Below are 72,089 nucleotides of genomic sequence, written 5' to 3'. Positions count from 1 at the left end.
TCTGCAAGTTATATGTAAGTACTGCTATAAAGGATGAGAAAACACCAGGTAGAGCAATGTATAATAGGTTAGAACTTGTGAGTATTCTAGAACAACTGTGAGACTTAAATGTATGTGAATCTATCCTTATACAATCTGTACATCCATTTCAAGTGATTGAAACCAAAAACAGGTAAAATGCATCCAACAGAATTATCGAGAGGCCTTAAAGGAGAGAAGTGTATTTGCCATTATACTTTAAAAATGTTGAAACTGTAGGAATAAACAAATAACCACTTATTATCCTGGTAAATGGTGAACTAACTAAGAATAAATAAATTTGGCAAGAGGTGGTTGATTTTAAACAAGCAACATTATGCATGGTACAAAATATTGTTTATTACAAAGATGTTAATGCTGAGCCTGCTATTCCAAAAGTTGATGATAAAGTCAGTTCACTACCAAGTGGACAAATAGAAAAAGTAGATCCAGCCCTCTCAGAAAACAATTATGAGCACTACAGCATCCATTTATTACATTCCAAGGAAGTCATTGGTGATTCTAAAGACTTATTTAAAATGAAGCAAGCAAAAGGAGCTCTTCTGATAGTGTGAGAAAAGTGTTTAGAGGCTCAATGTTTCCCCCACTTGTTTACTAGTTGAGTAGGAGGTCGGTGTAATAACTGGCCCATACAAATACCAGCAGCTGAATACCAATGAACACAATTATATTCAGAGGATCCAAGATTCAGATAATGTATCCGATACATATTTCACCTTCTATTTGAGAGTGATTTGTCTGGACTTTCATATGCAGCGAATCACACTTTAAACACAGGAGTTAATCTTCAAAAAATGTCTGCAAGACATTTTGTTAACAAAGTTCAAGAAAAGGATGAAAACTTAGAATACAACTTGATTAATTTAATGGCATCCTAACGTGGCACCAATGAATACTGGTACCATCATCATGGAGAACTGAAGTGTAATCTGAGAAACCTAGGATCACCAACCTGGTTTTTGACATTGAGGTGCGCAGAGTATGCATGGGATTATCTTATTCAGTTCTTGAGAGAAGCAAACTCTAATCTAAAAGGTATCAACTTGAAGACAGCTGTGCTCATTAGATCCTGCTAATGTCTGTAGATATTTCAGCCACAGGTTCCAAGCCATACTTGCTTCTATCTGCAACAAAAACAATCCTCCTTGTGGAGAAGTAAGGTATTTCTTTTGGTGGAAAGAGTACCAGGCAAGAGGTGATCCTCACATTCCCAAGCTACTATGGATAAAAGATGCACTCAAATTTGGAGCAGAAAGTGATGTGTCTGTTTTGTTTTTATACAACAGTATGTCATACATACTATACCAAAACAGAGTGGTGAAAAAGGCCTCAGAGAACAAGTTTTGCATTTTCAAACACATAGGGGGTCATTCCTAGATTGGCGGGCGGCGGTCGCTGCCCGCCAAGCGGGAACCGCCAGAAGACCGTGACCGCGGCGGTCATTCTGAGTTTCCCGCTGGGCTGGCGGGCGACCGCCAGAAGGCCGCCCACCCGCCCAGCGGGAAACCCCCTTTCACAAGGATGCCGGCTCCAAAAGGAGCCGGCGGAGTGGAAGGGGTGCGACGGGTGCAGTGGCACCCGTCGCGATTTTCAGTGTCTGCATAGCAGACACTGAAAATCTTAATGGGGCCCTGTTAGGGGGCCCCTGCACTGCCAGTGGCATGGGCAGTGCAGGGGCCCCCAGGGGCCCCACGGCACCCGTTCCTGCCATCCTGTTCCTGGCAGTGAAAACCGGCAGGAACAGGATGGCAGTAAGGGGGTCGGAATCCCCATGGCGGCGCTGCAAGCAGCGCCGCCGTGGAGGATTCCCTGGGGCAGCGGGAAACCGGCGGGACACCGCCGGTTTCCCGTTTCTGACCGCGGCGGTAGAATGCCCCCGGAAGCACCGCCAGCCTGTTGGCGCTGCTTCCTCCGTCACCTACCCTGCTGGTCATAGACCGCCAGGGTAGGAATGACCCCCATAGATGTGGGTAGTACTGTTGTTGTACATACAGGTACAAGATGTTGATTTGGATTTCCGAGATTTGCCCTTTCAAAAAGAAGAGCGAACAGCTTTTTGCCTTCAGTGAGACATACACTAAGACGGAAACCACCAAAGAACACAGACAACTTAAAAAGAAGTGGAGATTCCAAATATATTGATGACTACAATCCTGTGATTTTAACAGTGTGTAATGCCAACATGGGCTTTCAATTTGTTGCAGATAACTCCATTGCTGTGGCTCGGTATGTTACATTGTACATCACAAAATCTGAAATATATGAAATGAGGGAAATGTGGGAGGAGATCTATGTAGAGAAAAACATTTAGAAAGAAATTGTATTCTTTCAGCTTGAAAATGCTTTCCCATAGATAGAGAAATGGGCCCCTATGAATCAGGTGACAGATTGAGTTCAGCAAGTTTGTTCTTAAAATGAAAAGGATTTGACTAGGTAAGTCTTGGTCTACCAACTACAAGAAAAAGTTTTGAAGCCTTTCCCTGAAATTCAGTACCTGGCAGTGGTTGACCCAGAAAGTACAGATATTGTAGTTGGACAACCCAACAACGAACAGAAGGAGATTTACATTGAAGTAAAAGGCAAAATAGAACATGGATTACGACATAAAAAAAAGGAATGCAATTGCTCATCATTTGAGCCAATACGATGATATATTAGTGGTCAAGTCGGTACTAGAAACAGCTTTTTAATCAAAGTTGTCTCTACTTACTTACAGAAAACTACAGATTCATACTTATTGTGTGTAGTGAAATCACCTACTAGATTAGCTGCACACAATATCAAATGAATAACTTTACATAGACTACTAATGCTACAGGTTTTAACATAAGAATAAACTGGAATAGCAGAAGGTATTTGAGGAAGCTTGTCATTAGGTAGCAAGAGTTTTGAAGAATATGAAGTTTTTGATTATTGATGAGGTAAGCATGGTTTCAAATCTAATGCTTGCTTTTGTCCACCTGCGAATGCAAGAGATTTAAAAAACTTAATACAACGTCTTGTTTGGAGGAAAACATTTGATTATTTTTGGAGACCTACTACAACTTAAGCCTGTTTTTAAAACTCTTTCACATGAAAAGACTCAAAAGTCATTGGGAAGTATTGGCAATGTCAACATTTGGCAATATTTTCAATGCAAGGAACTTGTGAAAAGTATGCATCAGGCTTCTGAGATGGAGTAGGCAACATTCTAGAGGACATTAGAGGAGGAGTTCGAACACAGGAGGGAAACTCATGTTGGAAAGTTGACTTATTAAGAAACTCTGGTCCTCAAAGAAGGTTGCAGCAGAGTTAATGGATATGTTTAGTAAAAAGTTAAAACATATAGGGGCATATTTAAGAGCCCCTAGCTCCACTCCAACGGCACATTAGCATTATTTGTTTGACGCTAATGTGACATTATAAAGGCCAAAACGATGCACCACATTTACAAAGTCGCACAATGCATTGCTCCACTTTGCATCCCTTCGCGCTACATTATACTTGCGCTGCGCCACACATAATGTATGCAAAGCATGTGTTTCCCCGTTAGAGGGGCCAAATAAATGGTGCATGGAAATCTAAAAGATTTCCTTATGCCATTTTTTTCAGCACTTTTAATGCCTGCTCAGAGCAAGCATTAAAAGGAGGCTTCTATTGTTTACAATGGGTCTCTGAGTGCTTTGCAGCATTAACGTTAGAATTTTTTATGCTAATCCTGCAAAGCGCCAGACTAGCGTCAAAAATTCTGATGCTAGTCACCTAAAGCATTTAGGGCAGTTAGCCAGGTCACCTATGGATAGAGGGCTGCACAGGGTTCTTTGTAGATTGTACATGCACCTGTGACTGGTTGGCTGGTGGCTGGGAGTCTAGCAATCCTCAGCAGAGGCGCTGGAGAAAAATAGAAACATTACTAATTATTAGAGGGGATCTTGGCTGATTTCTTCTGTGAGTATAAAACAATGTCTCCCTCCTCTTCTTCCTTATCCTCGCCCTTTTCTTTCTCATCTTTAAAAATGTCCTTCTTCTCTTCGCCTGTTGAAGTGGCTGCCACCAAGAAATCTGGTACAAGGAGGATTTGTTTTTCACTTGGGATTGCCTACCCTCCTCCATCGGTGGATGGTGCAGCATCAGTGTTATGCTCAGTGTCAAGCTGTTCATCCTGCCTAAAAAAACCTCCACAACACCGGACCAGCATACCTTGATGACCGATTTCACCTCTACCAACCTCGCCAAACAGCTATGCTCTACTCCTCCACACCTCGCATGGGCCCCTCACATCCACAGATGCAAGTCAGGAGGGCATGTCTTCTCATTCATCGCTGCCAAGAACTGGAAAGAGCTGGCTGTTCAACTAAGGGTACTGCCTGCTTATGTTCCTGCTCCAGCACTTGGATGCCCTCATGACGAGAAGCTGTGCCATACAAAACAGCATAATATAAGATAACATAACATAAGATAACATAACATAATATAACATAACATAGCAAGTTGAATTGCTGATGCAGGATGTCATGTGATCTCATCTGTGATGTTGGTTGCAATGTCAAAACTAGGAGCTGCTGTCTCACTGTAGCGGAGCAGAGTGGCATATACAGAGCAATAAGCTCATTAGCAGAAGCAGGGCAAGGCTACGCTGATCCCAATCATCTCTTAAGAACACCAGGCCTTCCCCATTAAGTTTGAAAAAGTTTTGGATGTTCTATAATGCATACAGCTGTTCCAGTACACAGATCTATATAGAGTTTGGACTTACTCAACAGGATCTGGTATGCAAGTCATCATTCATTATATATCATCAGAAACCCTACACCAGACAACCTTAGGCAGGTCTGGTACCAGCTCCTTCAGCTTCCTGCAGCTGCTCCCACCAGAACCAGGAGTCATCCAAACTTCTCCAGTTGGTCCAGGGTAACCACCAACAACATCGACTTACCTGCAAAAGGAGACATTGGTAAACATATTGCCTGATTTAGTGTGAATTTTCAAAGTATTTCTCCACTGATTCCTATGGTGCATAATTATGCACAAAAAGGCTAAGATGCAGATTTAAGAAAAGTGGTGCTGCACTCCTGAAAGGGCCCCTAACTCCACCATGTGTGTGCCGTATTTAAAATACCACGCACAATGGCGCAGAGTAGGGGGCAATAGTGTAAAGATTTTTGATGCTATTCATGTACTTTTCAGGGTTAGTGCCAAACGTTTGGTTCTAACTCTGAACAGTACATAGGGACCTGTTGTAATCAATAGTGTGCCCCCTTTCAACGCCTGCTATGAGCAGGCGATAAAAGTAGTTGCAAAAAATGACACAGTGGAACGTCCTAGATTCCACTGCACCATTTTTGCAGTATCACTAACGGGGGAACACCGTCTTTGTATATATTATGCATGGGGCATGCATAATGTGGCACAAAGGGTTACAAAGTGGTGCTATGCATGCGTTGCGCCACTTTGTAAAAATGGCGCTGCAGTTTTTTAAGCCTAACGCCACATTCGCTAAAAATAAAATGACACTTATGTGGAGCTAGTGCTTCTGAAATCTGGGCCTGACTTTATCAATACTTTAAAAACTCATAACTTAAAGGTACTTACCCAATTTTCATGATCTTGGTTTTAAACATTCTATTGAAATCTGAAATATTTTTGTAAATTAGTCTTGAGTTATTCTTTTGAGGGTGTGTCTTGCTTTCTTGATACTGTGAGTACAAACAAATGCTTTGCACTTCTCCAAGATTAGCCTAAGTGCTCAAAAAAGCTACCATACCAATTAGAGTATTAGGTGGTCTAGTTTTAACCTCTGTTAACCAACGTGTGGTTGCCTGCATCCCCTGCACAGTGTGCCTAGCTTTGCACACTACATAGAGGGCCAGCCTCCAACAAAGCAGTAAAAGGTCTCCAGGAAGATACTGATATTGTTATTAGGCATTCTGACAAAGGTGGGTTTGCTGTGATCCTAACCAAAGCTCTATATCTGAAGGGGGAATATCAGCAACTTAGTGATTTAGATTTCTGTTAATTAACTGATTACAATGCTGTACACAAATCTAATGTCACCCATTATGACAGATTGGTAGAATGGTGGGGGAGAGGTTAGATTTAGTGGGAGGGGTAAAAAAGTTCCTTATTGTGAGAACCCAAAAATCCCCATTCTTTATAACCTGCCTAAAATACACCCAACCCCCACGAATCCACCAGAGACCAACTGTATCCTGCATCAACTCTTTATTACAGAATACATCATGCTATGTAGACCCTTTTCTCAGAACCTTTGTACATACCCTTCCCTCATGTGTGTAGGACAGCAGGGATTCCTTGAAAAGAATCAAAAGCATTGAATGGAAGGAAGATTTTCTACTGATAACATTAGATGCTGCTAGTCTTTACACTAGTATTAGGCATAAGGATGGCATTAGTGCTGTAAAACACTTCCTGAGAGCATGCTCACTTTCTCTGTTTTTCTACACAGACATGATTTTATGGATGAAAGAATATTGTCTTGAAAATAGCTTTTTTTCTGTTAGAGGACAAGTTCTTCTGCCAAATACAGAGGACTGCAATGGGTAACTGCTTTGCTCCCAGTTTTGCCATTCTCTTCATGAAGTGGTGGGAGTAGCAGGTATCAGAAACCCTGCATGAGTTTGATTTGAATGTCGTCATATGGTTAAGATATATTGATGACATATTTGTCATCTGGAAGGGCACACAGAGGGAAGTAGTTGGGTTTGTCCAACAGTTAAATGACATTCCTTATTATAATATTAATCTTAGAGCACACATAGATACTGAAATGGCAGAATTTATTGATATTCAGGTTAGAATCAAAGTAAACAAAATGTAAGGTTGACAAAGTATAAATAATGGATAAACATGTTTTGTACATGAACCTAAAAACAGAGTGACCCCCTTGGATACACTAACTCTGGTCTACTTTCTAAGGATGAGTATTTCACTGATTAGCAAGCAGTGGCAAACTCTGGCAGGCTACCTGCTGACCTCAGGCCTTTTAGAAATGTATCTCCTGGATGATGTAATTGGTGAAGGTTTCATTTGACTGGGTGCCCAACCCGCTCTTGAACTGCCACCGCCAGGACTTCGTGACACCTGGGGCCAGAGTGAAGAATATATATATTTATATAAAGGTTTCCCCATGGTGAGTTTTTAAGGGCAAGATGGAACTGCAGCACAGAGGAATCATTCCAGGCTGAATGTGAGAATATGTCCCAAAGATTCATACAAAGAGGATATAAACTTGACATTTTGAGGGCAGCCCAGGACAAGGCTGAACAACAGAAAAGGGAAGACTTGATAGTTTCCAAAAACAACATAGATGAACTGGTTAAATGCAGATTTATCACTACTTTTGATGACAAAGCACAAGATATTAGAAAGATCTTACACAAGCACTGGTCCTTCTTACTGAGTGAGGACACACTTCCATGGTATATTGATTTATGAAAGGTACCACACTTGAGGATGAATTGAGAGTGAGTGACATTGGCAGGGAACACAAGATAGGATCCAAGACTGTTTTTTTATTTCCCCTGCACAAATTGTAAAGCATGCAGGAATAACACTAAAGTGACAGAGTACAGCTTAAAACATACTAAGACTATGATCACAATTAAGACTTACCTAACCTGTTCCTGTGACTGTACTGTATACGTCCTGGAATGTCCCTGTCGGTCAAGATACAGAGGCAGCACGATTTATGCCACAGGAAAACATATACTTGAACAAGCTATTTCTCATGTTGAACCCCATTGCCCAGTGGTGAGACACTTTAATCAAAGTGATGTCTCTAAAGTAAGATATTTCATCATTGACAAAATGCGTTCCAACAAACCTGGCGGTAGGAGAGAACTGTTACTTAGGAGACTTGGATCCGAAAATATCATTGCCTTAAACATGAAGATGCTGCATGGGCTGAACACAGATGATGATGGCAGTCCATCTGGGGTAGCTGGTGATTCTTGTCAGGCCCTCATGTAGGGTACTCAGTGACATTTAGCCTCAAAATCCCTCCACCTGATTTGGTTGCTGTAACCCCTTTGTTTTTGTTTTTTTTAGAAATGTTTCTAAATGATTTATTTTGAGATGTAGAGTGGTGGTTCTATCATTGTTTAGAGTTTACACTAAAAGTAGAGGTGTGTTTGTGGTGACATGTTCATCGGCTGCTTACATGTGACTTAATATAATAATTGCTTTTCTTTCTTTTGCCTCTTCTTTTGTGTCTCTTCTATCTAATTGGCATGTGCAGGATTCATTTGTGGAAGGAGATCAGCAAGCTTGAAACAGTTAGAATGACTTAAATCAGTTCTTCGTGGACCCCTTTGATACAACTATGGACAGTACTGTAGCATTTATTATATATACGCAGATAGATATTTTTAGTCCTGGTTTTGTGCCCTATTGTCTTAAGTAGAGCAAGACTTTGGAACCTATTGTGATGACTTTCTTGTATTACTGCCTGCACATTGCAAATCATGAATCACTTATAAAATTTTGTATTTTAGAACTACTGGTTGATGTCAGCCCATTTGGGCACTATGGGGGTCATTACGACCCTGGCGGCCGGCGGTATGTTGGCGGTAACACCGCCAACAGGCTGGCGGTGTTCCGCCAGCAATTATGACCGTGGCGGAATTGCCACGGCCATACAGCCGGCCCCTCTACTTTCCCGCCAGGATTCCGCCTGGCGGTCATAATCCCCAGGGCAGCGGTGCCAGCACCGCTGCCCTGGGGATTATGAGTCCCAGACCGCCGGCCTGTCAATGGCGGTACACACTGCCATGGAAAGGCCGGCGGTAAGGGGACTTGGGGTGCCCCTGGGGGCCCCTGCACTGCCCATGCACTTGGCATGGGCAGTGCAGGGGCCCCCAGACATAGCCCCGTCGCGCATTTCAGTGTCCGAATTTCACATTCACATGCACATCAGCATTGCCGCCTGCTCTATTACAAGCCAGCTGCAATGTTGATGTGACATTTCCGCTGGGCCAGCGGACGGTAACACTGTTACCGTCCGCTGGCCCAGCGGAAATGTCATAATAGGGAGACAGAAATACCACCGGCAATGGCGGTATTCTGTCTCCCGCGGTATCAGCGGTCTTTTAAAAAGACCGCCGAGGTCGTAATGACTGCCTATGTGTTGAGCTGGGGATGCCAGCCCACTTAGGCTGGATTATAGGATTGGACCCATGTACATATACAACTTTTCATGTATGGCATCAGTTTTTGTTTAAGTATTGCACAAGTTGTCCCTTTGAATTTGTTATGCATGGAGGACACTGAACCATGATGTCTCACTGCTATTCAGGCTCTTATTTAGTTTCAATGAATGAGGCCATAGCGCCAGGCAGGAAATTGTTAAAAAGAGGGAACTATTTATCATTCTCTGACAAGTGTTTCATTAAACAATATTATTCCATCAATATAATTATTGTTTTCTTAGCACATTGATGTGCATAATATATTCATCAGACGTTCTCTAAAGCAGATATAGTGAGTATGATGAGTAACTCATGTTAAATATAGCTGCCATGCTATTTTTGAGAAGCGGAGGAGTTTTTAATCCTTTGTTTGTTTTTACAATATTGGTGTTAAAGCATGGTTTTGAGGAGAGCAACCCACCCGTGATCAAGGCGTTAAACGATGAAACGCATTAGGTATGCTATCCAGTATGCTGCTGTTATTCATTGGCGATGGGAAACTGAAATAAAGTGCATATATGTATATATATATATATACAAATAGTCAAAACAAACAGCTGACAGCAACTGTAATGCCGCACTCCAGGAGAGTTGTTATACTCTTTTAATTGCAGTCATATAAATCACCAACCATCACCTTTGATGCATTTCGACCTACTGGTCTTGTTCAATTAATGAAAAACCACAACAAATTAACTGTAAATAATTTAAAAAAAACATACCAATTTAATTACACATAAAAAGTAAACAAAATAAAAAATACATTGTAAAAATATATATTATATTACACCCATTAGTGATTAAAAGATATAACTTAAAATACACAGAAATATAATGAGAAAATATGATTTTAAACAATATAAACAAAACTAAACATTTCTAAGAATAACACATATAATATTCCCACACCAGTCTATTCAACAGTAGCAAAAGTGTTGGACTCAGAAGGTGTAAAATTTATTATTCCAACTTCAGCCAGTGCAACAATAGGGAAAGCATTGGACTCAGGAGTTGCAAAATGTATTATTTCCACTCCAGTCTGTGCAATAGTAGGGAAAGTGTTGGACTCAGCAGGAGTAATAGTTACTATTTACACTCCATTATGTGTATCAGTAGGGAAAGCGTTGGACTCAGGAGGTGTAAAATTTACTATTCCGACTCCAGTTGGTGCAACAGTAAGGAAAGTTTTCTACTCTGGGGGACTAACATTTACAATTCCCACCCCATTTACTGTTCGCACTTCAGTCTGTAAAACAGTAGGGAAATCGTTGGATACAGGAGGAGTAAAATGTACTATTGCCACTCCAGTCTGTGCAACAATAGGGAAATCATTGAACCTAGATTGGGTAAAATATACTACTCCCCCACCAGTTTTTGCAACAGTAGGTAAAGCGTTGGACTCGGGAGGGCTAACATTTACTATTCCCACTCGAGCCAGTGCAACAGTAAGAAAAGTGTTGGACTCTGAAGGGGTAACATTTACTATTCCCACTCTAGTCAGGGTAAGAATAGGAACAGCATTGGACTGAGGATGGGTAACATTTACTACTACGACTCCTGTCAGTGTAACAGCAGGGAAAGCATTGGACTCAGCAGATGGAGAATTTACTATTCACACTCCGGTCAGTGCAAAAGTAGGGAAAGCATTGGACTCAGGATGGGTATCATTTACTACTCCCACCCTAATCTGTGCAAAAGTAGGGAAAGAATTGGACTCAGCAGGGGTAAAATTTACTATTCGCACTCAGTTGGTGTAACAGTAGGGAAAGTGCTGGAGTCAAGAGGTGTAAAATTTAATTTTCCCACTCCAGTCAAATCAACAGTAGTAAAAGTATTCGACTCAGGAGGGGCAACATTTACTATTCCCATTCTGGCCTGTGCAACAGTAGAGAAAGAGCTGGACTCAGGAGGGGTAAAATTGACTATTTCCACTCCAGTCTGTGCAACAGTAGGGAAAGTCCTTCACTTCAAACACATACCGTATTTTAATAGTATTAATTTCACAACATTTTAAAACTATTAATGTAAAATTAAATATATACATTAAAAAACATGAAACAATTAAAATACTTAGCAATTGTTTAAATAATTAATATGAGAATTTTTTTTATTTAATAACTATTTCATTGCATTTCCACACTAGAGTAGCACAGTAAACATATATCTTAATTTAAAAATTATAATTACAACATTTACATAATGAATAAGCAATTACTTAATTATAAATAATGAATAATAATTATTATTTAATTAAATTCCTACCTCCTACAATATACCCCTACAAACCCAACAACCCACTCCTAAAATGTAAATAAACTTATTATAATAATTACACAATTTACCCAATTAATTGAAAATGAATTAATTAATACTATATTATCAATTCATAATGTATTATTTAACGTTCCACCCTACACCCCTACAAACCCAACAACCCACACCTAAAATATAACTTAAAAATTAGTATTTGCATAATTTAAAAATGTAATAATCAAATAAATAATTAATATTAATTAAACACAAGCACATTAATTAAACATAATTAATTTCCCACCCTGTACCCCTACAAACCTCACAACCCTGTACAACACTATACATTACTATTATACAATTAGATTAAAAATATAAATAACATAAAATTGCAAACTATATTTAAAAACATTAACAACAATAATACAAACAATATAAAAAATAAACAATTATTTAAACACATAAAAATACTTTAAAAATTATATTGCTTACCTTAAAACACTGATATGTTTGTCAACAATATTTTTGCTCACAATATTTCTGTGTCACAATATTTAAAAATCAATATTTCTGCAACTCAATATTATTTTCATGATAGTTTCTTCGGACACCAAACCTTAAGTGAGTGTGGATGAGAAAGCACCACAGGGATGTGGGGCAAAAACAAAGCAGACAAAAGAGGATTCACAAAATCTCACAAGTACCTTGTAAACCAAAGCCATTGGCTCAAGATGAGGTCTTGAATCAGGTTCACCTCTCACACTGTACTCAAGGCCCAGTAATAAACAAAAGTAACTGGTGGAAGCCGTCATTTAAGATGATATGATAGTGTGTTGGATGCATAGTATAACAAATTAACAAACACACAGCATCTTCTCCTACTGAACTTTTTTTGTAGTTTTTATACAAAATGCAGTCTAAGCTTACGTTTTCCAGACCCTATGGTGGAATTGCAGGTTTGATGCCAACTTACCAATTAGAAGCAGTACACCTGGTGGGCTATAGCCCACAAGGAACCTGAGCATAACGTATGGATGGTGCATTCTGGGTAACTATCAGTCCTGTAGGGCTCACAGGATTATTTGTTGTCGATTATTACATATGTAATTTCATCACGAATACACTCTAGGAATCTGATTCACAAAGGCAAACTTAAACTTCTGTGTGAGTTTACATTTGTTTGCTATTGGCAAACATATTTTACGAGTAGTATCTTTACATGTGTGAAGTCACAGCACATAAAAAGTAAGTTAAACTCTGTGAATAAGGCATTTAGCATATATTTTCTGATGTTTATCCTACTGCAAATAATGTGTATAGTCATAACTCTAAAGATAAACAAAACAGTGGTAGTTCAAGCAAGTAATAAACAGAATATTAAAAGGAAATACAACAGTGTAATTTTGTTCAAGCGTTTCCTTGCATGAAATGACATAGTTAGTCTCCAGACTCCATTGTTGCCCCTATCTAAGCTATTTTAGCACCAAAAGGGCAGGCATGAGTTTTTAGGGGGGTCTCACTCCTGCATACCTTAGTTAAGCAGCAGACATTTTGGGGCATCATTGCGAGTTTGGCGGTCCATGCACCATGGCTGTGGTGGTCTGACCTCCATCGGATTCGCGGATGGGCTGCTGTATTATGAGATATGTGGGCCTATGGAGCAAAGACCGCTGTGGTTTAGTTTGCATCACCAGGCAGCTCAGGCTTCCACAGTCACAAGGCAGGACAAACAGGCCAGCAGAACCTGTGTTTCCTCTGGACACATTATGTCAATGTGACAGTGAAGGTCAACCCACAACCGTCCCAGCAGGGGGAAACACAGAGTATAAAGGGAGCAACTCACCTGCAGGCAGCGTTACACATCCTGTGCCGCCATGGACCCATCACACACATCTTGCCACTGCTGCTGCTCATCAATGGAGCCCAAAAAAATCCATGCCACTGTGGATGCAATGGACAGTAAGAACACACATCTATCAGTGCCATTGCGCTCAAAACAGATAGTCGTGCCGTCATCCACATGAGATGGGGGTCACAACACTGGCACCAAGAACACGTCATTGTGCCCACAGTCGGACTCATTCACACAGAAGGACACATTCACAGCCATTAAATGCCCCCTTTGTGAAGGTAACTCCCGCTCCACTGCCACACTACACAAAAACACACGTCTACACATCTTAGGCACATGGACAGTGAAGTGTACACAAAATTTTGTCACACAACACCAACAACACAGCAACATCATTGGAGTGGATCCTATTTAGTTTTTTGGGGAATCAGGAGTTTGTTTAGCCTTCTGGCTTGCAGATCTGTGCCCTCATCACCTAGTGACTTTTAACCTATTTTAACTCTATTTTAGCACTCTTATGTAATTATTGCTTCCAAGATAGCTGCTATGTTTATAGTTAGGAAGCTGTTTTGATTTCACATTTTCAGTGCCACTCTGTGACAGCATCACTATCAGCATCAAATACAAGTGATATACTAGGTAATCACATCATGTCCCTTTCCTATTTAAGTGAGACAGGAACATAATGTACTTTGGAGAGAATTGTTTATATAATTGCTGGGCTGCCCCAAGCATGCCTTCTTATCTATTGTTTGGGAACATACCTGCATCAGGCGTCCCACAAGATCTGTATAAATACATCTCACACTAACAAGATTATCAAAGGGATTCCTATCAGATGCTATCAACGCTATCTATGCTAGACATCGCCTTGATGCAGATCCAGTCTTTGTATTCCCACAAAGTCTGATCAAGAGGACCTCATTCCAGGGTAACAAGGGTTGGGGGGTTCTTCTCATGGGCACGGTACTGGCAGGTTAGGTTTAACATACCTAGCTCTCACTAGATTAGAGATTAGGTTCTCCATGCTAGGGTTTTAGGGATATTTTACATCTTATGTTTATTACAAGAAGGTGGGGTTCTTTATATTTACAATTCTGCTTCTTGCACTGTTCATTATCCTAATCATTGCAGCTCATGCATTTTACAGTAGATTGCAGTCTTGTTAATATAACCTATTGAAAACTTTACTGCATCTCTTTTATTGTCTGTGTGTGACTGAGACTTATTGCTCTTGTGAGAAAAGGATACTCTTTGTTTATCCACAACTCCCCTGAGATGTCACACTCAAGAGTCCATGAATAAAGACTGATAGAAATCACTTTTTCCTGTTTGGGTTTTTGGTGAGATACTGCTTGTGAGCCAAAAGAGCTGTCATCCTTAAACCAGCAGTCTTGCCTAGAGCGAGAGTCCAACTGCGACAATCACATCTACCAATACAACTGACACTGTGACATTGTACACATGCATTGGACCGTTGTCAGATTCAACATAGATATGTATGGATGCGTCATAGAACACAAACACCACTCCCATTATACATCCCTGGAATGGACCCACGCATACGCCTCTAAAACACAATTTGAGCAGGATCTGGCCCTATATGTATCTCATGGACAAACAATACTAAAGTCAAGAAAGATGCCTCTCTATAGAATATGGATGTCATGCCTTCCAATAGAATATGGAAGTGCAAGTCAAGAAAGCACATACAATGGCAACTGCTTGGGACATACATTGAGATGAAGTTGCTGCAAGGTACACACAGCACAATGGACACATGCACAGTTCAATACAGAGGAAGCTAGCAAAACTGGACACCCTCCATGTCTGCACAAAGAAAATGCAAACTGCCACACATGAGACCAAAGCTGACATTGGACCACACTAGATGACATACTTACCATACCAAACATAACACACTACAATGACAACCCAATTGTATTAACAAACCCATATCAATACAGGCAACATCTACCCTTGTTCTGGGTCACACTAGCACTGCCCACAAAGTCAGATTTTCATAACAACACAACTATAGGCAGGCAACACAAGTTACTCAAGAACAACATAAAGGTAGAAGAGGATTAGCAGGACAAATGTGTATCAAACAACTACTTGGCTTGAATAAAGGCAGAATAATGCTAATCTTAGGCCATTGGCCAGTCTATTTTATTTTTTGATAAAGAGCTTTTATTGGTTTTGCAAAAACAATAAAATTAAGCTACATACAACATGGCACCAACTGGTACCTAGAGACGGTCACCTACCATGTCCCCAACAAGCCACCATAGACAACGTTTACACTCAGTATGAAACTGCACGGACATATTCTAATGAAGAAAAGAAGAGAGAGATAAGGAGAGGGGGGGAACCATCCCACATATCACTACTGGGGAAGACACCCCCCATCGGGCCGTGCAGCTCATAAGCAAGTTAAGTGCACCACGTGGCCTCCCATTTCCCCCACACTTTATTGTATTTATTCGGGCACCCCCTGGCTTCATATACAAGTTTTTCACGTTGTGCACACCAGTCCACACCTCGTCTCCATCTGGCCAGCGCCGGTGCCACCCCAGCCTTCTAGTCTGCCATTATATCTCTTTTTGCCACCAGGCATACCACTCCCAGGAAGATTCGGTCTGCTCTTCTCAGTCCCACTTCCCCCATGACCCCTAACAAGAGTGGCAATGGGGCCACTTCCACCTCACCGCATAAGACCCCTGAGTCCTCCCTCATAACAGCCCTCCAGTAAGTCGCTATGGCTGGGCGAGACCACACCATGTGGAAAAAATCAGCGTCCGGGCCAGAGCATCGAGGCCCGCTCTGTGTAGCCTAATAGGCGTGAGGTATGCAGTGTGCAGATAGAGGGTCTGTAGCAGTCGGAATCGGGTGGCCATAGTTAGGGTCCGAGGGGCCATTGACACTCTCCTCCAGTCCTCCTCCTCCATAGGGCCCACCCATTCCTCCTACCTCTGGCGAAGCCCATCAAGTGGATGAGCGGTGTTAGCAATCAGAGAGGGGTAAATCTGAGAGACTCCGCCCTCACCCAGGTTCCCCACTAGCACCCTCACCTCCATGAGACTGTACTCAGGTATGGTCTCTCCTGCTCGGATATGTACCAGTAGTGCATAGTGAAGCTGTAGGTACCTGTGGAATTGAGTCTTGTTCAACGAAAAGAGTCGCTGGAGCTCTTCAAAGGATCGCATGTGTGACCCACCCAGACGTCTCCCAGTGTGGAGATTCCTATGTTTTCCCATCTCTGAAATCCCTCCAGCGCTGAGACCTCTGCCAGTTGTCTCCCTTGCCATAGTGGGGTCTGCTGGGTAAGGCAGCCCCACCAACCCGACACTCTCTGGGCTTCGCGTCAGCCCACTAAGACCACCTTAGTCACTTCAGGGGTCACTCGGGGGATAGGACAACCATACAGTGCATCAAGGACCCTGGGGTAGCCCATCGTTTGGAGCTCCAATCGGTATGCTGGGTCCGTCCAGCCTCCCCCATCCAGTCGTTTATTACGAGTAGGTGCATCACAAGGTGATAATAATAAATATTGGACATTCCCAAACCTCCATCATAGACATCTCTTTGGCAGGTGTGAAGGTTCAGTCTAGGACGGGTGCCGCACCACCGGAATTGACGTGCTACTGTGTCCATTTCCTTGAACCATTTCCGAGGAACTGGGTATGGAAAGTTCTGCAGTAGGTAGAGGAGCCTAGGGAGGATCATCATTTTATAGAGTGCTATTCTATCAAGCAGATTGAGAGGTAGGGTCCGCCAATGCTGGAAGTAGTCTTTAACTAGTCTGGTAAGTGGTGCAATGTTGAGCGCCCACGCCAGCTCTGGTAGCAGGGCTACCTGCACTTCCAGGTACTTAAAACTGTTGCACCGAATTGGGATGTTTTGTTGCCACTCAACGCAGTCTCTGGAGGGATGTAGGGGGACCAATAGAGATTTGCTGGGGTTCAAAGTCAAGCCCGAAGCCTCAGAGAAGAGACCTGGGATTTGCAGAATTCGGGGACCACTTTTGGCTGGGTTGGAGAAGTATATAAGCACGTCATCCGCTTATAGTGCCACACTGTCCACCGACCCAGCGGCCCATGACCAACTCTCAACTAGAGGGTCCTCTCTCAATAGCTTCGCCAGGGGTTCTATCGCGAGAGCGTGTGTGTCCCGACAGATAGGGAACGGGTCAGAGATCACCCCATTCACCTGGACTCGAACGGTCGGGTTAGAGTAGAGGAGCTTCACCAGACCTCGAAATTTGGGCCCAAATCCATTACTTAGCAGGACGTGATCCAAGTAGGACCAATCCACGGTATCAAAAGCTTTCTCAAAGTCCAGCAACAGAAGAGCAAAGGGAGATTGGCTAGGGCTTCGCGGTGGGCTAGGGCTAGGGCTATGTGTAGGCGCCTGATGCAGTTTCTTGTACTTCGTGTGGGCATAGACCTGCATTGGTCAGGGTGTACCAGTGAGGGAAGCGCCACCTTCAGTCTAGTAGCAAGAATTGTGGATAACACCTTAATCTCAGTGTTTAAGAGAGAAATGGGATGGTACGCCGAGCAGTGTCGCTACGGAGGTTGGGTCTTGGAGATCACCACAATAGTGGCCTGGTCGATCCCAGAAGGGAAACAGCCTGTTTTTTCTGCTTCCTCATACATATTTAGCAGGTGAGGGACCAGGATGTCTTCGCATAGCTCTGCCGGGAAGCCGTCTGGGCCCGGTGTCTTACCTAGTGACAGTTTAGCTATTGCATCGGTGATCTCTACGAGGCTTATGGCTTTGTCCAGGATTTCTCTGGTCGGTTGTGAGATCTTGGGGAGAACAATATCATCTAGGAGAGGGGACTCCCTTTCGACCAGTGGCTGGGGGTGCTCTGCTTATAGTTGTGCATAGTAGGAGGCGAAGCTCTGTGCAATGACGCTTGGCGTCCTGGAAAGAGTTCCCAACACGTCGGCTTTTTCAGAAAAAATGATATCAGCCTGCGGTCGAGTGGCTAGCTAGTGTAGGAGTTTCCTATTCTTGTCCCCCCAGCCGTACACCCGATCTGCCAATGCCCTCCAGATATGTTTGGCAGTTTCCAGCATTAAGGAGGTCATTACAACATTGGCGGTAAAAGCCACTTACCGCCTTGCAGAAGACTGCCAACACACTGCCACGGCCACGGAAATCCGCCACAGCTATTATGACCCACAGTTCGGAATCCGCCAAAATTCAGACACCCACACAAGTCCGCCACACCAAAGGTCAGTGATAAACTGGCGAACACAAAACCTCCACCGTCACGGCAACAGAAATACGCCCACACTATCACAACAAACGAATCCACGCGGCGGTCTTTCAACCGCGGTATTCCATTGGCGGTACACACTGCTGCGCTCAAAATACACACACTTTTACAAAATACAGCCACATTGGACAATTCGAAACACACACACCTGATACACATACACACACCACTCCCACACACCCATTACAATATAAAACATACACCCACATCACCCACAAACCCCTACAACCACAATTACAGAGAGAAGGCCAGAGAGACACACCACAAACAACAACCAAGCATCCACAGGCACACAATACCATCACCCACATAACTTCCACCACCTCACACAACACATCACTAAATAGCACCCCACTTATCACTACACACACCACCCCACACATCACCCCCCCCACCCCATGGCACGGCAAAGACACCCCAGGTTATCTGAGGAGGAGATAAGGGTCATGGTAGAGGAAATTGTCTGGGTAGAGCCACAGCTATTCAGTTCACAAGTGCAGCACACCTCCATAGCTAGGAAGATGGAGCTATGGCGCAGAATAGTGGACAGGGTCAACACAGTGGGACAGCACCCAAGAAATCGGGATGACATCAGGAAGAGGTGGAACGACCTACGGGGGAAGGTGCGTTCCGTGCTCTCGAGACACCACCTTGCGGTTCAGCGGACTGGCGGCGGACCCCCACCCCCTCCCCACAACTAACAACATGGGAGGAGCAGGTATTGCCGATTCTGCATCCTGATTGCCTCGCAGGAGTAGATGGAGGAATGGACTCTGGTAAGACAAATCTTAACTATTACATCCCCCACCCTACCTGCATGCCATCACATACCCCCACCCTCACCATCACCCCCATCACTCCAACTCCTCACAAATGTCCCACTATCACAACCCACCCATCCCAACACCAGGCCCTGCATGCAACACCAAAGCATGGACACCAATCACCAAAGCATGGCCACTGCACATACCCATACACCCCCCAAAACCACCATCACACAAGGTCCCACACAGGAATGCAAGCACTGGGGTACACGGTCACCCACCTATTGCATACCCCTGCAGGACCCCTACCCAACGTCACCAGATGGAGGGGCCACAGATGTCCATACCACCAACAGAAGAGGCCCACAGTGATGATAGCAGCTCTGTCCAACTGGATCTAGATGACCAGCCCGGCACATCGGGGACCTCGGGACAGTCGGTTCCCCTGACACAGTCACAGGCCATTACAGAGCTTCCCCCCTCTGGAAACACCAGGACAGCACCCACCCAGCGGGCTCATACCTCTGTCCCCAGGACACATCAATCAGCAGTGTGTCCACCACTACAGGGAACCAAGGCTAACCCACCACCCCAACAACAACAGGGACCTCGGGGCAGTGGTAGCAGGCACACGGTCTAGGGGACGGAGGCCCAGGAACACAGGGGAACTGGAAGGGCTGCTGTGCGACAGGGGAAGGACAGGCCAAGGGAACCCACTCTCCACGAGGCCCTCTTCAACATCATGGGAGCCTACCACCACTCCCAGTAGACAATGGCAACGGTACTGGCCAAGTTTCAGGAGACCCAGCATCTGCAGGTGGAACAGTATGTGGGCTTCAGAGAGGAACTCAGAGCCATCAATTCCACCCTGTGCACCATCGTAGGGGTGCTGAAGGAAGTACTCAACACCAGGAGGGACATTGTGGCACAACAAGGGGCCCCTGACACTAGCCTTGACGATGAACTGCCCACCACCTCTGCCGGCCCTAGTGGACAGGAGGCACCAACACTGGACCACCCCACCAGCACCCCACCCCCTGCAGAGGGAGAACCATCCCGCTAACGGTCCCTGAGATCCAGGACAAAGACAGAGAACGATGCCAAGACCCCCGCCAAGAAATGAGACCACCCTGAATGTCATCTTTCTGTCCCACTTTGTCACCCTGTCCATCCTCAAACTGCCCCAGCTCCACTTCCTATGCCCATTTGGGCAATGCACCTGTGAGACTCATAGACTGGACTCTGCCATGGACATTCCTCCACATCACCCCTCACCATTTTACAAGCCCCTCCAATATTGAGCACTTAAATAAACAACCTTAAAGCACAAAACAATCTGGAGTCAGTCTGTGATTTCGAAATAGTGTATTAGCAATTACAGTGCCAAAATGCTCTTTCAATTGTAATGTCAACATACCTATGTCACACAGCTCTAGTCCATGAGGAAAGAAAGCAGATGTCACACTGTGGGACGCACATCTGTGAAAGCGTAAGGGAAAGTGACAACTCAGTGACCACACACTGGGTGAAAACGACAGACAGTAGAGAGGTAGTAGTGTTAAAGTACATGTAGTAGGGAGGTTTGTATTCTTACCTGTGTCTCACTGGAAATATTGCAGGATCACCAAGTTCCTGTTGTCAATGTCCTCTTCTTCTGCTTCCTCGTCTTCACTGTCCACAGGCTCCACAGCTGCAACAACACCGCCATCTGGACCATCCTCCTGCAGAAAAGGCACCTGTCATCGCAAAGCTAAGTTGTGAAGCATACAGCAGGCCACGATGATCTGGCACACCTTCTTTGGTGAGTAGAATAGGGATCCACCTGTCATATGGAGGCACCTGAACCTGGCCTTCAGGAGGCCGAAGGTCCGCTCCATTATCCGCCGAGTTCGCCCATGGGCCTCATTGTAGCGTTCCTCAGCCCTTGTCCTGGGATTCCTCACTGGGGTCAGTAGCATGACAGGTTGGGGTAACTAGAGTCACCTGCAAATGGGTAGGGACAACTGTTAGACACACACTAACCTGTAGGGATATCCCCAGACCCAGACAACCATTCCCACTGACTTGCTTCCAGGTGCTCACCTAATAGCCACACACGGTGCCTTTGGAGTTGACCCATCACATAAGGTATGCTGCTATTCCGCAGGATGTAAGCGTCATGCACTGAGCCAGGGAACTTGGCATTAACATGGGAGATGTACTGGTCTGCCAAACACACCATCTGCACATTCATGGAATGATAACTCTTCCGGTTTCTGTACACCTGTTCACTCCTGTGGGGGGGGGATACCAAAGCCACATGTGTCCCATCACTGGCACCTATGATTTTGGGGATATGTCCCAGGGCACAGAAGTCTCCTTTCTCTGTAGGCAAATCCTACACCTGAGGGAAAAAGATGTGTCTCCGCATGTGTTTCAGCAGGGCAGACAACACTCTGGACAACACATTAGAAAACATAGGCTGGGACATCCCTGATGCTATGGCCACTGTTGTTTGAAATGACCCACTTGGAAGGAAATGGAGTACTGACAGCACCTGCACTTGAGGGGGGGATTCCTGTGGGATGGCGGTTAGTTGACATCAGGTCTGGCTCCAGCTGGGCACACAGTTCCAGGATTGTGGCACGGTCAAGCTTGTAGGTGATGATCACATATCTTTCCTCCATTGTCAAAAGGTGCACCAGCGGTCTGTACACCGGAGGATGCCGCAATCTCCTCACATGTCCCAGCGGATGGTGCCTATGAAGGACAACAGAGAGCACAGAGTCAACCAACTCAGAGGTACGTACACACAGCTTACACAGAATACGAATCATAATCCGAAATTTGGCCTGTATGAGTGTTGAGGCAAGGCCTAGGTATGTGTGATGCAGTTAAAAATTAAGCCATGTGGGCCCCTGTAAAGTGGGACAATGGGATGTGAGGTAACTGCGCTGGCTTGTGGTAGGTGGTCAAAGACTGCGGCACAATGCTGCATTGGTTAACATGGGACCCTATGGATCCCAGGAGCCAATGACGATGTACGCCGGTGGTGACGGTACACACCGCCGCGGACGTGACCGCCATTTTCTATCACTTCAATCACTCGATACCTGATCTTCGACAGGAGAGGACCTACACTGCAAGTGCTTCTGTGACCTCGGTCTGGAAGAGACAATGGCCCTCATTCTGACCTTGGCGGGCGGCGGAGGCCGCCCGCCAAAGTCCCGCCGTCAGGTTACCGTTCCGCGGTCGAAAGACCGCGGCGGTAATTCTGACTTTCCCGCTGGGCTGGCGGGCGGTCGCCTTCAGACCGCCAGCCAGCCCAGCGGGAAAGAGGCTTCCACGATGAAGCCGGCTCGGAATCGAGCCGGCGGAGTGGAAGCTGTGCGACGGGTGCAGTTGCACCCGTCGCGTATTTCACTGTCTGCGCAGCAGACAGTGAAATACATGTAGGGGCCCTCTTACGGGGGCCCCTGCAATGCCCATGCCAGTGGCATGGGCACTGCAGGGGCCCCCAGGGGCCCCGCGACCCCCCCTACCGCCATCCGGATCTCGGCGGTCCGACCGCCGGGATCTGGATGGCGGTAGGGGGGGTCGGAATCCCCGCGGCGGTGCAGCAAGCTGCGCCGCCGCGGAGGATTCAATGGGGCCGCGGTACACTGGCGGGACCCCGCCAGTGGTGCCGGTCCGACCGCGGCTTTACCGCCGCGGTCGGAATCCCCATTGGAGCACCGCCGGCCTGTCGGCGGTGCTCCCGCGGTCCTCCGCCCTGGCGGTCAAAGACCGGCAGGGTCAGAATGACCACCAATGTCTTGTGCGTCTGGGGAAAGGGCCCCTGCCTTCAGATCGGAGGAGTTGGAGAAACTTGTGGATGGGGTCCTCCCCCAGTACACGCTACTCTGCAGTCCTCAGGTAAATACACTGGGAGCATGCTGTATGGGCTATGCCTGTGTGGAGTGGGGTGGATGAAAGATGGGGGGGAGATTGAGGCGTGCATGAAACGACGGTGAGTGCATTTGCATCATGGCAAGGGTAGGGATGGGGGTCAATGACTGTGATGGTGCATTTGGTAATAACTTTTCTTTTCCCCCTGTACAATTCATGTAGGTCAGCACCCACCAGAAAAAAGATATTTGGCGTGCCATCGCCAAGGACGTCCGGACCCTGGGGGTCTACCACAGACGGAGCACCCACTGCCGTAAGAGATGGGAGGACATTCGCCACTGGAGCAAGAGGACGGCAGAGGCCCAGCTGGGGGTGGCCTCCCAATGTGGGAGGGGTGCCTGTCGCACCATGACCCCCCTGATGTTCAGGATCCTGGCGGTGGCGTACCCGGAGTTGAATGGGCGCTTGAGGGCATCACAGCAGCCACAAGGGGTGAGTACATGCTCATTCTGTTGATTTTGCACGCAGTGGAGGTGTCTGGGTGGGGGCGGTGGGCTGTGGGTTTCCGTAGGCCAGGGCGAGTGTGCTAGTTAGATTCCCCTTGTTCTGGCAGACCCTGTGGCACCCCACCCCACCTGTGTACAGTGCCAAGTACACCTAGTCAGGCTCCTGTGTCATCCATGTGTGCAGAATTCGTCCATAGCCTTGTAGGCCATGTCCCAGGGATTGAACAGTAGACCTCAAGTGCGCGGCGTAGTGCTGGGGGCTTCTGTGTCTGTCGTGTTTGCCAACGGTAGCAGTACTGCATGCACTCAACATGTATTTCTTCTGTTGTCCCCCCCTTTTTTTGGTCTCCCTGTTCTTGTGTGCATTAGCATCATCAGGCGGAGGAGCAGTGGCACCGTAGCAGGAGGGAGCTGCATCTCACATGGCCCTGGAGGGCGACACTACGGACTCGGAGTTCACCAGTGGGACGGAGGGTGAGGGGAGCTGCACGGTGGGGACAGGGGCTGAGATCAGGGACACAGACTCATCCTATGATGGGAGCTCCCTTGTGGTGGCGGCAACATCTGTGCCCCCGCATCTACTGGTACAGCCACCACCCCCCACCATCACCGCCCTCCCAGCAGCCCCTCAGCCTTTGCCCCGTGCCCGCTCACCCAGGAGGGTGGGCATCACCTTCGCCCCAGGCACCTCAGCCCCTGCCCCAGTCACCCCTGCTGCCCTCAGTGAGGAGGCCATTGACCTCCTCAGGTCCCTCACTGTTGGGCAGTCTACCATTTTGAATGCCATCCAGAAAGGCAGTTGCAACAAGCAAATGCATTCCTGGGGGGCATTCATTCTGGTCAGGCGGCCCTTCAGCGAGCTTTTCAGACTCTGGCCTCAGCACTGATGACAGCCATTGTCCCTGTGTCTAGCCTACCCCCTCCAACTTCCTCCACCCAGACCCAATCCCCTCTACCTCAGCTTACCCTAAGCACACCTTCAGACCAGCATGCACACATGTCAACACACAAGGGAAGCTCTGCCAAACATAAGCATCCCACAGGCACTCACGCAAGCATCACATACATGCAGACAAACTAACATCCACTGCCTCCACTGTGTCCCCCTCCTCCTCGTCTCCCTCTTCCCTCCCAGTCTCGTCTACACTCACACCTGCATGCACTTTATCTACAGCCACTACTTCCATCACCAGCACACCCACCACCACACCCCGCTCACGTGCAGTCACCACCCCCACTGATATTCACACGTCCCCTGTTGTTGTAGTTTAGCAGCGATTAGATTAAGCATTAGCAGAAGACATCTGTATTTGTAACTATTGTGAACATTTCGCGGAATCCATTTTGTATTCGTGGCAGCCATTTTCTCTGCCACATGTTGCCATGTGCTCACCATGTGCTCTGTCCTACCTTTCTGTTAACTACTCTTGAAATCTGCCTAGTGACAAGTTATATTTAGCATCTCCCACTTTCGCACATGCTCAGTAAGGTCTGCAGCTGTTAGTCCTTGAAAACTGTTAGCTCGTCCTACCTGCTCGACTGTGAATTTTCCACATGACCTTACATGTATACAAGTCTTGCTTCTATAATTGTACCACCTCCTTTTAGCCCCTGCGTGGGTATAAAAGGACCATGCTCTCTCAGTTCAGTGTGCTACTTCAGACATTACCTAAGGGTGCTGTTTGAACTGTAGTACCACCTCACCTCACAAGGTTAATAAACTTTGTCTTTTATTTCAGTTCCTCTGCCAAATTCTTCCTACATGGTCTGAGGACTTTGTGCAGAGAAAGGTGAACCCCTTGCACTAGTAGGCCTTGCTGAGGCTTACTGCAACATTGTGTCCTCTCCCAGTGTGTCTGTGATGCCACCTCCCAAGATACACAAACGCAGGCACACACCCACCCAACAGCCATCCACCTCACAACAGCCTCCAGCGCATGCACCTTCACCCAAAGTCACCAAACGAACACCTCCTACAACCACAACCTCTTCCTCCACTCCCAAACCCCCTCCAGCTACCGACCCCGGTGTTCCCAAAAAACCTTTCCTGTCCAACCTTGACCTCTTTCTCACACCTCCCCCACCCCATCCGTTTCCTAGGGCCCACCTCAGCCACAACATCTCTGGGACCAGTGGTGACTGTAGTCACCGGAATCTGGAGTGAACCGGCCACCAGAGCAGCCAGTGTTGCACGGAGCCACAGCACGGACAGTCCCCCACCTGTCAAGCATTAAAAGTTGGCCAGTCCCCAGCGGTAGAGGGGGAAGACTCCAGCCACCAAAGCCGCTCCCAGGGGTACAGGTGGGAGTGTGGAGTCAGCTGCGACACCTCCAAGGTGGGGAAGGGCCACAAGAAAGTCAGCAAGTCTGAGAAGAGCAGCACGGCGGAGAAGACCGCCATCATCCCCGCTGCCCAGGAGGCCACTGCCACCAGCCCTGCTGCCCAGGAGGTGACCACCACCAGCCCAGCTGCCCAGGAGGTGACCGCCACCAGCCCTGCTGCCCAGGCGGCGACCGCCATCCTCCCCGCTATCCAGGAGGCCACCGCAACACCAGCCCAGCTGCCCAGGAGGTGACCGCCACCAAAGCCGCTCCCAGGGGTACAGGTGGGAGTATGGAGTCAGCTGCGACACCTCCAAGGTGGGGAAAGGCCACAAGAAAGTCAGCAAGTCTGGGAAGAGCAGCACGGCGGAGAAGACCGCCATCAACCCCGCTGCCCAGGAGGCCACCGCCACCAGCCCAGCTGCCCAGGAGGCCACCGCCACCAGCCCTGCTGCCCAGGAGGCGACCGCCATCATCCCCGCTGCCCAGGAGGCCACCAGCCCAGCTGCCCAGGAAGTGACCGCCACCAGCCCTGCTGCCCAGGCGGCGACCGCCATCATCCCCGCTGCCCAGGAGGCCACCACAACACCAGTCCAGCTGGCAGGAGGCGACCGCCACCAGCCCTGCTGCACAGGAGGCGACCGCCATCATCCCCACTGCCCAGGAGGCCACCGCCAGCACCAGCCCAGCTGCCCAGGAGGCCAACACCATCATCCCCGCTGCCCAGGAGGCCACCGCCAGCACCAGCCCAGCTGCCCAGGAGGCCACCGCCACCAGCCCTGCTGCCCAGGAGGCCAACGCCATCATTCCCGCTGCCCAGGAGGCCACCTCCAGCACCAGCCCCGCTGGGCCAGACATGACCGCCAGCATCAGCCCCGCTGGGCCAGACACCTGCGCCAGCACCAGCCCCGCTGGGCCAGACAGGACCGCCAGCACCAGCCCCGCTGGGCCAGACAGGACCACCAGCAGCTGAGTCAGTGCAAAGGACCCCGCCGCAACAAGCACCGCTGAACAGGGCACCGCCGTCACAAGCACCGCTGAACAGGGCACCGCCGCCACTAGCACCGCTGAACAGGGCACCGCCACTAGCACCGCTGAACAGGGCACCGCCGCCACAAGCACCGATGGCCCATGAGCGCCAAGGGCACTGACGCTACTGAGTCCGTCACGAGCAGGATGAAGCACTCTGGGCACAAAGCCCCCTCCAGAACCAGTGGAGATTTACATCCACTACCTCTGTCCTTGGCAGGATGAAGCACTCTGGGCACAAAGCCCCCTTCAGAACCAGTGGAGAAAGGCATCCACTACCTCAGTCTTGGCAGGATGAAGCACTCGGGGCACAAAGCCCCCTCCAGAACAAGTGGAGAAAGGCATCCACTACCTCTGTCCTTGGCAGGATGAAGCACTCTGGGCACAAAGCCCCCTCCAGAACCAGTGGAGATAGGCATCCACTTGAGAGACTGTGGATTTGCACTCCCCAGGATTAAGCAGTGGGCAAACCACCCACTGTAGAGACTTGAGGGACTGTGTCTTTGCACGCCCCAGGATAAAGCAGTGGGCAAACCACCCACTGTAGAGACTTGAGAGACTGTGGCTTTGCACTCCCAGGATGGAACAGTGGGCATGTGGCCCCCTTGTGGATTTGGCGTCGTGCACTCAACCGGCTGAGGTGCTCCCTCTTTCCCTTCCCGCTGAGGTGCCTGTTTTATTGCTATCTGATGCCCCTGCAGTGTTCTCTCCGTCATGTTCGGGGATTGAGTGTGGGCCTCACCCATACTGTGTGGGCCCAGTGTTCCACGGACTTCAATGGAGCACTACCTGGACTACTATTCTTGGTGTATATTTTGTTTATAGTGTAAATATATTTTTTTGCGTACTGGATTTTAATATATTACAATGGTTACACTCATTTTCTTTGGTCTTTGCATTCTTCCGGGGGGGGGTTGCAAGCTGTAACTGTAATGTATCATGATGTATTAGTGTGTGTGTTGTTGTGGGGAGGGCGGGGGTGGGGGTGTTGCGTGTTCTGTGTATGTGGCCCCGTTTTTCCCTCCCCCTCCCCTGTGTCGTAGATGCAGTACTCACCGTGGTCTTTGCCGCCGGCGTTCGTGCTCCTGGTAGAGGAGCAAGAAGATAAGGGCTGGCAGGATCTGCAGCTCTGGTTCCATGGCGTCCTAGTTCATCGTGGGGTGTGTAGAGGTGAGCGTTTTCACTTCGAAGTCCTGTTTCCGCCGTGGTTTTGTTCGCAGTGAATCCACCCCGGAAAAGGTGGCGGATTGGTAGGTTGTGATACAGTGGGCGGTACATTGTCCTCCGCCTGTCTATTGGCGGTGACTGCCGTGCCGTTTGTTTGTACCGCCATGGCTGTCAGAGTGTTAAAGTGGCTGTCTTTGTTGGCGGTTTCCGCCACTGTCGTGATTAAAAAAAAAATTCCGCCGGCCTGTTTGCAGTTTTACTGCCGCCGACCGCCAGGGTTGTAATGACCACCTAAGTGTCTAATCTCATCTTTGACTATGATAAGTTGCCTCGAAATGGAGGCTGATGCGGAGGCCGCATGTCGGCGCTCAAGTCGCAATGCCCTAGCCTCAAGCTCTGACACCTGCGAGTTGCGTGCGCGTTCCCGTATGCGAAGGAGATGCTTGGCATGTCCCTGGATAGCAGCCTTACATGCAGCCTAAACCGTGCCCGGTGATTGCACTGACCCTAAGTTTTGCTCGAAGTACTGATTAAGATGGTCTCTGACCGCTAGGGTGTACTCACTATCTTGCAGGTGCCAAGCATTCAGGCACCATATCGGGCGCTGGGCAGGGTCCGTGCCTCCCAACCAAATTTATATTTGTGTGTGGTCTGAGACCCCATGCGGCAGTATATCAGCCCCGGTGACACTGGCGATGTCCAGCACTGGCATGAACACGAGGTCGATTCTGGCGTTTGTCTGGTGGGCTGCTGATGTATGTGTGTATTGTCGCGTCCTTGGGTCCCAGGTTCTCCAAACCTCACACAGGACAAGGCTCTCAGCCTAGCCACTCAAGCTCGACGCCCGGCAGGAACAGCTGGTGGATGTGGTACCTGAAACATCCAGCCTGGGGTCCAGGACGGAGTTGAAATCTCCTTCTATTAGAGTAGTCCCCTGGGGGAGTCTCGCCAGCACCTGGCGGAGTGAGAGTAAGAAGTTATCAAACCTAGTTGGGGGGGCGTAGGCACATACGAAGTTAATCAGCAACCCGTGGAGTGAACCAGTCACTGCAACGACTCGTCCTTGTGGATCAGACTAGGTGGCAGTAATCACCATGGGCAGTAAACGATGGAGTAGAATAGCCACCCCCCTGGAGCCCCTCGAAAATCCCGAGTGGTAGACCTTGTCATATCCTCCTTGCACAAGCATGGGGCATTTAGTGCCAAGTAGATGGGTCTCCTGTAATAAAACCACTGAGGGGGAGTACCTGTGAAGTGTGCTAAACACTGCGGACCTCTTGATCTTGTCTAGGAGTCCATTCACATTCCATGAGAGGACCTGCATCAGTGAGGTCCACGCGTGGAGTACGTTGGTATAGTGGAATGTCGAGTGCCTGTCAGTGGGCCTAGTGGCGACGTCTCAGACAAAGGGATAAATTAAAAGAACAATAAAGGAAACTTATTGAAACATAGTTGCTTAAATCCCTCGATGAACTTCCCACCCCCCAACCGCACCCACCCCATACTTGCACCTTGGAAGCATCTGTCGCCCAACAACCCAACCAAAACAACACAGCCAGATAGACTGTCATTGGAGTGGAGTGGTGGACTCCTCCATTCAGACGGATAACTTGCAATCAGTAGATGGAAGCCAAAAACCATAGGTGGTAAGCAATAGGCAGAAAGCATTAAGCAGTAGGTAGGACCCCGCTCTAATCCGCACATGCTTGCGCCGGGCAGTATCGGTCATCCCCAGAGTACATCGGGGAAGCACTGTGTCTCCGCAGTCACCCGAGTGTAGGAGTTTGGCTCAGGCGGTCCCCTTCCATCGCACATGCCGGGCTTTATATCTCCGAGGTATCTGCAGGACCTCTTTCTGTTTGAGGGCTGGATCTTAGTCCAACATCCTTGCATACAGGGCTGTCGGGCCCTCCTGTCTCTCACGTCGGGACCTGGTGTGCCTTCGTCCTCTTCGCGCACCTGTTCGGGAGGTGGAGCCATGCCCCGGGGAGCCCTTTACCGGGCCAGAAGGGCCCCTCCGAGCCCCGATGCCCTCCTCTGTCAGTCAGTCCCATGCCTCCTCTGGGGACTCGAAGAAGTAGGTCCTTCCAACCCATAAGGACTTTCAGGCGCACGGGAAAGAGGAGCATGTACGAAAGTTGCATCTCACTGAGCTTTTGCATGACGTGCTCATACGACCGGCATCGAGTTTGGACCTCTCAAGTGTAGTCTGGGAATATCAGAATTTTGTGGTTGTCCCAGTGGAGGTCGGTGGAACGCCTGGCTTGCTTAAGGATATTGTCATGGTCATTGAAGTTTAAGAAACGTGCGATCATCTGTCTTATTGGGCTACCCGAGGGGGCCATGGAGCCAGGGCCCTGTGTGCACGCTCGATTGTAAACCAGGGTGAAGGAGTTTGTTCTGGCATCCAGGATTTGATCCAGCGCTCTAGGAAATCAGGGGCCCAGTTTTCTTCTGCTCCTTCCAGAAATCCAATGAGGTGCAGATTATTACGTCTGGAGCGGTTTTCCGCATCTTCGGCCCGGCGGTGCAATTCGCCAGTTCGAGTTTGCAGTTGGGCCACCTTGGTCCTGAGATCCGCCAGATCATCTTCGGTTTGAGAAACGCGACCCTCCACCTCCGTGATTCGGCCCACTGCATTCCTGAGATCTTGCCTTATGAGACCCATGTCCTCCCGCACTTCCCCGATAGTGGTTTCCACAGCCAGCTGTGAAGAGTGGATAGCCTGAAGGATGGCATTCACCCCGTCTGGGGCAAGGCCCCCAGATGCCACGTCTCCCTCGCTCTGGGAGGTCAACGGCATGGTAAATTGGTCAATCCTCTGTTGGGATACCATGTCCTTACCCATGTCGCCTCGAGGGGTCAGGCGGGGCATCTACTGCACCACATGACGATCACAACTGGGCCCTTGACCATACAGTGCCTCCTTTATGTTCACTGATTCTCAGAAGGGACATCTCTAGGGGGAAACCCCCGGCTCAGTCATACAGTCACTATGAGAGTCCTCTAATCTGCAGATCCACGCAGTGGGCCTCCAACCACGGGGCTTGTCTCCCAGTACACCGGGACAGCGCCTCCAGGTGAAGTGTCAGGGTCTTGGGCAGTCCCCTCTCTAGTCTAAGAGGCAGCTGACTCAGCCTCGCCTTGCCTGATTCCAAACCCCACTGGCCGGCCTCGCCAGCTGCCCCTCACCCTCAGAGATTGCTGTGGGTATGCTGCTCCCCTGAGGAGGGGACTTCTGGAGGCGGAGTGCTCAGTCTGCTGTTGTCCATGGGCCGGTCTCTGCGGCAGCTGGCCCAAAGCCACAGGCCACAACCGCTGCTCTGGTGCCCCTGCTCCTTCTCGGCCCCTTCGGGCCCCGGCTGTGCCTTCAGCTCGGGGGTGCCATGCAAGTCATCAATACACTCACCTCTCTTCAGCAAGTCAGTTGCGGCTCCATTAGTTGGTGGGGAGTGCCAGGGCCACCCATGACTCAATTGCTCTTCCTTTTCGTAGGGGCCCGGTCCCCCCGGGGCTTCAAACACTCAGATCGGCACAATCGCCGTCTCGCGGTCCCTCCGCGCCCCCCGCGTCGAGCCCACCAGCCCCCGCCTATCGTCGCACGACAGGCAGGGCCGACTCGTCTTCTTCCACTTCTTCCTCCGTGGGGGCCCACCTCTGCCTTCGTGGCCTGGGACCAGTTCTCCTGCCCCAGGGGACCACCACCGCTGCACGTCAGGTCCTCAGGTCTCGGGCCAGCTCCCCGAGTTCAAGGGGCCGATCCGTAGTTGACGAGGCTCCACCTCCTCGGTTGCTGCTGCCTCACAGGGCTCGTCTGGAGTGCCGTCCGCCGGGCCCATCCAACAGCCTTTTCTGGTCCACTCACTGCCTCTTCGGGTCGGCGCACTCGGCCGAGGCAGCGGTGCTGCGGTCAGGAGCGCGAGGAGCGGCCTCGGCCCCGGGCCGACATCTCTGCCACCGAACCGGGCCCAGTCGTCTGCGGGTGCGTGATCACCATCACGTCGAGATTAACAGGTCACCCGGTTCCCAGTTGGCCAGGGAACCTGCAGGAGCAATCGGGGGTGTGCATCAGGACGGGATAGTGAAGGCTTCCACGGGTGGATGACGGAGGGGTCCGGAGCACTCCTAGAGTACGACCGCCATCTTGACGCCCGAAGCCACGCCCCCGGCCAGTCTATTTTAAAGTCTCTCCACAGTACTGTACCCTCACTTACTTGACTCTTATTACTGCTAGGGAACCTCACAGGAAGGCTCTCCTTCAGAAAACAGGAAGAAGATGGAGTTGGGAATTTGGAGGTTGAGGTAGTGGTTGTCTTGTGTGTAGGTATAGATGTCTTGTGTGTGTGCATGTGTGAGGTATGCTTCTGTGTGGGTGGTGTCTGTTGCCTGTGTGAGTGTGGGCATTTGCCTGTCTTAGGGGCTGGAATTTGGAGATGGTGGGTGATGGACTGGTAGATGTGTATGCTTCTGCTGGGGTGGTGTCTGTAGGTATGCTGGTAGTGGTGGATGTCTGTGTGTCTGTTGGGGTGGCATCTGCAGATGTGATAGACGTGGTGGATATCTTTGTGTTTGTAGGGGTGGTGTATGCAGGTATAGTGGGGGGGTGGGGAGCAACAGGGAGGTCGGTGATATAACTGGTAATGGTGTCAAAGATGGTACAGGAGTGCATCCTGATCGGTCTTCCACCACTAGGATGTGGCCACAGGAGGTTGAACCCGATGATGAGGATGTAGATCTGATCTCCTTCATGGCACACCGCTCAACCTCTGGGCCACTAGGTGCCTCCATGTCAGTGGTGTCTTGACCGGATGCTTCCCCACTTGGTTGTGCCCTGCCTCCTTCACTTGCTTGGGATGATGCTGAAAATACAAAGAGAAAAAGGGCCACCACAGGTTCCTGATCATGCTGAACAGCTCTGATTATCAAACATTACCATAATGCCAAGTAAGTCCCAGCAAAATAATTCCACCAAAGCGACCCCTACATGTACCATACCATATGCATGCATGCCATCTGAACTGTCAACCGTTGCCCACAGGAAAATCAGATTATCAGACAACCGCCATGCTCAGATACGCTACACATTTGGCATGGAAATATACACTGTAGAAATAATGTGCAAATTGACAGGGAGATATGTCCCTAAAATCCACAAAACAAAGAGTCAGCAAGTCCCGGGGAAATCGCCACTAATGTCTGGCACCCCTTGCAATGACATTCTCTGATTGCATCAGTAGATGCCATTAGTCCTTTGTATGTTGGAGAGGCCCAGAGTGATGCAAATACTCATAGAGGGTCCTCAACATGTTGCTCAGTGGGAAGATATATCAATTTCTCCATTTTGGGTCTGCAAACCACGATGTCTGTTGATGAATGGTTGTACCCAAACACATGTGATTCCAACATAACTGCAAGTCACTCCATGATGTATGCCAACAGTTATGTTACAAAACTTCCCAGTTATATGTGAAGTGTTTTTTCTACACGATGCCACATCAATGGCCTGGAAATGCACTTTGCGGCTAGAAAATCTAGTCATATACGTCTTGTTCCTCATTGCTACTTTAGTTGCATGTGCCAAACGACATGCAACAACAGGTGAGGGTATGTGTCAGCCAACAATCAATGGTGACACATTCCTGTCTGTGGCACCACATGAAATGTAGCCCCAATGTGTATGTTCTATTCCACACACAGGTTGGAATGCACATGTTTGTGAGGAAATGCAGAAATTATACCATTGACACAGGTTGACTATGACACATCAGTGTACACATTTTGACAAAAGAGAAAGAGACACATGCTAATATGCAGGCACAAGGAATGCTGGCAACAGTGATGGCACATAAATCATGTTAATGGACATTCACCACTTATCAAGGGAAAGTATTGATCTGAGGCTACACCGAAAGAACAATGTATGCTCTGCCACATGTATGATGGCCCCCTTCAGATTACAGACAATAGTAAGGTACAAGCACCCTTTGCAAACTGAAGACAAGTGGCCTCTAGGTGGCAGATGCCAATATACTCATTTGATCAGACACATGACTGAGGACAGTGATCCATCACTTCCTTACTGTTGGACTGTAACACAAATGAGTGGTAGTCTGTTGCATAGAATTTACACCCACTACAACAACAACAAACATTATTTGATTGATCAATATACACAGCTATGTGTTGTCCCCGGAGATCAAATTGCTTTTGGATTGCAAATGGTTGTGTCCTAGGAACCTGGGCCAATAGGCAAGGCACATCAGTATGCAACACATGACATATCTACACAAACAGTCACACACCTACTGTTTTGCACATGGATCATCCCAATCGTCAATAGGAGATGTCAGAACCTCACACATTAACTTAGCAATGTAACAGGCAATAAATATGCCATGTACTCACTCCCTTGTGGCTGATGTGCTCCCCTCAAACTCCCATCATGGATGCATGACATTAGGGGGGTCATGGTCCAACTTAGACCCCGTCCCCATTGGAAGGACAGCTCTAGCTGGACCTCCGTGATCTTCTGGGCCCATTGTCTCAGATCCTCCCACTTCTTTTGACAGTGGGCGCTCCGCCTGCTGTGGACCCCCAGGATCTACACCTTCCAGACAATGGCTCTCCATATAGCCTTCTGGTGGGTGTTGACCTGCATGGATTCAAGAAATAAATCAAGAGATTACAATCACAAGTTTTCACACAAATGGTTGAGTCACACACTTCAGAAATACCAAGCTAGAAATAATCAATTTTCTAACACACCACAAGTGAAAGCACACAAGCCAATACGTACTGGGGTATGTTTATCCATCTGTAGAATAACCCACTACTCTGCTCTGGGCCTATAATACCTAAGCAAGCCTGCTGACGTCAGGTAGCCCATGCTCCAGCTACATGTTCTGTGATGTGAGCCACAATGAAACACTACACACATATGTGGCTTCTGAAGGATATACTCCTAAGGCTTGAATAGACCAACACATTAACACTCTGCAAGATTGACTCACTGCATACTGTCCCTACAGGCCACTTCCATAGTACCGACTTCACCATTATACTTGAGTGACAATAAGGGGGCTGGCATGGTGGGCACAGAAAGTGTATTCCTTGTGTATGTGTTCACATGTGGCCTACCAAATGCAGACTGATGCCACATCAGGGGGTGGATTCTATGGAATCTACCTCTCCCACAGAACACTCATTTGGACATATGTCTAGTCTACAGAGATGGCATCCAACATAGAAAGGTATAAAGAGCTGTGGGAGGAAGGGACCTGTCATGAGTCAAAGACACATATTGACAGGCTAAATGCACATGTGGACTACTTCTGGGATGTACCTCAGTGCATTCATAATCTAGTCAATGGACTGAGGCAATCAGGGCACGTTTTGCCACAAGGGTATCAAATTGTCCACATGACAGGATCTGCTGGTGGGAAGGGAGTGGTCACAGTGCCATAGTTGCATAGCCACAGTGACTCTCCCACAGCATGGACTAGGTCCCATTCTGAGAGATATAACTGTCAGGCCCTGGTCTCTGCAGGCTGAGCATCCAGAACTTACATGCCACTCACATTTCCATCTCTCCCATGCATGACAGTATATCATATGGCCATCAGCAAATTGCATGTTGTTTATGTGGGAACCTGAAGGGCAGAGTGAGTCAGGTTGGAGATTCCAGTCAGTTTGTCAATTCCGGATGTGGTTTCGAAAATCCATGGTACTATACACATTGCTTACAAGATCCTCAAATAACTCATACAAGAATCATAGACAGCTCATACTGTTATGCACATATATGTTGTCCAACATTTACAACAAGCATGAAGAAAGACATATCATTGGATGGCAATAAAGTCTCCTTACCTAGTTTTATGGATCCAACACAAGGCAGATCTAGTACTCCAAAAAACTCAAAAACAATGTGACTGAACTTAACATATAGTACTGGCCACCAATACCTGTGCACTGTATATCCCGTTGATGCCACACAGATTGCAACAACAGGCACACAAGAAGTCTTACTGCCACACAGGGGCACATTGTGAGAAGGGAAAGGATGTGTCTAACAGAATCAACTGTGCCTGTGAGAATCTTACCTGCTCTGCTGGTGAGCCATAGAGCTGTCCATACAGGCATGGGCCTCATCAACAAGCCTCTCCAGTGAAGATAGTCAGTTAATGGGCAAGTTGTTAATGTGGTCTGTACAAGTTAAACAAGAAGCACTTCATATTAGGGAGAATAGAGTCTCTGTCTCTAATTTGGTTACAATGAGGAGGATACATTCGCCCATATCTTTTTGCAACATTATAATAATATCTACGGTCAAAATAAAGATGTTGCCAGATCCAGATTAGAGCAATTTAACACTCAATTTAAACTTCCAAGATTGAAAGGGGGACAATGTTTGTGTATTATAGTGGACATTACTGAAGAGGAACCAAGCCAGATGACCAATGCCAAAGCAACTGGAATAGATGGCATTCTAATGGAAGCTACTGCCCCAATTGGTATGTCTATTCAATTAGATTAATGGAGGTATTGATATTCCAGCGACTTTCAAAGAATTGATATTGGTCAGTTTTAAAAAAAAAAGAAAAAAGATCCTCTTAATAGCAATTTGTATCATCCAATTAGCCTACTTAACACTGATTATAAATTACTGGCTAAGATTTGGGCATCGCGATCAATTGAGGCAGGACAATCCTTGATTCATAGGGATCAGTGAGGGTTTATGCCAAACCATTCATTGGCTGCTAATACCCATTGTTTGATCCAGGCGATAGATTACTTCTCTGGTACCCAGGATAGGGCAATAATCGCAATGGCCAATGCTGAAAAAGCATTTGATCTCGTGAATTGGGATGCACTTTTTTCTCATTAGAGAAATTTGGATTTCCAGCCCACACAATTTTAATGCTCAAAAGATTGTATTATGGGGCTGACATCTGTGTTATTATTAATACAGGGCCAGTTGGTAAGGTGAGGATACTTCACGGCACGCAACAGGGGTGTCCAATGTCCCCCATTCTATTTACATTGTTCATCAAGCCACTAGCAGAATGTATATGGAGTGCAAACAATATTCATTCTCCCATGTAAGATATATCCAAACAACTGTGCTAGCTCGGAGACATGGTGACAATCGGCCCAAAATATATCTTGGGATTATGGTGACACATAATTATAAGGATCTTATTAAGCTTAGTTATGAAAAAACCGCTGTTTAAAGTGAAAAGCTTGTTATAAAAATGTTCCTTCCGACTTATATTAATAGGCAAAGTCTCATTAATCAAAATGTCAGCACTACCTTTATTTTTATTTCTCTTTGCCAATCTTACTGTAAATGTGAATAATACATTTTTAAACAACTGGACTTATTATTAACTTTCTATGGGCTGGAAAGCATCCCAGAGTAAAATATGCCATTCTACAACTGGATAAAGAGCAATGTGGTCTGGCTCCACCCAAGTTTTCCCTTTCTGCCAGGCTGCATGGCTGCGCATGATGAATGGTACAAGAGATTGGAGGTATCAGTGCCAGTATTTTTGAAAATGGAAAAACTCCCCCAAAAAAACAAGGTATAAAGTGCTAGCGGCTATTATTTGGCTTGTGTAAAGTTTTTTTTAAGTGAAATCAAAATCCACTTTGCCATAGATGGGTTAGGTTGCAGGATTGTCAGGTGCTAGATTTAGCAATCCAAGATATCATTTGTTTGATTTGGAATGTCAAAGGGTATTGGACTTTAGGTGATTTTTTTGGGGGGGATGTGGTTGGCTAACTGGGCAGAAATAACACAGAGTCTGGATTGAAGCACCTAAATTGTGGTATAGCTACACTCAATTGACAAGTCTGATAAATAGTGGCTAGCAAGAAATGTATTTGTACTCTAAAAACCCTTATTAATCAATGGTATATGAGCCATTTCGTAGGAATAGGTAATTGGTACAGAGCTTTGCAGAAGTATATCGACTCACCTGCATAGAAAAGCATTTAACCAGGATCGAACGAGAGACAGAATGTAAATTGAGAGTTAGGGTCTGGGAAGGGATCTTGATCTTAAGCTATAAAGCACTGCGGGCTAGCATACTATACCCCTCAAGAAATCCATAAAATGTATTTATCTGTCCCCAATGTACTTTAGGTATTTACAAGAGGGGAAATGGGATTGGCCACACATTTTTTTTTTAATATCGAAAGTTGATGCTGTTTTTGGGCAATATATTCTGTCTTTTAAGCTATGGAATCAAGGTACCTCTGCAAGTGGAATTAAAGTAGACTCTGTTCGGCGCCTCAGATCAAACAAGTAAATTTGGTAAACACTATCAAAGCTTCTTCGTGGCATCAGTAGCTATCTTTAATGCTGGCATACAACACTAGTGCCTGCCCCACAGGAGTGATTGACAAAGCGGAAGCGAGTAGGATTATTTGACGAGGCATATGCTAGGAGAACTGGCAACTTACATAAATTTCAATGTATTTGGACTCCATTGAAGATAATGACTTTTTAAAAAAAGTACTTTGTCCCCAGTAGTCTAATTATCGTACTTTGATCAACTTTCTACTGTGTCATGGGTGTGATCTCTCTTAGTACATCACAATTTTGAAAGGCATTAGTATTTTAACAGGCATAAGCACTTGTACGCACCTATACACTTTCAAAATGTGTTCTGTGTTCATAAAAAAAGTTCACATTTTTGGAAGGTAATAGAACAGTATTTGTCATAAGCTCTTTATGCACTTATGCACTTTAAAATTGTCACACCACAGCTCAGGTAGTGGAGGTGTTGCTGGCAGTATTGTCAGGTATCAAGTGAGTCAGGTCATGACCACCACGTATGCGGTCATAACCACCAGTGGACACAGCTTTTGCGCCGCAACTGCCACAGGCAACAACGTTTGCCTATGGCTGTGTTTGATGTAGTTGGTGCTGCCTACCGCCTGATAACTTCTGCCTGTGGTTCCGGCGGTTCTGAATGTCCAGTGGAGTAGGTAAGGCATCCACCATTTTGGTGGCCTGAAATACTGTATTTGGCATTGTAAACTTTGTCACTACTACAATATATGTGGTGTGACATTACAAACATTCTTATTCTGTCTAGTCATGTAGCCCAGCGGGAAAGCACCAGCAACGAGGATGCCTGCTCCGAATGGAGCCGGCGGAGTTGCTGGTGTGCGATGGGTGCAGTTGCACCCGTTGCGATTTTCAGTGTCTGCCAAGCAGACACTGAAAATCAATGTGGGGCCCTGTTAGGGGGCCCCACGACACCCGTTCCCGCCATCCTGTAATAGGATGGCGGGAAGGGGGTCGGAATCCCCATGGTGGCGCTGCTTGCAGCGCCGCCGTGGAGGATTCCCTGGGGCCGCGGGAAACCGCTGGTTTCCCTTTTCTGACCGTGGCTGTACCGCCGCGGTCAGAATGGCCCCAGAAGCACCGCCAGCCTGTTGGCGGTGCTTCCGCGGTCGTTGGCCCTGGCGGTCCATGACCGCCAGGGTCAGAATGACCCCCATAGTATCCTCCCAAGTGAGCATACTTCAATTGAGAGTTGAGGGACAGGGATATTTGGACAATTGACCACTGGGCTAGTGGTTGGGATTACAGGAACAGAGCCTCCTGACCTTAGCAGTCATGCCACTCCCTGCACTACATACACTACACAAATGCTATCCTCACAGGTGAGAACAGTTCAACTGAGAGTTGACAAAATGGGTCTTTAGACAAATGAACATTGGGCTGGTGTTTGGTGTTTCAGAAAGTGTGCTTCCTGGGAGTTGCAGTCATGTCACTCTCTCTACCACACACACTATACTCATGGTATCCTCCCAGATGAGTACAATTCAATTGAGAGTTAAGACACAGGGGTATGTGGACAAGTGAACACTGGGCTGGTGTTTGGAGTCAGAGAAACAGTGCCTCCTGGGAGTTGCAGTCAGGCAACTCTCTCTACTAAAAACATTATACAAATGTTGGGTATTACTTATCTGTATGCAGACCACATTTAGGTTTGGGCATACGTTTACCTGTTGAGACATACCATGTGTCCTGTGATTATTATTGTATATTGGAATACATACAGGACCCAGTTGGACCAATGGCATGTGATGGGCCTTAGTAGTTGTTATGTTGGGTCCAATAATACAGATTGAGAGAGATAACACCCAGATACTCTGGGTATTGAATGTTGGTAGGCACATGAACAAGACAGTAGCCAAAGGTGAGTTATGATCATGCATAACATGACATTTCTGTGACCAATTTGTAAGTTATGACTTACCAGCCTCCACTCCCCCAGGTATTCCTGTCAAGCCCTCAGGATGCAGGCTGGCCAAGGTCTTCTCCTCCCAGGAAAAGAGATGTAATCTGGAACTGGGAGAGCGACCACCAGTCTTCTTGGCCTGCTGCTGGTATTGGAGACCAGGGAAGGCACCTTGCCCTGAGGGTGGTCGATCTCTTGCTGATGTCCTCTTTTGTACGCAGGGTGGTGCCTACAGCATTCACTCTGTCAATGATCTTGTCCCACATTTCCATTTTCCTACTGAGAGGAGTATGCTGGACTTGTGCTCCAAACAATTGTGGTGCTACTCCTATGATTTCATCCAGCATGCCTCTAATCTCATCTTCTAAAAAGCAAGGATTTTTAGAACATGACATGGTGTAAAAAAAAAGAAGCATGTGACAGTGACTTACTAAACAGGGAATGTGCAAAAGAGAGTGAATGGACAAAAGTGTGTGCATAGTGTTCTATGGGCTAGTTAAATAAATAGGGGTGCCTCTAACATAGAAAAATGGGAAAATAGTGGTCAGTAACCTTCGTAATGCATGGAAATGCAAAGGTCTGTGGTCTGCGAAGGGGTGTGTTTTATAGTGTTCTTTGCAGGTGTGCCCACTGTGACAATGTGTTTTGGTTGTGCTGTTTTCAAATTCATCCAATGTGAAGTTGCCTGTTTCTTTGCTGACTGCGAACCACCATTATTCGGACCACCATAGGCTGACCGCCATGAAGGGACTGCCATGGTGACTGTGTGCTTGTAATGACTGTGCTCATAATATGCTCAGTAGTTGGTTGCAGTGTACATGGTACTGGTGGTCGGAGCACCTATTTCAAGGCATTTCTGATTGGCGGTTGGTAGTCCTGTCAGTATAACTCATAATAGGGTGTTCTGAAAGACCGCCAGCATGGTGGTCTTTTCAGATCAACCAAAATGGCAGTCTGGCATTCTGTAATGAGGCCCTTGGTCTGTCTGATGAAGATTGCTGTCTGTCCCTTCATTCAGCAGCTATGTTGTGCCCAGCAAGCAGAAAAGGCCAAGTTGACTCTGAGATGCCTGTCTGTGGTCTTAACAAAAGATAATTACAGTTCCTGCTTGTTCAACAACCATCTCCCAGGTGTGCAAAGATTATTCTCTGACTTGTACTCTGTCTGTACCCATCTTAACTGCACTTTCCCTATTATTTAGAAAATGACAGGCCTCATATTCAAGTCTGTCAATTACAAAAGTTGACATATTAATCTTGTGACACTTTCACTTAATTCTATAAAACATCATAAATCACATGCATACACATATGAATAAATGATGCACTATCAAATGATAATAAAGGAAATACTGCATAGTATACAAGCATAAATAATACAATGGTGCCTCATGTACTTATAAATGCAAAATGTGCAGTAAAATAAATAAATATATGAAATTAAATTGGGGATGTATAACTAGAAAATAGAAAGACAAAGGGCCTCCATTACGATCATGGCGGTGAGACCACCGGACCGCCAATATGATGGTAGGGAGGTGGCTGCAAAGCCAGCGGCCTCCCCACGGCTCTGTTATGATGTTTCTGCCGGGTTGACTGGCAGACACAATGTGTCTGCATGGGCCTCAGCTCTCAGAGAAAGCCAAGGTCAATGATGTTGCAAACAGCACACTAAGAATGCACACTGTCTGCTGTGGCAGACAGTGTGTATTCTGAGTGTGCTGATGGGGAGCCCGAGACAGCCAACAACATGGTTGTAGGCAGTGAAGGGGACCTTTTTGGCCCCAAATCTGCCTTTCTGCTGGCCTTTTCATGGCAGGGCCCCCATTATGAAAAGGGTGGCTAAAAGGAAAGTTGTGATCAGCACTATGGTGCCGAACTCGGCATTGCCTTTGCTGACCACGACTTTCACCACCGCCAACCCGTCGGGATCTCTGATCCAGACAGTGCGGGGTGTTGTGGGCGTCTGACCATCAGCATCATAACTTGGCAGGTGGATCTCCAGGGATCCGGTGGTCGGACCACCATCACGAGTACGGCAATCCAAGAGACCGCCATACTCATAAATCAGGCCATTTGTCACTGCATAATACCAAATGGGATAAAGGAAAGATTATAGTTCTTCCACTACAATGTCTTGTCATAGCATCATGCAAGTCAAAAAACAGTATCACAGTTGATAATGGAAAGAAAAGGGAACCTGAGTGACGTTAGGCAGGCAGGATAGTAGACCTATCCTGTCAAAGAGAGCAATATATGTGACCTGGTTTCACAAGAAAAGATGGGAAACTCACTAATCTCCACCATTCTCATTTTCTGTGCTGCCAGACCTGGTTTTATAACAGGTGTAGGAGCTGTAGAAGAAGTTGTGACAAATGGTGGACTACAGAACAACAAGGACGGGTAAAAGCTGAATAAAAGAGGGTATTATTTAGTAGCAGTAAAGATATGACAGTAAAACATTAAAATAAAACTGTTATGGTACAACAAACAAAGGTATAGAAATCCCTAATAACGTTAGCGACATTGATAGCAAAGAGAAATGCAAGTTTGTTGTGGGGTTGTGCTAGGAGAATGCTCTTTGTGGTGCTCCTCCAAGTTAGTAAGGATTCTGCTCCAGATGTGGCAAATACATTACCTGTATATAAACTGTATGAGAAGAAGGAAAATAAAAAGGAGAGCACCATACAAAGCATCTTATTTAAGGCGTGTTTGTGTTAGAGGTGATATATAAGGGGTATGTCTGTGATGTTAGCATAGTGATAAAGGTTAGAGGAGGTACACAGTTACATGAGTGGCCTTATTTTAGGCAAAAGGCAAAAGGCAGGCAATATAGCAAAATAGCAGGTAACAGTGGATTGTGAAAAGGACAGACTCATTATGAGAGGTGCGATTCCGATAGGATTCAAGTGTTCATCCAACAAGTCTTTGCCACCTGAATCCTAAAGAACCTACCTTTGTCTGTGACTTTGTACCACCAGGCAGCCTTCTGTGCTGCACTGATGTTGTATGGAGGCAGATCAAGTATTTGCTTGTACCATTTGACTATGAATATCAGTGCAAGGGCTTCCCCTAATCTTTGGGGTTCCTCTCCCTCTTGTGTGTTGTGGTCTGCATCCTGAAGACTATACGTGGTTGCTGTTGACTGCAGGGTCACCTTGTTCAGGAAGAAGAGAGAAAAACCTAAGGAATGGTCTGCATTTATGTGTTTCCTAAGTAAATGGGTGTTAAGTGTGTGTGATTTGATCATAATAATTGCTAGCTTCCTTAAATTTCAAAGATTCCCCCTTCAATGCAGAAGTGTCTGCCTTGGTAGCTGATATCTCTGCCAACCAGATGCTGAATAAAATCCGCTCATAAAGTTACTTACAGTAACTTCTGTCATAAACACTCATCCCATCCAATGGAGGAAGTGGTGAGAAGTCTATAACTGGGTATAAATCTCCATTTGGAAATGGTAAATACCAAAAAAGTGGAGAATTACACCTAGGTGTAGGAGTAGATCAACATATATATATTTACCTTAGTAAATTAGGCTCCAACTCTTTCATCCTAGAACTTCCATCAAATAATATGCCATCTTTATGCAAATGCCCTTCATCATTCTATCTGAGGTACAAAGTATGATATACATGCAAAATCAATAAAATTCTATACAGCAATCTAAAGTTGTGTTTCTTAATGCCTAGCCCTATGCCTGAAGAATCAAGGTAATTTCAGTATATCTGTGTTATAATTTGATGCAGAGTTACCAAAAATAAGGTGATTACTTCTGCTTATGTAATTGAGTTGTTATGAGGAAAAACTCCTACAGCGAGAGCAAATTTAGGGAGCTTGTGTGGCTGCTCACACTCTATTTATGTTCTGTTGCACTTAGCACTATTTCTTAGTGTAAAATGCATTCTCACATCCGTTTTGGTCATGAGGGTGTGATCTAACAGAATTTTTAGGTACTTCTGAGTGATTATGCCGCACAGAATAATGCCAGTTACGTCCACTCCTAGTAGTACCTAAACAACAATCTGCGCTCGATCCTCAATACAAAAATCATAGAATTAATAATCATACGTCCAGATTTTCAAGGCCCTAGCGCCTCCTTGTGCCACAATTAAGTCATTTGTTTCGCTAATGTGGCTTATGGAGGCAATATCCGCCATGCCATATTTACCAAGTGGCCCAATGCATGAATTGCGCCACTTTGCGACCCCTTGCACCACATTATGTTTGTGTTAAGCATAATGTATGCAAGGGGGGCGTTCCAGCGTTAGGAAGACCGCAAAAATGGGGCAGTGAAATCTACAAGATCTCACTGCGCTATTTTTGGTGTCATTTTTAACACCTGCTCAAAGCAGGCGTTAAAGTGATGCACCCATTTTAGTCAATGGGCCTCCTTGCACTTTGCTGCCCTTGCGTCAAAAGTTTTTACGCTAGAGCAGCAAAGTGCCACAATAGCGTGAAAAATTTTGACGCTATTGGCCTACCCTGCATTATGGTGCACCATATTGTAAATACGGCGCACCCATGGTCTCATAAGGTGGGGCAGGGGCAACGCAAGAAAACTGGTGCATCAACACTGATGCACAGGTTTCCTCTACCTATGCCCCATAGAGTGGTATGTAACAAAATATAGAGTCACCAAAATCTTCCACCTCTTCCTGTATGACGGGCAGTACATTGTGTGCTTTCATCAAAAGTAGTTAGTGGTGTATCTATTTTTTAACCACCACTTAATAAACTGCCAAATGTGGCATTCAAATTTGTCATTGATTCAAAAACGTCAAAACCAGTTTCAACTTTCCAACGGACAAATCAAAAGTTGCTTTTCCGCCTTTTGTGTAAGTGCGATATGAACCTAATTACCTATTCTTGTTTGTACGTAGGTGGTACCAAAGAAAGATGTCAATGTGTCTGCTGCAGTTTCCCCAGTTATAAGATACAAGCAAGAACTGTACAGAGATGTGTAAAGCTAAAAGGTTTGCTAAGTTCTATAGAAAGCTTTGCAGCTTAAAAATGCAGACTACTATGCTTTTTTGCTCGAAAATGCTTGCAAAATGTTAACCTGCAAGGAAAACCTTTCCAAGTTAAAATTGGTGAAATAATTTTGCAGAAATATTGCATCTTGCCTGTGTTTGATTATAGTAGAAAGTATCCTGTATTGTAATGAAGAATGCCTTGAATTGCAAAGTACATTTTGTAAAGACTAACTTAATCTAGGAACATTTGCAAACTCTGGGAATAGCGAAGATCTGGAACTTTGCAAAACCTGTCCAGAAACATCACTCACCTTTAGTGAAGATAGCACAGCTGACAAAATATACTTGTGTTTCTTTAACCTGTAACTAAACAATAACGTTCTTACTGACAAAATATATCGCTTTAAAGGAGTGTGCTGAGTACGATAAATCCTCTCTTCACATTAAAAAGCCTGCTTTCTTTGTTACTACCGAGCCATAAAATTGAACAGGAGTTTAAATTTGAAAAAAAGAGCAATGAATCCGATGCGATAAAATCCTGGCATTTATTTTCAAGTGATTACCTGCTGGACCGAGCAATTCATAAATGAGTAATCACAGATAATTGAAAATATTAATGATGCCTTATTTCATTCATGTGGTTGTCTTGTGGACAGAGAGCAAGTTCACTGCCCACTGCTAAGAAAGAGTACCGGGAAAAGAAAGGTTTTCAGTGATCTATATCATTGAATTGTAATGCTCCAGGACATATGCGCTCAAGAAAATGCAAACATTTTATCTAAATACAATTCAAACTTCACAAGACTGAAAAAGGGTAAAGTAGCAAAGTCTCATAATGAGGACAAGGTCTCTTAAAATTGAAATATGCCACTGTTGTATAAGAAAATATACACATCCTTGGCAGATTTTTTGAGTTAAACCTTGACCAACAACTTTTGAGCAGTCAGTCACCAAAGTGATAGATCCTGAGGAACAACGTGCATTTAGAATTGTATCCTCAAATACTAAATAAAGAGTTGCTTCGCTCCACATTTGAGGTGAAAGGATCACCAAGTATTTCGATTGACCCTATCTAATGTCCACGGCGGCATGTTAAGTCAGAATTTGATGTAAACACCGTTGGGAATATTCGTCATGGGAAATTCTGCTGTTTTTGTGCTTTTATGCTACAATATTGCGCCGTGATAGTGTGATATTGTTGTAATGTACTGTGCTTGTTACGAGACAGGTGAAGAAACATGTATAAGAACAAAGTAGTGATGGGCCATATACGAAGTGTTGTACATCATAGGTGGTCTTTAATAGTAAGGGTACAAATGTGGTGGGACAACCCTAACTTCTTTTTTTTTCACTGGAATAGTGAGAGGAAAAACCTCGCAAAATATGCAGGTGAAGTAAGCTGTGGAATGAAGAAAAAACTGTCAACTGGTGAAGCAGCTCCGATTCTGAAGGTTATTCCCGATTAGCGAGTTTAAGGCACATAAAATCTAGTTATTTTTAAACCTGGAATTAAGGATCTCTGTTACATTGGTAATTTTTCTGCTAAACTACTGCAGCTGAATTACCTAAATACCCAAACACCTGAAGTATCTAATGCCCTAATTCAAATGAATGCAATTTGTTGTAACAATGGCATAAAATCTGTCGGTAGAGTGGAACTTTTACTGTAATAATTTTTTTTAAAGTGGTGGGAACATAAATATCCACAGGGGGAGTGTTGTAAGCGAGTCAGACCTTATTGGTTTATTGCAATAAATTGATAAGGAGATACACGTATGAGGTCGATGAACCTTTGGACTCATTTAAGAAGTTCACACCCTCGAGTTTGCACATATCATGAATATCAACAGAACAATCAATGAACATCTTTAGAAACAGTGAATTTCACACACCATGCCCATTTGGCCACGATTAACCACACCTTTTGTATCAGTTAGAATGTTTATTTCCCTAGATTAACAATGCTTGAATCAAGTAAATGAGTCTCAAAACCACATGATATAAGAACAAAAACAACACTGGTTGACCAAATCTTCAGAAGAATCTCAACTTAACTAAATAATTTATGCTCAGTCCTTCTAAAATCAGAGTACAAAACAACAATAAGAGTAATAGCGCAATATAATTAACATACATTGAGATATTGAGCAATTGAGCAACATCAAATCAGTAGTTAATTGAATGGACACAGATTCTCTGTTACCGGATTAGCTTCAGCATGTTGGGCTTCATGCAAAAGTTTTAGTCAGCATTAATTTAGAAAACACCTACCTATGGCTCTATCAAAAGCAGCAGTTGGTACCTAGAAACAAAAGACAAATCAGTAGTGAAGACATTTGCAGATTAGGATGCCTGTCCTTTTATGGATCAGAAAGTCATGATTAATCTTCATCGGGCGGGCATCAGTTTGGGAAGCATCAGCAACAGGACATGGAAAGGGGTAATGGTTAAGAATTGGGGACTCTAAGCTCTCCAAACCATTAAGAGAAATTTCTAGGGCAGACAGCAAAGGCGCATCAAGCTCTAAGTATCGAGCGCAAGAGTGAACACCAGCATTTAAGCATGGAGCACAAAGATAACAAGAGTAAGCACTCAATAGAAAAGTATTGAAGAGACCCAGAGACAAGCTCATGAGAATGGCCACCAAGAAGAAGCCAAAACCCCATGGTTCTCAGTGCAGTGCGCTTAAGTTAAAGTTGTCCACATTGTCATTGGTCAGAAAATCATACTATAACTATAAGTCCAATAAGACTGACATTTCAAATCAGACATCGATGATTGGTTCTTCTCCCCTTACGTACACCATTAAGTTGTCAAGAAGCAACATTTAGTGTTCTTCTGCTCCTTCCTTCAGTATATCCATTTTTAGTTCCTGCATTACTTTCTCATACATCTCAAGTTAATATTTGTAGCAACTTTAGTACATTTATGTTTCTACACACCTTACCTAATACGCAGTAGCTTATGAAGACAGGAAAAACATTTGCTTATTTGAAAATTTGGTCGACCTTCAAAACTGATACAAGTAGTTTTTCTTCTATTCAGCAAGCATGGTATCATATTTTATTCCGACATTGCAATTTCTAATAAACTTGAGGCCTACAGTTAATTTAAGCTAATACATAGCATTTAATCATAAGTATGACATGTGACATATTACTGCATTTTATTATTAATATTGACTCTAAATAAACATTAATATCTTTAATACGACAATTTTACATTAGGTGAAAGCCATTCAAGTGGCACATTATAAGAGTTACATGTTATTTTCCATTTAAATCATTTTCTATGCATATTCACAATACAATATCACAACATATTTATTATGTACAATTTCAGAGTTCACAATCCCTCCTCTGATGACTAAATATGTCATCACACAAAATTCATCCCACAAAATTTTAATTTCAAAACTTTTATTTTTTATTTTCTTCTTTGTTCTTTTCCCTTTTGAATTTTCCCTAAACCAACTTTCCATTTCAATTTCTTCCCTCCTCTGATCCTTTTTCAATCTTTTCAATTTAGTCACAACATACACTTTTCTCATTCCCCATATTAGAATTAAGCAAATCACAATAGCCAAATCACTTGTATTATTTTCATTAATATCCCTTTTCTCAGTTTACCAAGCCAATTACCCACAGAAGCAATGCTGTTACCAAGATTTTCCCATAAACTTGGTCCTGTTAATTCTTTTAAATCAGTTTTATCTTTGGTTAGCTTGTTAATAAGATCTCCAATCTCTCTACTATTATCAGGAATACATCAGCAACAATTGTGCAGATTAAGCAATTCACAAACTCCGCCCTCTTTTGGTGAAAGGATGTCTAATGCAAGGCGATTCTGAAGAGTCGTACCTCTTAACGCAGCCACCTGTGTATCCATTCTGATAATGGCTCCAGAAAAATCTGTCAGCATTTTATCCACAATAGTAGGTGTTAGACTTGGCATCATTGGCATGGCATCCCCTAACTTTTTGCCTATACTTCCCAGACTGATTCTGTGTGCTGGATTCTGTTTTTGCTGTTTTGTTTGCTCTGGATACTTTACCACTGCTGACCAGTGCTAAAGTGTAAGTGTCCCCCGTATAAATTATATGTGGACATTGGCCTAATTATGATTGGCATATTTGATTTACTAGTAAGACCCTATTAAAGTGCACTAGAGGTGCCCAGGGCCTGTTAATCAAATGCTACTAGTGGACCTGCAGTACTGGTTGTGCCACCCACCTTAGTAGCCCTGTTAACATGGTTCAGACCTGCCACTGCAGTGTCTGTGTGTGCACCTTTAAACTGCCAATTCAACTTGGCAAGTGTACCCACTTGCCAGGACTAAACCATCCCTTTTTATACATGTAAGGCACCCCTAAGGTAGGCCCCAGGTAGCACCATGGGCAGGGTGCACTGTATGTTAAAGGTGGGACATGTACTTATGTTTTTTACATGCCCTAACAGTGAAATGCTGCCAAATTAGGTTTTCACGTTGCCTATGTTTCTCATAAGTTAACATGGGGGCTGCCTTTAAATGTGACTAAAGCGCATATTCCATTTGGGAGCAGATAGAAATATGGAGTTTAGGGTCCCTGAACTCACAATTTAAAAATACATCTTTTAGTGAAGTTGGCTTTTACAGTAGATTGTGTGTTTGAAAATGCCACTTTTAGAAAGTAGGTATTTTCTAGCTTAATCCATTCTGTGACTCTGCCTATTTGTGGATTCCCTTTCTGGGTCAGTTTGACAGTTGGGTTGTTTGCACCTTTCCTCTAGACAGTGACACAAAGGGCCTTGGTGGGCCATCTGGGCTGAGGGGAGGGGAGGGAAGGAGTGGTCACTTACACCTGAAAGGGCTGTGCCTTCCATCACACAATGCAATCTCCAACCCCCTGGTGTGTGTCTGGGGTCTGGCCTGGGCAAGGCAGGATCTTGAAAACAACAGAGACTTCTCTTTGAAGTAGGCCTACTTCATAGGAACAAAGGGGTATAGGAAGAGCACCCAAACCCCCTGAAAATCAGATTACTTCTGGAACCAAGAGGAACCTCTGTCCGGGAGAAGAGCTGGAGAACCTGGAGGAGGAGTACTTCCCCTTTGCCTGTGACTTTGCTTTGATGGGTTGGCTTGCAGTAACTGCTTCTACCTGACAGAGGACAAAGACTGGCTTTTGTGTGACTTCCCACTGGTGAAGAATCTCCAAGGGCTTGAATTGAGCTTGCCTTCTGTTGTTGAAGTCTCGGGGACAATAAAGACTTCTCTCTCCCAGCATTTGGGCTTTCTGCTGAGAGTCCTGCATTCTCAGTGGTGCCCTGACCTGTATCTGGATCCTTGAAAGGTGCAGCTGGTAGGAAAGAACAGAAATCTATGCAAAGACCGCTGCATGGGGAAACTTTTGACGCATGACCCACCTCACGACTGCTAAACGACATGCTGTCGGCCTCGCGGCTAAAATCGAAGCTCCACCTGCATCGTGGTTGGGAGATTGACACAACGCAGCTCGAGAAACGACGTGCAACACCCGCAGCAGAAGCTGTTAACAACACAAGCCCCTACGCAGCGTAGTTTCTTGACACTGTGTGACTGGATTTCAACACAACATCGCTGGGTGGCAGAAAATCAATGCAAAGCCTTCCGGGACTCGAGGTGCCCGACCGGGATCGATGCTTCGCTCTCTTGCGGGAGAGAAGAAACAATGCACGCCGACCCGACTGGGGGGGACAGCGCACGGTCTCACTTGCGAGTGAAAAATCACTGCATAGCTGGCCTTTTTCTACACACACTCATTTGTGCAGCTTTATTTTTACGCTACCCAGGTACTGTTGTGGAATAACAGCATTCACACAGTTTTTTAAGGATTAAGGCCCTCATTACAACCCTGGTGGTAAATCCCGCTTACGGACATGCAGAAGAGCGCCAACATACCGCTGCGGCCGTGGAACTCCGCTACAGGTATTACGACCCACAGCTCGGAATCCACCACAATACAGACACCCATACAAGTCCGCCACACCAAAAGTCAGTGATAAACTGGCGATAACAAAACCGACACCGTCACGCCAACAAGAATACGCCCACTCTATCACGACCGACGAATCAACGCAGCGGACCTTCAACTGAGGTAAACCATTGGCAGTACACATCACTGCGCTCAAAATACACACACATTTACAAAACACAACCACATTGGACAATTCGAAATACAAACACCTGATACACATACACAAAACACCCAAACACCCAATCCAATATAAAACACACACCCACATCACCCACAAACACTTACTACTAGAAATTTGAAAGCAGGCCAGAGAATGACATTACCTTAAACAACACCAGCATCCACAGACACACAACACCATCACATACACAACATACACGTGCCTCAAACAACACGCACCAACACATCCCCTCACACATCACAACAAACACCATCTCACACATCACCCACACCACATCATGGCACCTCAACGACACCCCAGGTTCTCTGAGGAGGAGGTCAAGGTCATGGTGGAGGATATCATCTGGATAGAGCCACAGCTATTCGGTTCACAGGTGCAGCACACCTCCATTGCAAGGAAGATGGAGCTATGGCAGAGAATTGTCGACAGGGCCAACGCAGTGGGACAGAATCCAAGAACACAGATGACATCAGGAAGAGGGGGAACAACCTACAGGGGAAAGTGCGTTCTGTGGTCCCCAGACACCAGATTGCAGTACAGAGGACTGGCGGTGGACCCCCACCTCCTCCCCCACAACTAACAACATGGGAGGAGCAAGTCTTGGCAATACTGCATCCTGAGGGCCTCGCAGGAGTAGCAGGAGGACTGGACTCTGGTAAGGCAAATCTTTACTACTATATCCCCCCCACCCTACCTGCATGCCATCACATACACCACCCTTACCCTCACACCCATCACCCCAAAAACCCACAGATACCCCACCAACACAACCCACGCATCCCAAAAACAAGCCCTGCATGTAACACCAATGCATGGACACCCATCACCAAAGCATGTCCAGTACAGATACCCACTTAGACCCCAAATCAACTTTCACACAGGACCAAGCCAAGAATGCAAGCACTGGAGTACAGGGTCACTCACCCATTGCACACGATGGCACACACAGATGCAATAATCATGCTTTTACACCCCTACAGGACCCATACCCAACGTCACCGGACAGGAAGTGCCAGACATATCCAGTCCCCCCACAGAAGAGATCCACAGTGATGACAGCAGCTCTGCACAACTGGACCAAGATGACCAGCCCGGCCCATCAGGGACCTTGGGACAGTCGGTTCCCCTGACACAGTCACAAGCCACCACAGACCCTCCCCCCTCAGGAAATAACAGCACAGCACCCACCCAGCGGGCCCATACCTCTGTCCCCAGGACACGTCAATCAGCAGTGTGTCCACCACTACAGGGAACCCAGGAAACCCCACTAACACAGGACGGTCAGGGACCTGGGGGCAGTGGCAGTGGGCACACCGTTCAGGGCACAGAGGTACAGGACAACAGGGAAGTTGGGAGGACTGCTGTGGGACAGGGGGAGGACAGGCCCAGGGAATCCACTCTCCACGAGGCCCTCTCCAAAAACATGGGAGCTTACTATCATTCCCAGGAGACAATGGCAACGGTACTGGCCAAGTTTCAGAGACCCAGCGGCTACAGGAGTCACATTATTTTGGGATCAGGGTGGACTTGAAGTCCATTAACAACACCCTGGTCACCATTGCATGGGTGCTGGCAGACCTTGTCAACACCAGGAGGGACACAGTGGCACAACAAGGGGCCCCTGACACTAGCCTGGACAATGAACAGCCCTCCACCTCCGCCGGGGCTAGTGGACAGGACTAAACCCCCTGCAGATGGAGAACCACCCCGCAAACGGTCCCTGAGATCCAGGAACAAGACAGAGAGCATTGCCAAGATCCCCGCCAGGAAATGAGACCCCCCTGAGTGTCACCTTTCTGTCCCACTTTGTCACCCTGTCCATCCTTAAACTGCTATTGCTCCACTTCCTATGCCCCTTTGGACAATGCACCTGTGAAACAAATAGACTGGACTCTGCCATGGACATTCCTCCACCAACCCACCAGCCCATTTCACAACTCCCTCCACTTATTAGCACAAATAAATACACTTCAATCACAAAACAATCTGGAGTCCTTCTCTGCTTTCACAAATGTGTAATTGCAATAACCATGGAATATAGCAATGTCAATTTACTTGTGCACATTCCGATGTAACACAGCTGTAGGCCAGGAGGAACTATAGCGGAGGGCACAAAGGGGGACCCACATCTGTGAAAAGGAAAGGCAAAGTGACAAGTCAGGGTCCATACACTGAGTGAAAATGACAGACTTATGCTAGCTTCAACAATAGTATGTGATATGGGAGGCAGTGACATCTTCTTACCTGTGTCTCACTGGAAGTATTGAATGATTATGTTGTTTCGGTTGTTGATATCCTCTTCTTCTGCCTCCTCTTCTTCACTGTCCACAGGCTCCACAGCTGCCACAAGACCACCATCTGGCCCATCCTCCTGCAGAAAAGGCACCTGGCGTCGCAAAGCCAGGTTGTGCAGCATACAGCAGGCCACGATGATCTGGCACACCTTCTTTGGTGAGTAGTATAGGGAACCACCTGTCATATGGAGGCACCGGAATCTGGCCTTCAGGAGGCCGAAGGTGAGTTCGATCACCCTCCTAGTTCGCCGATGTACCTCATTGTAGCGTTCCTCTGCCCTTGTCCCGGGATTCCTCACTGGGGTCAGTAGCCATGACAGGCTGGGGTAACCAGAGTCACCTGCAAATGTCGAGGACAACTGTTAGACACACACTAACCCTTAGGGACAACCCCATACCCAGACACCTATTCACACTGTATTGGGTCTTTGGCTTCACCTATTAGCCACACACAGTGCCTCTGGAGTTGCCCCATCACATAAGGGATGCTGCTATTCCTCAAAATGTAAGCGTCATGCACTGAGCCAGGAAACTTGGCATTCACATGGGAGATGTACTGGTCTGCCAAACACACCATCTGCACATTCATCGAATGGTAGCTCTTACAGTTTCTGTACACCTGTTCACTCCTGCATGGGCGTACTAATGCCACATGTGGCCCATCAATGGCACCAATGATGTTGGGGATATGTCCCAGGGCATAGAAGTCACCTTTCACTGTGGGCAAATCCTCCACCTGAGGGAAAACGATGTAGCTGAGCATGTGTCTCAGCAGAGCAGACAACACTCTGGACAGCACGTTAGAGAACATTGGCTGAGACATTCCTGATGCAATAGCCACTGTTGTTTCAAAGGAACCACTTGCTGGAAATGGAGTACTGACAGGACCTGCCCTAGAGGGGGTATCCCTGTGCGATGGCGGATAGCCATCAGGTCTGGCTCCAACTGGGCACACAGTTCCTTGATTGTTGCAAAATCAAGTCTGTATGTGACTATGATGTGTCTCTCTTCCATTATTGACAGGTCCACCAGGGGTCTGTACACCGGAGGATGCCGCCATCTCATCACCTACCCCAGCAGACGTGTCCTATGGAGGAGGACAGCGAGCATTCCAGGACTAGATATGTGTGACACAGTCCAAAATAATGCCATGTGGGCCCCTGAAATGGCGGCTGTCTGACCTGTAAAGTGGACAAGAGGATATGAGGTAACTGCGCTGGCATTGTACACCATTGTGGTAGGCGGTCAAAGACTGCTGTGCAATCCTGCATTGGTTAACATTGGACCCTATGGGTCCCAGGAGCCAGTGATGATGTACGCAGGCGGTGACGATACGCACCGCCGCGGACGTGACCGCCATTTTCTGTCGGTTCAATCACTTGATACCTGATCTTCGACAGGAGAGGACCTACACTGCAGGTGCTGCTGTATCCTCAGTCTGGAAGCGACGATGGCTCATGTGTCTGGGGAAAGGGCCCCTGCCTTCACTTCGGAGGAGTTGGAGAAACTAGTGGATGGGGTCATCCCCCAGTACACGCAACTGTACGGTCCTCCAGACAAACAGGTGAGTACACTGTGAGCATGCTGAATTGGCAATGCCTGGTTTGAGTGGTGTGGCTTGAAGATACATGGGGGGGCTGAGGCCTACATGTGCGGATGGTGAGTGTATGTGCGTCATGGCATGGGTGGGAACTGGTTGGCAATGAGTATGATGGTCCAGACGGGTGGGTAATGTCCTTTCCCCCTGTACCATTCCTCTAGGTCAGGGCCCACCAGAAGAAGGCTAATTGGCATGCCATCGCCAAGGATGTCCGGACCCTGGGGGTCTACCACAGACGGAGCAGCCACTGCCTTAAAAGATGGGAGGACCTGAACCGGTGGAGCAAGAAGATGGCGGAGGCCCAGCCTGGGATGGCCTCCCAACGTGGGAGGTGTGCCCGTCCCTCCATGACCCCCCTTGATGTTCTGGATCCTGGCGGTGGCCAATCCGGAGTTGGATGGGCGCTTGAGGGCATCACAGCAGCCACAAGGGGGTGAGTACACTCTCACTCAGCTGACTCTGGGCACATTACGAGGTGTCTGGGTGGGGGAGGTGGGCAGTGGGTTCCCCTAGGCCAGGGCGATCTTGGTAGGCAAGGTCCCTTGTGGCAGGCTATGTGGCACCCAAATTATAATAGTGGTAAGTTACATCTACACCTAGTCCGGCTCCTGTGACTTCCAGGTGTGCAGCAATTGGGCTTCGGCCTTGTACCCCATGAGCATGTGAAAAATCTAGGAACTATAAGTGCATGGCATAGTGCAGAGGGCTGCTCACTGTCTGTTGTGTCCGCCAAGGGTGGTGGTGTTGCATACACTGAACATGTCTTTCTTCTGTCTTCCCCCCCCCTTTTTGTGGTCTCCTTGTTCTTGTGTGCAGTAGCATCATCAGGCGGAGGAGCATTGGCACCGGAGCAGGAGGGAGCTGCATCCCACTTGGCCCTGGAGGGTGAAGTTACGGAGTGTGAAGCCACCAGTGGGACAGAGGGCGAGGGGAGCTCCACGGCGGGGACAGGAGCAGAGACCAGCAACAGCGACTCCTCCTCTTATGGGAGCTCCCTTGCGGTGGCGGGCCACTCTGTGCCCACTGCATCAACAGGTACAGCCACCACCCCCCTACCAGCACTGCCCTCCCAGCAGCCCCTCAGCGTGTGTCCCATGCCCGCTCACCAGGAAGGTGGGCATCTCCTTTGCCCCAGGCACCTCAGGCCCTGCCCCAGTCAGCCCTGCTGCCCTGAGTGAGGAGGCTATTCACTGTTGGGAAGTCTACTCTTCTGAATGCCATCTAGGGTGTTGAGAGGCATTTGCAACAAACAAATGCATACCTGGAGGGCATTCAGTCTGGCCTGGCAGCCCAACAGATAGCATTTCAGGCTCTGGCCTCAGCACTGATGACAGCCATTGTCCCTGTGTCCAGCCTCCCCCCTCCAACCTCCTCTACCCAAACCCAATCCCCTGTACCTCTGCCTATCCCAAGCACACCATCAGACTAGCATGCACACACATCAACACACAAGAGTGGCTCAGGCAAACATAAGCACCACACATCCCACAGGCACTCACACAAGCAACATACCCAGGCACACATACCAACATCCACTTCCTCCACTGTGTCCCCCTCCTCCATGTCTCCATGTCTCCCTCCTCCCTCTCTGTCTCGTTTCCACTCAAACCTGCATGCACTACATCCTTAGCCACTACCTCCATCACAGCACACCCATCACCACACACCGCTCACGTGCAATCACCACCCCCACTACCATTCACACATCCCCAGTGTCCTCTACCAGTGTGTCTGTGAGCCCTCCTCCCAAAGTACACAAATGCAGGCACACACCCATCCAACAGCCATCCACCTCACAGCAGCCTCCAGCCCAAGCACCTTCACCCAAATTCAGCAGACGTACTCCTCCTACAACCACTAAGTCTTCCTCCAATCCCAAACCCCCTCCATCTACCCATCCCAGTGTGTCTAAAAAACTTTTCCTGGCTAACATTGACCTCTTCCCTACAACTCCCCCCGTCCTTCCCCTAGGGGCAGCCTTTCCAGGTCTCAGCCCAGCACCTCAGCCACCACATTCCCAGACACAGTGGTGCCAGCAACTGTGGGGTCATGGAGTGCTCCAACCATCCGGGCTGCCAGTGTGCCACGGGGCGAGGGCAAGGATATTCCCCACCTGCCAAGGTGAAAAAGGTGCCCACATCCAAGAGAAAGAAGCCAAAACCACCGGCCACAAAGGGGTCAGCGAAAACGAAAGGGGATAGTGGCAAGACAACTGCACCACCATCCAAGGTGGGGAAGGGCCAAAAACAGAAGGGCAGGTCAGGAGAGGGCATGGTGGCACAAACTGATGGACCAGTGTCAAACCTTCTTTCCACGTCCACGCCCACCTGTACGGAGGTGAACACAGCCACCTGCACCTCTACAGCCGCTGCGACAGACCCCAGCCTCTTCCTCGGTGGGCAGCCATCCGAGGCTGCAGGAGACATCCTGCTTTCTCCCTCAGCAGGTGCTAACACATGCCCCGCCGCCAGCCTTGGCGCCAGAGACCAGCCACCAGCACCGCCACCAGCACTGCCACCACAGACCCCGCCACCATCGCCGCCACCACAGACCCCACCGCCAGCACCACCACCACAGACCCCGTCACAAGCACCGCCACAATAGACCCCGCTGCAAGCACCACCAGTCACAAGCACCGCCACAATAGACCCCGCTGCAAGCACCACCAGCGGCCCCGCAACGCAACGTCCTCGGACAGTGGCTCCACCGCTGACATGCCTACCATCCCCAGTGGTCAGTCGTCCGAGGCTGGTGGTGAGTTCCAGGAGCCTGGGCAGCTGCCATGAAGCAATACTGTCATCACTGTTGGCACCTGCAGGTGGAATGCAAAGCCGCAGCAGTGTTGGGTATGTCTCTGCCTCCATGACGTATCATGCTACCTGTACTTTGCCAATGTCGTGCCACGCACACCCATGTGAGTGAGTTGTACCAGCCACTCTGCACGTGGAGCACTTTGGGCACCAGGCCCACTCCAGAACCAGTGGAGAGATACATCCACTACCTCTGTCCTTGGCAGGATGAAGCACTCTGGTCACCAGGCCCACTCCAGAACCAGTGGAGAAAGACATCCACTACCTCTGTCCTTGGCAGGATGAAGCACTCTGGGCACCAGGACCCCTCCAGAACCAGTGGAGAAAGACATCCACTACCTCTGTCCTTGGCAAGGATGAAGCACTCTGGGCACCAGGCCCTCTCCAGAACCAGTGGAGAGATACATCCACTACCTTTGTCCTTGGCAGGATGAAGCACTCTGGTCACCAGCCCCCCTCCAGAACCAGTGGAGAAAGACATCCACTACCTCTGTCCTTGGGAGGATGAAGCACTCTGGGTACCACCGGGCCCCCTCCAGAACCAGTGGAGAATTACATTCACTTGAGAGACTGTGGCTTTGCACTCCCCAGGATAAAGCAGTGGACAAACCACCCACTGGAGAGACTTGAGAGACTGTGGCTTTGCACTCCCCAGGATAAAGCAGCTGGCAAACCACCCACTGGAGAGACTTGAGAAACTGTGGCTATGCACTCCCCAGAATAAAGCTGTGGGCAAACCACCCACTGGAGGGACTTGAGAGACTGTGGCTTTGCACTCCCCAGGATAAAGCAGTCGGCATGGAGCCCCCTCGTGCAGCAGTGGCATTGTGCGTTCATCTGGCTGAGGTGCCTCCCCTTCCCCTCCCCCTGAGGTGCCTGTTTCATTTCGATCTGATGCCCCTGCAGTGTTCTCTCCATTTCCAATCAGGTATCTAGTGTGGGCTTCGCCCATGCATTTTGGGACCAGTGGTCCACGTACAATGATTGTTGCACTATCCAGACTTGTGTAGTTGGGGTACATAATTGTATTTACTGGATTTTGAACTTTGATAATGATATTTCACATGATTACATTCGTTCAAATCATTTCCTTTTGTCCTTTCATTCTTCAAAGGGGTGGGGGGTGTATGTGTAATGTTGCTGCATGTATTTGTGTGTGTGGTGTTGTGGGTGAGGGTGGGGGTGGGGGTGTTGTGTGTTGCGTGTGTGTGTCACTCTCTTTTCCCTCCCCCTCCCCTGTGTTGTAGGTGCAGTACTCACTGTGGTCATCGCTGCCGTCTTTGGTGCTCCTGATAGAAGAGAAGGAAGACCAGCATCGGCAGTATCTGCAATTCGGGCTCCATGGTGTCCTGATTACTCGTGCGGTGTGGAGAGGTGAGTGTTTTCCCTTCTGTGTACTGTTTCCGCTGTGTTTTTGTTCGCGTTGGTTCCACCCCAGAAAGGTGGCACATAGGCCTCTTGTGACACGGTGGGTAGTTCATTGTCTTCCGCCTGTCTGTCGGCGGTTACCACCGCAGTGTTTGATTCTACCGCCGTGGAGGTCGGAGTGTTAAAGTAGCTGTCTATGTTGGCAGTTTCCGTCATGGTCATGATTCCATTTTTTTTTCGCTGGACTGTTTGCGGTATTACCGCAGCTTAAACACCGACCCCCAAGGTTGTAATGAGGGCCTAGGACTCTTAGGCCCATATTTATACTGTTTTAGAGCTGCTTTTGTGCCGCCTGTGTTGGATCATTTTATAGTGTTTTCCCTGAGTTACTATGTGTGTTGGTACAAATACTTTACACATAGCTTCTGAAGTTAAGCCTGCCTGCTCGTGCCAGTTTACCAAGGGAGTGAGTGGGGGTTAATTGAGGGTGAATCTTGAACAGGGGGTAACCTGTTTGTCAACCAAAGACCCCAATTCTAACAGTAGACAACTTTTGAATCTTAATAGAATTCAGAACAACTCCTACTGAAGGAATTATTGCTCAAAATATGTCTCCAACAATGCCATAAATTGATTCTCGCTTTTGTCTTTCATGATGTAATTCAGTCATTATAGGTAGCTTGTTTAAGTCTTTAAGATGGTACATGTTTTGGAACACTATTGTTGGAAAATGGGTTATTGGTAAGGGCAGGTAGGTACCTACACCTAGCAACAAGCCACTAACCTCCACTTAGGTCCAGTTAGGTCTCAGTAATTTAACCCCAGCTCAACCCTTGGTAGCTTGGCAACGAGCGTCAAGGCTTAACTTAGGAGACAGTGTGTAAAGCATTCAAATATCACAAAACAGTAATTAAATAAAACACAGGAAACAGTTTAAAAATCCAAAACCAATTTATAAAAATAGTTTATATTTTTATCTTTAAAATGACACAAAAACGAATAAAATCGGATAAAGGGAACCGGAGATATGAATTTTTTAAGAATTATTATTTTTCTAGCGCTTAGAAACAAAAAGCGCCAATCGGGTCATCTGATTGCACCTCGACCGGGGCAAAGTCAAACTTTCAGGCCGACCGCGATGGAGCCCTGCTCGGCTACAGGTCGCGGGAGGCCTCGGTTAAAAAGTTACCTTCTGACCTAGTCTTTATTTTGAAGATTTTCTTCAGCAGGACGAACCTGCCAGTCCTATCCGACCTCCTGGAGCCCTTCTCCGGATACGCGATGCTGGATTCTTCGGTGGAGATTTTTACCTTCGGACTTAGTCGTTTTTTCGAGGTGAAAATCCTTCGACCGGGGTAAACCTGGATCTTGATCCGACGTCCATGGAGCCCTTCTCAGATACGATGGCTGGGAGGTCCCGGTCAACTTTTTACCTTCGGACTTAGTCTCTTTTTCGGAGATTTTTCTTTACCGGGACGAACCACCAAATCAGGCCGGGTCGCGGTTGAGGCAAGCCGGCTAGAATTTCCGCGGCGGGTCGGTCCCTCTATGGAGCTTTTTTACAAAAATTCTCAAATCTTCTCCAAACTTCTGGGGCTTCACCCAGATGTTCTTTTAAGGTTCTTTTGGGGTCCACAGCTCACCCCAAGGGTCCAGAAGTTCTGAGATGGTCCTTGGGGGGTGCGGACTACCACTCCCAGAATGCACCTGGCGCAAACTCCTTTTTGGCCACTGGACAGTGGTCAGCTGGTCACTTTCTTCAGAAGTTGGTGCAGGGGACTCTGGATAGCAATTTTTCACCTGTAGCAAACAGGGAGTCCCTCCTTGAACCAGTTGAAGCCAGGCAAAGTCCTTCTTCTGGTGAAGCCCAAGTGTGCAGCTGGTGCAGTCCTTCTGAGTGCAGGTTCCAGGTGCAGGCCAGGGGTCCAGCAGGGCAGTCCTTCTTCTCCTTTAGTTCTTTTCTTGTTGAAATCTGGTGGGGATCTGAGGTGTGGGTACAGGTCTGCCAGTTTTATCCTTGCTCCTGGGTGCAAAGCAGGGGGGTCCTGGTTCTCCAATCAGGTACAGGGTCGTCCCCCTGTGATGACCACTTCCTGGGAAGTGTGGCAAAAATCCATCCCAGAAGGCAACATTCTCTAAAAATCCAACATGGCTGAATCTGATTTTTGGAGGTTACATCTGGCTGAGCCCACCCACTGGTGTGGCTAAAAATCATAAACACACCCCTCTCCTGCCCTCTCCTAATCTAATCAAGGGGGCACCTAGTTGTCTGGGGTTGCAGGATGTGGGGGTGTTGCTGGTTGCTCCAAATGTCTTTCTCTGCCTTTGAAGACCAGTTTGGCAGCCCTCCCCCTTCCTGCCTCACCATCTGCTGAGGGGAGATTCTCTCCCACAAGCACATTCCTTTGTGTGAAGCCAGGCCACTTCACACCTCATCAAGGCAGCTTGGCTAAGCTCCTGCAGGCTGGCCAATCAGAGCACAGCAGCAAAAACAATGCAGGGCTGAAATTGGCAACTTTTTAGGTAAAGTCTAAAACTTTTTACCTGAACAAGTTACATTAAATCCCACAACTGGAAGTTGTGGGATTTATTACAACAATTAATTTGATACCAAATTCTTGGTATGCATCTTTTAAGGAGACTTTAAAATTTAAAACAAAGTCCCCCCATTCTAGCCTATGAAGGCCATTTACTACAATGAGGGAAAAAACGAATTTGGCTGTTTTTACCTCACCAGGGCTTATAAAACTATTTTTATAAAGTCCCTGCTTATAGTTACATGGCACCCAGCCCTAGGGGCACATAGGGCACATAGGGCACACCTTAGGGGTGACTTATATGTAAAAATAAGGTAGTTTAAGACTTTGGAACTACTTTTATTTCCAAAGTCGAATTTGCATATAACTTTAATTTAAAAGCAGCCAGCAAGGCAGGCCTGCCTTTAAAATGACACTGGGCACCTCAGCAGTGCACCTATGGGTGCACTACCTATGCTGTGGTCCCTAAACCTACATGCCCTACCATATACTAGGGACTTATAGGTAGGTTAACTTAGCCAATTATAATTAGCCTAATTTGCATATTGATTTTACACAGAGCACAGGTCCTGGGACTGGTTAGCGGTACCCAGGGCACCATCAGAGTCAGGAAAACACCAGCATAAAGTGGAAAATGGGGGCAAAAAGTTAGGGGGCGTCTGCAATCAGCCCTGTTTTCTCACAACTATCCCTAGGTAACATGCGCTATACCATCCTCTAGGAAGACGGTAATATGCATTTGGTCCACAGATGTAAGAAACACCTGGAACTGCTGGGTCCTGACAATTCAACATAAATGTCCTACTGAAACGAAAACATGTCTGCAATCACTCTTTCCCCGAAACACATTGTCTACTCTGGATTTAGGCCTATATATACAAAGCTTGCCTACATGTAGCGCATATAAACTAATTTCCCTTTCGTTGTGTACCTAAATGCATGATCATTTCCTGGTGTCCTTATCACTAACCATTTTTCTATCTGTGCCTTTAATGCTCTTCCATCTTCTGTGTGATCTAAATGGTGTGAGCAAACATGGCAGATTATTCTTATGTGCATAAGCAGTTCCAAATGTTAATGTAGGCTCCAAGAAATCTCTCACTATTACTATGTTATTATCCTTAGCTATTTCATTCAGATCCCTAACTTTAGGAGCAAACGAGAACATTGCATCAAAATTAGAATAGAAATACTGGATTCACTCTTGGTTATAAAATCTTGTTAGTAAAAGACTACAACTTATGTCATAGTTTAGAGGCAGACTATGATATGTTACTCCTTCCTAGACAGAGGCAGGAACATGAGTACAAACATAGCACTCTTCCACATCCATTATATCAACATGCTCATGCAATAAGCGATAGAAAACATTGGAAGAAAGTTCTCCCTTTGTGACATCTACTTGCAGACATTTCTTATCTAACCTAAACTTATCTATATTGTAGAGTGAAGTTATCTCTATAGCTGTGGTATGGTTGACCTCATTCGTATCAAGAACAGTCATGCTTACAATCTTGTCAAAATTGGTAACTTTGTCAAAATCAGTTTAGCATCTTGTCATATTAGGTTATCAAAAATTCCTCTTTAGGTAAATTATAAAAGTCGCTGTTCTTGGACTTTCTCAGTTTCAGATTTTCAAACAGGTTCAGCTTATCAGTTCTCTTTGCATGCAAAAGTATTGACCTGGAATATCTCTATCAAAACAAAATGACATAAATTATTTCTGACGCTCACTGGTAGATACATATGCCCATTCAGGACCTGAGTACCTGCGATTTTTAATTCTCTTTCTTTTCAGCCTTCGATCTCCAACTAGTTCTCCTTCACTTAAATTTTCTTTTCTGTGGTGTCAACTTCTTCCTCGATAGTTGTCACTTTGCTTGCTTTCTTTGCTTTCATCTGTAATTCTGGCCACTTGTCTCCTTTTAATGGCCTTCTTGTTCCTGCTCTTTTCAGTGCTGGTCTGGCCAGGTTCTAATATTGTTTCAGTAGAGGTCTGTTAATTATCAGTCTCCTGTATTCCTTCCACGTCGTCTCTCACAGGAGTGTTCATGTTAGATGTGGTCTGCTCAGGTACAGTCTCCAGTTAGTTTTCTCCTCTTTCAAAGTCTAGACATTGTCTAGACATTGTTGGTAATCTCAACAACTCTGCTTCATCATCGGAAGGATTATGTAGATTATGTATCAACTAGGCTTTTGCAGTTGTCCAACACCAAATCATCTGTAATGTTCAAAAGAGCATTTGCAGGGACCGCTGGCGACCTCACTGCTCTGCCCATGAGGATCTCATGTGGAGACAGTCCTGTTTTCTTGTTGGCAGTACTTCTCATTGACATTGGAACTAACAGTAGTGTGTCAGGCCATTTCATATTCGTGGACACACACATTTTTGCTGTTCTTGATTTTAAGGTACCAATCATCTGTTCCACAAGTCCTGATGCTTCATGGCGGCATTTAACCACAGCAATCTTTTCGGGTACTTGAATAGCTTGTAACAATTCAAAAATGTTCTTGTCATTTCTTACTTAGAAGAGGTCAGGAAACCTCTCTGTAACCACAACTGGCCAAAGTTGTGGATTATTCCTAATCCATACTAGCTGTCTGTAAAAATTGTGACTTTAAGCTGTGCAGAAACATGACACGCTTTAGTAAGAGCTACCAGCTCTGCCACTTTTGCAGAATATACTCCTTGAGGCCAGGACGCTTGTAGTATTCCAGAGATAGTACATACGGCATATCCTGCTCTCAATGCACTCATGTTCTCACAGACAGGAGCCATCAACAAAGTCAATTTGAATTTTTTTTTCCAAAGAGGTATCTCTAAAATCAGGTTTTGTGCACAATTCAGTTACTTCTAGACAAACATGCTCAATATCATCGATTTTGTCAATTTCAACATTTTCATTCAGAACTAAAGTTGCTATTTTAAGCACTGTACATCTTTTAATTGACTCAATTGGGGATCACAAAATTCTGGACTCATACTTGGTCAATCATGTACTTGTTAAGTGCTGGGTCTTGGATCTAGTAAGCAAACCTTCAATCGAGTGAGGGACCAGTACTGTAAGGGGATGTCCCATCACAATGGTCTCATTCTGAGTGAGACTCTGTTCAACTGCTACAATGGACCTTAAACAACCTGGTAAGGCTGCTGCAACTGGGTCTAAGGTAGCTAAAAAATAGACTACCAGGCAATTTACACTGCCATGTGTTTGAGTCAAGACAGAAAAAGAAAACCATCACATTCATGACAACAACATGAAGGGTTTTGTGTAATCAGGCATATCTAAAGCTTGTGCTTGACACAGAATCTCAGTTCTGTAAAGGCTTTCATACAGGCTCGGTCTAACACTAAAGGGTCAGTGACCTCCTTGAGAGTCAGCTTTTGCAGGGGTTTTTGAAATGACAGAAAAATTTGGAATCCATTGGCGGCAGTAGCCCACCATTCCCCAAAACACCCAAACATCTCTCTGAGTAGCTGGAGGATTCATCTGTAATACAGTTGCATCTCTTTCTCTGGATATTTTCCGAATTCCTTTCTCAATTAGGTGACCCAAATATTTTACTTCTCTCTGACAGTATTGTAATTTCACTGTGGACTCTTTATGACCATTGTTCCCTTAATGAATCAGCAAGGCAATTGTATTGTGCTTGCATTCCTCCTTCATTTTGGAAGCGATCAACAAATCATCAATGTACTGTGCCAATGATGACTGGTAAGGCATTTCCACTGATTCTAAATCCTTTTTCAAGATCTGGTTGAAAATGGAAGGTGACTCTGAAAACCTATGCAAGAATATGAAACAAAAGAGAAATTGGCTATCTTCTTCAAGAGGAAGTGAAACGAATGCTCGTGACAGGTCCACTACAGTGAACCATTCAGAGTAACATGTAATTTGGAACATGATCACTACGGGATTAGGTAGCACTGGGCAACATTTAACCTCAATGTCATTTACTTTTCTCAAATCTTGAACAATTCGAACTTCCCCACATGGCTTTCGCAATCCCATTATTTGTGAATTACATGGACTGTTCAGCACTTCTTTCAGCACAACTTTGTCTAGGAATTCTTCAGTTATTAGTGCTATACTGTCGATCGTCTCCTTTGTCATGTGGTATTGCAGAACTTGGGGAAAAGTTGCATTTAGTTTGGCTGTCACCTTAGCTGGCTCAATCCCTTTTTATCAGGCCAATGTCCTTTCCTGAAAAATCCCACACCTTTGTTATAACCGATCCCTGTAAATCAAAAGGAAGATCTCTCACAGGGAAAACTGGAAAGAAGCTAATCAGAGGGTATTCTTCAGTCACTGGGTTATTGTTTGTCTCTGTAAATATGTTTGTCTGAATTTCAATCCCATCATTTGAGCAAGTAATTGAGCACTTCGTTTTGTACAACAAATCCCTTCTGAAATAGGTACACATGACTCGAATCACAAACCACAAATTTGTGCAGTTCCCTAAAATTGCCAGTTTTGACCAGGACTGGTTCTGTAATTGGTGTGTGAAGTATACAAATAGGTACTTGTGTTTCCAAATAACTTTTGCTTGCTTTAATGTGGCCTCCGTACTTGCTACTGGTAACGTATGCACTTCTCACCTAAGTGAGACCATAGAGTGTGGTCACTCTGCAATTAGAGAATGTTGGTGAAACGCGAGTGCAGAAATACATGGGGCATGTAAATGCTGTGTGAAATACATCGTTTTTGTTTTTTATAGGTACCCACAGGTCTCTACATATGTACTTTCCAAATTACCTAAACAAATAGATATATGTTTTTCAAAATGGTTTTTGCCTATTCCAATATGGCCGCTGTACTTGCACCTGGCAACGTATGCACCTCTCACCCAAGTAAGACCATAGAGCGTGACCACTTCGTAATTAAAGAATGTTGGTAAAATGCGAGCGCAAAAACACGTGGGGTATGAAAGTGTTATGTGAAGTACATAGTTTTGGTTTTTATATATGTGCTTTCCAAACTGGATAAACGAATAGATTTATGTGTTTCTAAATCATTTTGTGCCAATTTCAATATGGCTGCCATACTCGCGACTGGTAACGTTTGCACCTATCACCCAAGTAACATCACATGACCTGTGATTTGATTGAATGTGCCATCATTTAAATGGACGCACCTGTTTGTACTCATGTTTGCATATTTGAACAGAAAATGCGGCGGGATTCCAAATAGAGTCCAGATGATACAGGTATGATTGTTAGAGAGGGTGTGTGATTGTTTTATGCTAACTACAGAATATTGGTCGGCAAGATTAGTGTACCAACACGGGGGACACACACTTGCTTCTCAAATCGTATACTCTGACTATTGGCAAAGCGTGAACTATGTTTTTCCCACAAATATTCTTTGAATTTATGAGACAGAGGTGCACCTACTTGTTTCTTCTCACTTACAGAGATTGGTTAGTTGAGGATAAAGTGTCTGTACAAGTAATGTGGGGTGCAAAATTACATGGACACACATAAATTATCTGAATATGGTGTTTGAGGGCTTTAAATATGTCTTGTGTTGGATTAATTTGAATTTGATATATATGATTGGGTTTACCAGTAATATTATGACCTGTTGGGACAAGAGCTATGAAAGTATACTAGGCAAATAATGATTGTTATCTGTAGCATATTTTATATTTTCCTTTATAGTGCAGATTAGAATTTATTTCTGGCGTTCATCTTGCTAAAATATGTGACTTTCAAATGCTTGTGGATTGCACTGCCTCTAAAGTTTGAAGACCTTTTGATGGAAGCATATAATGGAATTCGTGCCATTCTAGGGACCTTGGTGAAAATCATTTGGAGGAATTGCTGAGCTTTTTTGGGTCCGTTGATATATGATATAAATTGAAATACAAAAAAGGTATATGTGGTTCATAGGACTATTCTTCTGCATGAGACCTGGAGCTTTTTCAGATAGTATGGGTTTCACTTGAATGAATTTATTGCTTTATGGCTCATGGATTACAGACTTCACATGGTTTTCTTTTTTGGGTCTGAGCTTTGCACTGCATGGGTGCATATTTATCGGAGCACTCTATATGTGTCTGTTTTATAATATGTTTTAATATGAATGGTGCTTTGTGGGACACTGGGTGTTTATGAATGGTGCTTTGTGGGACACTGGGTGTTTATGGTTTAGAATGTTTTTTGTGTCTTTTATATTAGGTGATTTTAATGTTATTGTTTTTAATAAGTAATTGATTAATGTTAGAAATACGAAGATAGGGTTGAATATTATCCTCTTGTGTGATTATCTTATCAGCCTTGAAAAAGTCCTCAGATAGGACGAAACACATGTCGGCTGAAGTTTACATCGATTGGCTGAGAATTTATTGTATCAAAATGTTTAAGACACAATTGTTTTTGGATATAAATCAGGTGAGATTTGAGATGGTTTTTAAATTGGTTATATTTGTTATAGAGTATGTAGTTATGAATGTGTATATCTGTAAATAAAATATGATATATATATGTCATAGTTGTATTTACGAAGTGCTTGGGACTTTAATATCTCTTTGAATACACACCCAGAAGTTCTGCTATTGATTTTGTTTTATGTATTCCCTTGTATGTCTGCATATCTGATTTACTGATCTAGTTTCATCTAAAAATTACATGCTAAAATAAGATATTTAGTATCTGAAGTACGGTGTGCTCAGCTATTACTTTTTTATTTTCTGATTCTGTAATTGGGTTTGTCAAATATTGGTTTGCAACTCCTTCAATTTGGACTGTTTCCCCTGAAAGGGGCAGGTCTGGAACTTCTGCAGTTCTCACTGTAGAATGTATAGCTCCAGTTTCGACCAAAAATGAGACTTTGTGACCGTTCACCTTTCCTTTAACATAAAGACCTTTCTGATCTACCTCTAGTGGTGCTGCCAACACACATTCTTCCTCATCTGAATTTTCACTCATCCATTCATCGTTTATTCCATTCTCGCTGTGTAGGGCCAATTGGTGTACAGTATTGTTACTCTGATTAAACCTTTGACATGTGACCGTCTGAGAAAGCATCACTGGCTGCTGTTCCAATTGGGCTTGAGGTATTTAGATTTGTTGTCTAAGCACCATTTGCACTTGAGGTTGCATCAGCTGTGTCTGAAGTATTTGTAATTGTGGCAACTGCACCTGCTGCATGGGTTGAAAACCTTTCATCTGATTCACATTATTCTGGAAATTTGGATTTGGACCTCTCATTCTCAGCCCTCTCATGATTTGGAAAGAATTGACATCACTCATTTGCTGAACAACACCTCCCTGAATTATCATCGGGCACTCCCATTTCAAATGCCCGAGGCCTCCACAAGCGTGACATGGTAACATTATTTTCATTCATTGTACTTCACCTTGCACCACCACTATATTCAAATCAGGACTGCGATTCACACTTCCCAATCCTCCACGGCCTCTACCTATGCCTTGACTTTGAAACAGCATGTTTTCCTGCTGCTAAAGTGATGGAAAGCTTCCCTGAATCCCTGTCTGTGCTGCTTTAATCTGCATCACCGTTGCCTTTTCCTTCAACTTCCTCTGTTTCAACTCAATCTCATCACTACAGTGTTTCGCATACTGCATCACTTCATCAATTGGCTTCACTTGCCAGCAAATCAAATGACTCTTTTGGGTTTCGGGTTTCAGACCTTCAACAAATTTGAACACAAAATGAATCATGTTCTTTAGTCCAATTGTTTCTGTACCACTGTAATGCTTAAACGCCTGCAACAATCTCTCACAGTATGCATGGATCGCCTCTTTCGCTTCCTGGGCCATCCTGTCTATGCGATGCCAATCAATGTTCTTGTGCAAAATCCTTGTCTTTATAAATTCAATCACCTTATAGTAATATTTAATTACTTCAGGAGATGGTGCACCTGTCGCTGGATCTCTCTCTCGTTCCCTTGTCGGCCAATCTACACTGCTTTTGCATTCCACCCATAAATCTGCTGGGACTACCATCTCAAACAGAGTGTTTAATTCTTCCCATAGGCATTTTTCAAGTTTTACAAACCTGTCTGTCTGCTGGTGCCATTCTACAGGCTTCTCTTTCAGTCTGGGGTAATCATTTGTAAATGACCGAATGTCACTTGTGCTCCAAGGGACATGAACAAAGTTCCCTCCCGGAATTTCTCTCATCGGTAATATTTTTACTGCTTCCTCAGCCTGCGGCATGTTTGAAGAGGGAATGTCAGCTCTTTCTTTTCTCTCATTTCTTCACCCATATGCCTTTCCATTTGTCTTATGCTCTCTATGTCTGAATGCTTTGAAGTAATTCCCTAAGATGCGTTTTCATTCCTGCTGTTCTTATGTGTTCGAAATCTTTTGCATCTAATTCTAACCTGTAACTCCTCTTTAAATGTGTAGTTTTCTTGAGGTCTATGCCATAATTATCTGCTACCTCTATTAATTTCTAATGTACAATTCTTACTCTCTTAGAGACTATTGACACAAGTATCTTAGTTCGTCTTCGATGTATGACTCAAGTCTATTTACGCCCATTGTACCTTCAATCAATTCCTCTACTCTCATTACAAGTCTAGGATAATTTAGGTAACTCCCTCCAGTGGAAACACCTTGCGGACTATTCAATTTTTCCAACCATTCAGTCAATTGCTGGGCTGTCAAACCTTGCAGTGAAATGTTATTAGGCTATGTATTTGGCAACTGTTGTGCAGTTAACTTGGGAGGTTGCGGTGTCATTAACTTCAGATTGGATCTGATATGTGACCCTGTTTCAGTATTTGGAGGAACTATGTAAGGACTCAAATCTAATAACGATCCTGCTTCATCAAGGGTCTGCCTCATGGGGGATACTATTCCTGCATTTCCATCAAGTCTTTCTCCCATTATATTCTAACTCAGGATTCCCTGGCCATTTGTCCTGCTATTTCCCGGGGCAAACAATGATATGACTGGACCAATAGTAATGGGTACTGACACTGCGTCCGGACTGGGTCTAACATTTGCATTCTGAGGGTGCATCACTCCTGTGTTCTGACTCATCAGAACAGACATCTCTGTCTGTGTTCCTGTCACAGAGGTAAACTTTGGAATTGTTTGTGCTGGTATCTGAGGCAATAAGTGTGGAGTTGACTCCATCTGAACTCTGGAAAACCTGTCCTGACGGGACTGTTAAATTTGTTGCAATATCTACAATAGGCACATGTGGATAAATTCTGGGAATTTCTCGGCTGTGGCATTAGAATTTTATGTGCCAATGTAGGAGGTACACTCGGACTACTCTGTACTGTACTCTGTGTCAGGCTAACTTGTGTCGGAGCTGTAGGATTTACATTAGTGCTCAGACCACTTTCCTGTGCTGCATATGGTAGAGGACGGTTCCTCAGCAACTGCAAAATGAACTCCAGATTATCTGACTCTTCGTCAGGTGTCAAAGACTTCCTAGTCTCTTTTCATTTCTGCTCTTTACCCTCAGAGGGACTTCTATTTGCCTTCTTGGTAGTTTTCCTCCCTTTTTTCTCATTATCCTGTGTAATTGTGGGAAATAATTGAATTACCTGTAAAGTCTCAGATCTCCGAAACTTCTGATCACTGTCCCATCTAGCCTTCGCTAGTGTCTTTTCTGCCTTTTTTATCCTTCTCTCAAATTGTAACTGCTGTTGCTGTCTAGCCTCTAGTTCCCAGATTGCTAATGCTCCAAACTATGCTGGTCTCGACAGAGGCTTCATTTCATACATCACCCTACCTATGCTCTCTAGAATTCTCAAATTAATGTCCCATTGTAGGAAATGCTAAACTCTAATCTTTTTCTGTCCCTTTGCACCCCTGTTT

Source organism: Pleurodeles waltl, chromosome 1_1 (assembly GCF_031143425.1).
Source record: "Pleurodeles waltl isolate 20211129_DDA chromosome 1_1, aPleWal1.hap1.20221129, whole genome shotgun sequence".
NCBI classification, from domain to species: Eukaryota; Metazoa; Chordata; class Amphibia; order Caudata; family Salamandridae; genus Pleurodeles; species Pleurodeles waltl.
This window is presented reverse-complemented; position numbering follows the sequence as displayed.